This window comes from Citrus sinensis, chromosome 2 (assembly GCF_022201045.2).
Source record: "Citrus sinensis cultivar Valencia sweet orange chromosome 2, DVS_A1.0, whole genome shotgun sequence".
NCBI lineage: Eukaryota > Viridiplantae > Streptophyta > Magnoliopsida > Sapindales > Rutaceae > Citrus > Citrus sinensis.
In genome coordinates this window covers 2,438,813-2,510,901 of record NC_068557.1, presented here as the reverse complement: position 1 = coordinate 2,510,901, position 72,089 = coordinate 2,438,813, and the positions used below count along the sequence as shown (strand labels likewise).

Here is a 72,089-nt window from a genome sequence, read left to right as displayed (position 1 = left end):
CAAAAAGTCAGGAATCACAGTAGTTACGAATGCTGATAATGAATTGATACCCACTAGAGTAACTACAGGATGGCGTGTATGTATTGATTATAGGAAGTTGAATTCTGTCACACGTAAAGACCATTTTCCTTTACCATTTATTGATCAAATGCTTGATAGATTAGCAGGCCATGAATTTTATTGCTTTCTAAATGGCTACTCAGGATATAATCAGATTCCCATAGCACCAAAAGATCAAGAGAAAACTACTTTCACTTGCCCTTTTGGCACATTTGCATATAGGAGAATGTCATTTGGATTATGTAATGCACCTGCTACATTTCAACGATGCATGTTAAGCATTTTTTCTGATATGGTTGAACGATTCCTTGAAGTCTTTATGGATGACTTTTCTGTCTTTGGTGATTCGTTTGATCAATGTTTACATCATCTAACACTAGTTCTGCAGAGATGTATCGAGAAGAACTTGGTCTTAAATTGGGAGAAATGTCATTTTATGGTAAAACAAGGTATTGTTCTAGGTCATATTATTTCGAGCAAAGGTATTGAGGTTGACAAAGCCAAGGTGGATCTCATTTCTAATCTTCCTCCACCTAAAACAGTCAGAGAAGTAAGATCTTTCCTTAGGCATGCTGGTTTCTATAGACGTTTCATTAAAGATTTTAGCAAAGTTTCTAGACCCTTATGCAATTTACTTGCTAAAAATGTACCTTTTATCTTTAATGATTCATGTCTTATGGCGTTTGAAAAATTAAAACAGTTGTTGACATCATCACCCATCATTCAGGCCCCAAACTGGAGCTTACCATTTGAGCTAATGTGTGATGCATCTGATTATGCAGTAGAAACAGTATTAGGACAAAGAGTTGATCGAATTCCCCATGTTATTTATTATGCTAGTATGACATTAAATGATGCACAGTTGAACTATTCAACTACTGAAAAAGAAATACTAGCAGTAGTATTTGCATTAGAGAAATTTCGATCTTATCTCATTGGTTGTAAAATAATCGTGTTCACAGATCATGCTGCTCTTAAATATCTTCTCACAAAGAAAGATGCAAAAGCCAGACTAATTCGTTGGGTGTTACTTTTGCAGGAGTTTGACTTGAAATTCAAAGATAAGAAAGGGACAAAAAATGTTGTGGCAGACCACCTCTCTCGTCTCCATTTTGACACAATTACAAAATCATTACCATTGAATGAGTCATTTCCAGATGAACAATTAATGAGTGTGGAAGTATTACCTTGGTATGCTGATATAGTTAATTATCTTGTTACAGGTAAACTTCCAGAGCATTGGACCAAGCAAGACAAGGCTAAATTCTTTGCAGAAATAAAGAATTTCTTTTGGGATGACTCGTATTTGTTCAAGTATTGTGCAGATCAAATTGTTAGACGATGTGTCCCAGAAAGTGAAATTCAGAATATTCTTTCATTCTGCCATGAACAAGCTTGTGGAGGCCATTTCAGTGCTAAGAAAACAGCGACTAAAGTTTTACAATGTGGTTTCTATTGGCCAACTATATTTCGAGACGCTTACACTTTCTGTTCTTCATGTGATAGGTGTCAACGAATGGGGAGCATTACGCGAAGGAATATGATGCCACTAAATCCAATTTTAGTGGTTGAGATTTTTGACGTATGGGGTATCGACTTCATGGGACCCTTTCCCCTTTCTTTTGGCCATCAATACATATTGGTTACTGTTGACTACGTATCAAAATGGGTAGAAGCAATTCCATGTAGGACCAATGATCACAAGGCGGTGATAGGATTTTTGAAAAGCAACATTGTCTCGCGCTTTGGATTCCCTCGAGCAATAATCAGTGATGGTGGTGCCCACTTTTGTAACAAAGCATTTAAAGCTCTTTTGACAAAGTATTCAATCACACACAAAGTGGCGACCCCGTATCATCCGCAAACCAGTGGCCAAGTTGAGATCTCCAATCGAGAAATAAAGCACATATTAGAAAAAACGGTGAGGCCGGACAGAAAAGATTGGTCATTAAGACTTGATGATGCCTTATGGGCATATAGAACGGCTTTCAAGACCCCGATTGGGATGTCACCCTACAGGCTAGTGTATGGAAAAGCTTGCCACCTACCTGTGGAACTCGAGCATCATGCATATTGGGCCATCAAGAAATTCAATTTTGACATGCAGCAAGCCAGCTCAGAAAGAAGATTACAGCTGGCAGAACTTGAAGAAATTCGCAATGACGCGTACGAAAATGCCAAGATTTACAAGCAACGAATGAAAGTCTTCCATGACAAGCAAATTATGAGAAAATCTTTCACTCCGGGTCAGAAAGTGCTTTTGTTCAATTCTCGCTTGCACCTATTCCCAGGTAAGTTACGCTCTCGTTGGTCTGGTCCCTTTATTGTTCATACTGTTTTTCCACATGGGGCAATTGAAATTAAGGACCCAAAGAACGGTGTCACGTTTAAAGTTAATGGTCAAAGATTAAAGCCATATCTAGAATACCAACCACGTGGAGAAGACACCGAAATAAATTTGAGTGACCCACCAGATTTGAATTGATTTTTTTTTTCTTTCTTTTCGTTGATTTGATTTTGTTTTCTTTCTTTATATTATTCTTTTGCTAATTGAAATTATTTTTGCATAAGTGTGTTTATTTTACCATTAAGTTTTCTCTTATCATTTTTAATCATGAGTCTCATACTTAGACCGTTCCTCCTGAACATTCTTAAACCACTTCAACGTGTCAAAACTCATCTCAAAAGGTAGATTCAATTTTGTAAAACACAACGCATTTGGGCTCTACAACCACCAGAGTTAGTAGCCTATGTTGAGGGTTTAGAACGCCAACTCAGAGACATTGAGAGAAGTGTTTACGACATCCAGTTGGAGCTTGAGGTAAATTCAATAAGAGGACGATTTTAATTTTCTTTGTGTGTTTTAATTTGTTTTTCTGTTTGTGTGCTTTAGTTTGTTACCCCGGTGAAGTGGCGGATAACGGTACTCCATGACAATCAAGTCGGTTACTTCAGTTTCCCATAATAACTGATATTCTGAGGCGAAGGTATGGACAGAAACGAGATTCTAGCGAAACTTCACAAGCGATTCCCTTCACTTCCTCAGAATGCCATCCTTACGATCTATAAAGCTCGGTCCGAACGCATGCGATTACTCATGAGGAATAACATACCTGCTGACATCCGTTGGTTAATCGAGGCTAAAGTACGATCGGCAGGTGAGTTACCTCCAAAATTTATTGCATACATGCCTGGTTGTGGTAAAGGAAATTATGCAAGAAAACGACGAGCTCGAAGAATTTCTGTTGCTTGTCATAAGTGTGCCAGAATGAGTTGCAATAAAAACCCATGTTCTTTAGGAATAGTGTCTGATAACAGGGAAGATAAGATTCAATTCATTAGGGATGGCTTGAATAAGGAGTCATTGGATGATATCCTTTTGTCTCTTGAAACGCATCCCAGTGGATATGTGCAAGGAGCGATTCTCTAGTTATGGCCATTATTCAAGAAAGAGCATGCACGATATAGTCTCGGGAATCTGACTATAAACGACCTTGTTTGCCAGTTTATAAGAAAACTGGATAGGAAGCCTATCCTCGACCCATAGAGGGCGTTCAAGCCGTTTCTGGACGTAAAACCAGAGGAAGATGTGAGCCACAGTCGCAACTACCTGTAAATATCCTTTTACTTTATTGTTATTTTATTTCACTATTGTCTTATTGTTTGCATTATTGTCTTTAATAATTTTATTACTGTTTGCTTTTTTCCTTATTACTGTTTGCTTTTCCCTTTTTACTGTTTCCTTTTTGACTCGCGAGCCACGTGCTTTACGCGTTATTTGACATGGACATGTGACCTCATACACAACTATGACCCACTATCACCAAGACTCTTAAATGTGATTTTCTTTGTCAAGCACTCACAAATTATTTTTGCGAAGTATCACAATGGCAGCTACTCCCAATAGACAATTCAAGAACATTTGTGTGCTTTCTGGATTTACATATGGCAAACATAAAGAGTTCGTTGAGGCAGCCATAGATCTTGGTCGAAGCATAGCAGCGAGAAAATTACACTTGGTGTATGGAGGAGGTAATCGAGGGTTATCAAAAATGGTCTCAGAAGCAGCTTTTATCAGAGGAAGTCAAGTGTTAGGCATCATCCCAAGAGTCTTAAAACCATTGGGCAGTTCGTCTGACTCATCAACTGGAGAAGAGTTAGTCGTCTCAGGTATGCAGGAAAGAATAACTGAAATGCTTAATCATGCTGATGCTTTTATTTTCCTTCCAGGAGATCTTGCAACACTAGAGGCACTTATCACGCTAGCATCTTGGGCTCATCTCCACATCCACCAGAAACCCATCGACCGGAGCCAGACCCCTGGACCTTCGTGTTGGAGCGTCCAAATAATGATGGTAACAGTAGCAGCAGTAAGAAGTACAAATTAGATTTAACTCTCCGCCTGTAAATATTTTCTTCTGTGTTGCACCACCCAGGTGATGTCTTCTAAACTCTACTTCTTTCCTTTCAAACATTGAGGACAATGTTTCGTTCTGGTTGGGGGGAGGGAATAGTCGACAATTGTGGAATTTTGGTTAAGTTTTTACTAATTTTTTGTTGTAGAAACTAACTGTTGCTAACTTTTTGTGTTGAAGATGGCTGAATATGGAGTGTAGTGACTCTAGAAACGCATCTTCATCGTTTATAAAAAAAAAAAAAATTCAGACATTTTCTTTTTTCTTTATTATGTGTTTATGTTTATTTTTCTTCTTTTTAATTTCTCCTCTATAAATATACATTTTCCAACTTTTGAGTCGAAGATGGCTGAATATGGAGTGTAGTTCCTCTAGAAACGCATCTTCTTTAAAAAAAAAAAATCATTTTCGTTTTCTATCATTTTACGTGTAACTTTTCTAATTAGTTTTTATGCATCATTTTCACATTTCTGCATGCATATTTTCCTTTCATGTTTAGAATAGGTTGGGGGGTAGAATGATGTTTAAAAAAAATGTGTGATTTGTTTTAACATTGGATGACATGATTAATTTCAAATTTTAGTATTTGTATTATCTTTGGTCTTAAGTGATGTTACGCTATGTTTGCTACTTTACATGTTGATGTCGGAGACAAATGTGAGTTGCTTGAAGGAATGAACATGTCATAATAAGTACCAAGTGAGTTTTTAAGCCTATTATTTTTCTTGGAGAATAACCCTTTTGCCCACTCTTTATACAGCTTAGCAGTTTATTATTTTACACACGATCTCTAAATTACTTTTGAGTTAACCCTTAAAAAAAAAATTGTAAAATAAAAAAAAAAGAAAAAAGAGTGTGTTGCTATATTTGGAGGCCCATCTAACTAGTAGATATGGAAGATTATTTAGAGCCCTAAAAGACGATGGAAAGGCCATCTTTGATCCGTTTGAGCCTTTCTAGCCATCCCTTTTATCAAATATCCATAGTTAACCCTTTTGAGCCTTTAAAAAAAAATAAATAAAAAAAATCTTTTTCTTTGTCAACTTATCATCTTGACCCACTCCGATTTGGAGTGTTACTCGATATCTTATAAGTTCCATCACCTATTTATGTTTGAGAAAATGTAAATAATTATTTTGTTCAGTGAAGTTATGCCAAATAAAAGCAAAAAAAAAAAAACAAAAACAAAAACAAAAGTTGTTGTTTCAAAAGAATAAAAATAGGTGAAATCCACCTTGCAACTTCCAAAAAAAAAAAAAAATCTCTGCATTTTTCTCAAACATACACTTTGTTTTCCTTATTTCCTTTCTTTTTTAGCCATATCCCTAGCCTACGTTACGTCCTAATAAAAGTCCTTCTTGATTTTAGGGAACTATAGTTTGAAGTATAAGCTAGTTATATGGGCTAAAAAGATGTAGTGATGCATAATTAAAAAAAAAAAGATAAATAAAGTGGGTTGACTAACATTTTATTTGACTTGAGATCGTATTATTTCTAAGCTGAGGACATATTTATTTTATCTTGGTGAGAGCATGTGATATCACTTCTTCATTATTTTCTCTCAATTATCATTCATTGGAGTGACTATTTTTATTGGGTTTAATTTCTTTGTGAGAGTGTCACTACTTCCAGTGAGATTTTGGGGTTTGACATGTCATTCTTGAAAGTAGCTATAACAAAGTCTACTGGGTTGATTTATGTGAATGGTTGATGTGGGTGTGATGTTACTTTAGACTGGAGATAATGCTTATACTTTTATTTGATTGCTATCATTAATCTGATTGAATAAACACGAGTGTTTCTGAATTTAAAAAAAAAATCATTTTGAATTTGAATTTTATTTTTGTTTCATTTGCTAGGGACTAGCAATAAGCTGGTTGGGGGGTGTGTTGAGTGTTAGAAAATGCATATTTATAAAGGAGAAAACCGTCATTTTACATTTCAAGTCTTATTAACAACCCTTACTTTTATGTATTTAACCTTCTTGTGATTTAATTACATGTATTTTATTTTAATTAAGTATTTTATGTATTTTAGGGGCATTATAGTCATTTCACAATAAAGGAGAAATCAGACGGCAAAACGGACATCACTTTTGAACTCAGGACGGTCAAAAACCTTAGGAGGAGTATAAAAGGAAAAATGGCACTATTCACATGTACGGTACTATTCACGTGTACGGTACTGTATACGTTACTGTTCACGACACTGTTCACATAGACGGATGATGACGTGGCATTGACCGATGATGTGGCATTGACTGATGAGGTGTCACGATCCTGTTGGACTAAAATTCTTATGTACTGTTGATGGTGACGTGGCAGCATATCAGTGGACGAAAAATCTCGCGTACGGTGCATGCAGCACACAGGATTATTTTCAACCAAACCGCGTTACTGTTCATCCGGGTCAAACCGCATTACTGTTCAAAGTCGGGTCAAACCGTGTTACTGTTCATCCACGTGGTCAAACCGTGGACTGTTGACTGATGACGTGGCGCAATCCTGAGCGTCCAAACTGTTTTTAATCCGATGGCCATGATTTACTCCATGTATCTATAAAAAGGGGGCCTCTCCCCCCTAATTTGATATCTCTGAATCCATTTTTGGGATTCATTTTCTGTAATTCCCTCTCCATCTTGTATTTTCTTCGTATTTTAATAAATTCCCATTTTGCCCCTAGTTCAACTATGAGTGGCTAATTTTCTTTCAAGCTTGGGTTGAAGGTGAAGTCTCAACATGTGTCATGGGCTTAATTTGGTAAATTTATTTTCTCTTCCCCTCTAATTTTTGTGGATGTTTTGACTTCTTGTCGACAAATAATAATAGTCTTGTCTAGATACCGCCTTGGTTACACCGGCTCTCTAGTATAAGGTTATTATTATTTGGCACGATAAGCCCTTAGCACCATATTGATTAGAGCGTGGTTCATGAGGTGTGGATTCCCCCCTCATGGTTTAATTGGCATTAATACGGATTATTTAGCCCATGATGCATGTTGATACGGATCCAGATACCCAAGTACGTCATTTCAATATAATTCTCGTCAATTTATTCTCGCCATTTCAATACCAATTTTAGAATTTATTCTCGCCATTTTAATACCAATTTTAGAATTTATCCTCGCCATTTTAATTTAAGTTTTAGCATATTCCAAATCATTTCCACCATAAATCCAATCACTCATTTACAAAATTAATTCTACACAATTAAAATCCACCTCCTCGTGGGATCGACACTCGTCACCATAGATCTATACTACAATAGATTCGTGCGCTTGCGAGTACATTAAAATTTGCACAACAGTCACCCAGGAATTGAGCGCACCACCGCTCTAGTTCAAGCCTCCTATTTTTGCCACACACGAGGGACGACATCAAGGCATATGTGCGAACTTGTCTTATGTGCCAATAAGACAAGGTAGATCACCAACTCCCAGCGGGATTATTGGAGCCACTACCACTTTTAACAAGACCATAGGAAAGTATCTCCATGGATTTCATCATGTCACTGCCTAAGTCCGAAGGGTGCAGCAGCATCATGGTTGTTGTCGACCGTTATAGCAAGTATGCAACTTTTATTGCCGCACCAGCCGATTACAAAGTTGACGAGGCTGCCCATCTCTTCGTCAAGCACATCGTGAAGCTTTGGGGAGTTCCAAAGAGTATTGTGAGTGATCGAGACCCACAGTTCACTGGGCATTTTTGGACGGAGCTCTTCAAGATGTTAGAGACCGATCTCAAGTTCTCAACAAGCTTCCACCCACAAACGGATGGGCAGACCGAGCGCATCAATGGCCTCCTCGAGATGTATTTAGCATTATGTGAGCGCTCATCAACGGGATTGGGCGAAGCTACTCGACATCACCCAATTTTCTTATAACTTGCAGCGAAGTGAGGTTACGGCAAGAGTCCCTTAGAAATCGTCATGGGATTCCAGCCTATGACTCCCAACGCCATAGCCTCAACTTACGGAGGAAAAAGCCTCGCGGCACACAAGCTCGCCCGCGAATGGCACGAGGAAGCGGACATCACATGAGCCTACCTTGACAAAGCCGCGAGGAAGATGAAAAAGTTGGAGGATACAAGGAGACGACATGTTGAGTACAAGGAAGGTGATCAAGTCATGATCAAGCTCCTACCTCAACAATTCAAGACTTTGTGGAAAGTTCACAAGGGGCTAGTGAGACGCTACGAGGGACCCTTTCGAGTTGTACGACGTGTGGGCAACATCTCGTATCAACTCTAACTTTCGCCAAGACTCAAGATCCATCCAGTTTTCCATGTAAGCCTTCTCAAGTCATATCATGGAGATGTAGAATACCCAAGTCGCGGAGAATCGAGGAGTGCGCCAACCACCGTTGTCACCGCATTCGACAAAGATGTGGACTACATCATTACGGACCGAGTGGTTCAGAGGAGAGGCGTGCCACCATACAACAAGTACTTGGTGAAATGGAAAAACCTCCTCGAGAGCGAAGCCACTTGGGAACGCGAAGATGATTTATGGTAATTCACCAAGCACATCCAGAATTTCAAGTGCGAGAACGCGACGAGGACGCCGCGTTGTAGACCGCCCCAAGTTGCTAGCCCAATTGCCCATAATTGCGGGCTAGAGAACTCAAGACAAGGCCAAAAGTGCTAGCTTGGCTTGATTTTGGAAATTTCTAGGCAACTCTAGCACATATGAGCTTGTAAATATCTAGAATACTCCACACATTTTCAGCACATGTAATTATCTAGATAGTTGGTAGAATTTTCTAGAATCTCTAGAGCTTGGCAAGTCTCCCCTATAAATAGGGCATGACATTTAGCATTTAAGCAACAACCTTAGAGCAAGCAACTCAAGCATCCTTATAAGCTCTCATGTAATCTCTCTTGTAAGTAATACAATTTTTCTTTATTCGGCCCCATTGCTCTCTTCTCTCTAGCTCTTTAAAAACCTCTAGGCTTAGCTAGTCGAGAAGTTCAAGGCTTACTTATCAACATTCGGCAAAAATTATTTAAGTGCCGCACGGATTTGCTGCGCAAAATACTCATCCCATGACATTATGCTCTTACGATGAAGAGGTCTTTGTCAAGCGAATTATTTCGACCTTTCGTCGATTGTTTGTCTTAACCCTGGTAAAGTTGGGCCTTCAGCTGCACCTGTCACTCCTTTTCGTGGAAACTTCGGTCAAAGTTGGGCAGGTTTATATCATTTCTTAAGTTAATTTTTAAGTTTTACAAGAGACTATAACATTTGTCATTTTACTCCATATGCGTGCCTTTTTATTTTCTATTTTTCAGTCTATCAAATGTTACCAAGTGTTAGGAATAGTTTATGACCGAATTAAATCCATCTACTTACAAAAGAAATTATTATATTGATCATGACTTGTATGTATTCTTTTTTACTTTTTAATGAGTTTGACTTCTCGGAAGTCTTTCTTAATACTACAATGGACCTGTCTATGGCGCAGACTCTGTAACTAACATCTCCCACCTTCCCACCATCCGATTTTCCATTGTTTAATTTCTCACTCCACATTCAACCACATCCAACGGCTGATGCTGCAGTCTGTAACTTACAGATTCTGTAAGCTAAGAAAGTCCCTACAAATGAAACAATTTGCTTTCTTGGAAAATTGAATAATCTTGTTTCCCCTTCCATTCATTCGCCAAGCAACACGTTAACAACTAGATCATCGAATAGGCCAAAATCAGCCAAATTATTATATTCATTTTAGTCTAGTCACACAATTTAAAAGCGAGTGACGTGTAGAGAGAGGAAAAATTATTTTCTCTGTATTGCCTCTCAATAGTCAATTTCTATATGGTACAAGGGAACCTGGAACCTCATTGCAGGTGTAGGACAGGGGAACTTTATTAACTAAAAGAATCAGGTACACAGAGTCAGTGGGCATATGATATATGTAATTCCTAGCAGAAACTTGGGTTGTGCAATAAAAACTCAGTACGAACTATCCAAACTGAATCCATCCCAGACCGAATGTGTTGGGGTTGATTTTGAACAAATTCGGCTTGGGTTGAGTTTTGTTTAGAATGTCTATGAATGATGAATCAATCTCGCTTATTTTGTGACGAACAAGATAGACAGCAGGAAAACCAGCAATACAACTGAAAAAATATTGAAAATAATAGAAATTAATCTACAATGCAATGATAGAACAAATGGTTTGTGTGACAGTCAGTAGAATGAGAATAACAGCTGCAATTACGGAGATAGACGCCCATGGAGTGTTGAAATAATTTTGCTTCAAGTTTGCCTTCCAACTGTGCCATGGCGATTTGCAATAGGCCCGCAGATCTTTAGCGACATGACCATAACTGAAAGAATGACCCACCAGAGAATTTTTACTAACGCTCTGGAGAGTCGTCGACAATCTTTCACTACTAGTACCCCCAATAATTCCACTTTGAATCAGCAAATCGGCATCTTTTGGATTGCGGAGAAGGTAACTCATGATCACAACATAGTCGTTAAAATACCGGGGATAGCCATGCATAATCTCGAAAGTTATAAGATTTCTGTATAAACGCTCTGTCAAATAATATTCTTTGAAAAATGGAATTCCCAAAATCCCATTACTGAATGTGATGTCAAGTAGATTTTCTCTTGACCTTGATTCGAACCTGACGCCAGCTTCATGAAGTTCCTTTATCCCCGGAATATTTTGCTTAGCGACTTCACCGTCTTCACGTGGCTGCGGGGATGGCTGAAGACAGAGTACGAGCAGATCAAGAAAATGTTGAGCTTTTGAAAAGTGAGTTTCTATTTTCATATGATCTATTGGAAGAATGGGATCACTACTGAACCATGCATGGGTAATAGTCTTGAAGGAAATTTCCTCGTAAATGTCGCGATAAGTTTCGGTTTTGGCTAGATCAAACAACTCATTGAGAATGAATAAGGGAAGCTGATTTTCCAGCAAGTACAAGTCATCATTCATTTCTATGCCCAAGAGACTTAAGCCTGATTTCCCAAATATGCGATCATCATCGGTTCTGAAATTAGGGTCATAGTCTCTCAGAAATAATTCAATGATAAAGACAGAATCCACCAAAATCATGGTAACGAACTCGTCACTCTCGAGATGAATGGTTTCTGCATAACAATTCCGCAATTTTGCTTCCCTTTCCTTTATAAATGCAAGGAAATGCGCCATGCTTACCTTAGTTCGCCGGAGAAAGTGATGCAGGTACCTTAGCTTATGCACTTCCATAGCTTGTAACTCGGGGTTGGTATGATGAAGAGGGCCAATTGAAAGCATTGGCGGTGTGTAATGACTTGGATGTAAACACCGTTTGGACTGAGGGACTCTGTAGATGCAACACTCTTCGGATGAGGGATAATGCAAGGTCTTCATCTTCTCACTCAAAGAATCTGCTAACTTCTCCATATCAATCAATGCATGCTCCATGTTTTCCATTTTCTATTGCTTGTTGCTGTGTAGGTGTTTAGCAACAAAGTTAATGAGAACAGCTTCCAGAAACATGCTGTGCTTAAAGATTTAAAAGATCGAGTATTAATTAGAAACTTACATGTACAAAAAATTAGGATGAAATGAAAACTCACACTGCTGTCTGTAGTTTACCACTGTCGAATGTCTCTCTTTTTTCGAAGATGTGGGTGTTTGGCTAGGAAGAAGATGTGATTTTCTCTGGAAAATTGGAGGTGGGATTTCAAGAGAGAAGGGTTATACATGAATTATATAAAAGAAGAAACTCAAAGGGACCGCGTTGTTTAATTGCATTGAATTATTGAGGTCTTCGTCAAGCGAATTATTTCGACCTTTCGTCGATTGTTCGTCTTAACCGGGCCAAGGTTGGGGCTTCAGCTGCACCTGTCACTCCTTTTCATGGAAACTTCGGTGGAAGTACACGTGGACCTAAACTACTGGCTGTTATCTTGATTTACATTAAAAATAAAAAAATAGTGAAAATTAAATTTATATTAAAGAATCTTAGTAGTCAAAGTCTCAAAAACCGTGAGGTGATTTAAATTGGTAAAAAAAATGAGTTTACACAATGTGAAAGGAGGAACTATGGGCACCGGAGATTTTTAAAATAAATTATATTAGAGTTTCCAGTAATTTTCGCTTAGACTAGTGATATTTAATCTCTCCACAGCTCCTAATTTTATGTTAATTTCCATATTTACCTTAGATTAATTCTTAAAATGGATAAATTTTCATATTTAATCTTTCCTTAGCTTTCTGTAAATTTTGAATCCCTCGAATTTAGCATTGATCAATAGATTTTCAGCAATTGATAACAATGGTATGGTCACATTTGTAAAGGGCTAACGGGTCAGCCAGAAGGCCCAGTACTGTTGCAACTATAATAAAAAGTGGTACTTTGGTTGCGTGACATTGAGTAGATAAATCTTGGACCAAGCTAATGATTAACTGTCAACAGGCCTTATCAGTGACACGACTACCACCATTCGTCAATATGAGGAACCCATTATTGATGAGGAACTAACTCCACGCGCTTGGACAAATACTAAACAATGATTGAATGAGATTAGAGTTAATGAGCAAATTTTTGGAGTTTCGAGCTAGTGAAGTGTATGAAAAATGATGAAAAGGATAGATTAGCAATTATAAGGGGCAAATTGAGAGATTTTTTTTTTCAAATTTTGGATGGGTTAATTGATAAATGGAGGTTGGTAACATAAATTGAGGGGTTTGGATATCATTATTATATTTTGCCCTTTCTTGACACATAAACCATAATGACCCATCTGAAAAATGGTTTCATAACATACAAGTGCCCATATGTTCTTTTTTTTTAATATATTATGGGAGGATTTTCAAAGCTGCAAAAACAAAGGATGACAGAAAAGTCAGCTTGTGCCTAAGTTGGGTGTTTTCGGTCCGAACTTGGCTCAATCTAGTCATATTTTTTAAATTCTGTGGCCAGATTTGGGGTAATTTTTAAAAACTTCCCTTGAGGTTTGGGCTTGTTGCAAATAGATGGCGAGAATCTGTTTATTTATAAAAAACCTCATACCGTCAGTTAATTTTAACATTGACCGTTAGTTGACTGTGCAAAGACAATATTGCCCTTAACAATAGTTTGTAGACTGACATAACTAAAAAAAAAAACTAAAATTGTTGGTGCGGAAAGCACAAACCCTATTTTTTGATAATTTTATCCTTGTTAATTCAAAAGATTTACAATATCATAGGTAAAGATTATGACTATTTCATTTTCAAGTTTTTTAATTTTATCTTTCTTGTAGGAACTTTAAGGAAATATCAATAATTTAAAGAGAATTTTTCAAGTTTTTAATTTTATCTTTTTTGTAGGAACTTTAAGAAAATATCAATAATTTAAAGAGGGTAAAATAGCCAACAATTTTAGTTTTTTTTTAGTTATTTCCATCTACAAACTATTGTTAAGGGTAATATTGTCTTTACACATTCAACTAACAGTCCATGTTAAAATTAACTGACGGTATGAGGTTTTTTATAATAATCAATTCTCGCCATCTACTTGCAACAAGCCCAAACCTCAGGGGAGGTTTTTAAAAATTACCCGCCAGATTTGACTTCACCTAAAAAGCTCTCGGTCTCGAAGCCCAAAAAATATCTCAAAAAAATATTTATTTTAATAAAAATAACCTTATAAGATTTATTTAACCCCACGTATAAAACATTTTTAAAATATTAAATTCTTTTAGCGCAATTTTAAATTTTAATCTAATAAAAATAAATTTTTATATATTATAAATTTGTAAATAATTATTACAATTACAAAATCAAACCCTATTTTTTATTATTATTAAGTTTCACTGTGTAATTGAGTTAAACAAAACATAATCACTAGCAATGATATATCCTACAATGCAATGAGTAGATATATCCTACAATGTATCTGCAATAGGCCTACAATGCAATGATAGAACAAACTGCTTGTATGATGGTGAATAGAAGGAGAACAACAGCTGCAATGACAGAGATAGATGCCCATGGAGTGTTGAAATAATTTTGCTTCAAGTTTGCCTTCCACCTGTGCAAAGGGTATCTGCAATAGGCCTTTAGATCTTGAACAAGAGCCGAATACTGAGAATTATTATCGAAATATAATATAGCCTGTTTGTCAAGATTGCGTAGACAATTTGACACTGCTTGACTATCCCCTGTCTAATTATCGATAACTCCGTTTTGAACAAGTAAATCCGCATCGTTTGCAGTGACAACGAGGTTCTTCATCATAATAATATAGCCATTTATATAACAGCTGTCGCAATGCACTGTTTCAAAAGCATGGAGATTTCGGAACAAACCTTCGGTGGTGTCATATATTGTCAATAATGGAATTTCCAGAATTCCTTTGTTGATTGTGATGTTGAGTAGATGCTCGCTTGACCCCACCTGAAACTTGACTCCAGCTTGGTGAAGTTCCGTTGCATTAGGTATGCTTTGAGGTTGACTGGATCTTCTTGATCATCACCATCATCATCATCATCATCATCCGACTCATCGGACGGCTCAAGACAGAGTCTAAGCAAATCAAGCATATGTTCAGCTTTCGAGAAGTGTTGCTCTAAAATATTCTTCTGTATCAAGAGAACACGACCAGCCAAATCCCTCATCAGACTTATAACCAATTCAATCAAGGAAAGTCCGTCCAACACTTCACCATGTATTGCGGTTTTCGCTAGAATGAACAAGTCGTTCAGAATAAAAAAAGGAAGCTGATTTACCAACAAAGTGTTGGCTCCACTGGCAATGGAGTCCCCTTAAGTGGCTTGACTGGGTTTGCTCCCCAGTTCGAGTCGCAGGGAAGTCGCCTTTGTTGGGAGAACCTGTGCCTCCCGGTTCGAGCGGGGACTTCTAATCTGGGTTGTGGTACAGGCTTAAAAGTGCCTCCCACAGTTGGGGCCCTCCCCAGGATACCTTGTGGATAAGACCAAAAAAAATAAAAAAAAAGAAGGAAGCTGATTTTCTAGCAAACGCAGGTCCTTGTAAATGTATATATAGGGATTTTCCAAATATACGATCATCATTAGTTACCAAATCAGGATTCGAATATCTTAGGAGGCACTCAATCATGAAGATGGAATCAACTAAAATCATCGTAACAAACGCATCACTTGTAAGTTCAATGTTTTCTGAATTATAGCTGCGCAGTTTAGCTTCCTTATCCTTTATAAATGTAAGAAACTCCTCAATACCTACTTTAGTTCGTTGAAGAAAATGTTTTAGGTATCTTCTTTTATGCTCTTCCATTTCTTTTAACTCTTCTTTACCATGATGAAGCGGGCCAATGGAAATCACTTGTGGAGTAAAATCACTTTCATTTAGACACCGTGTTTCCTGAGGAACTCTGTATATGCAACACCCTTCAGATAAGGAACGCATGGTCTCCAAGTTTTCTCTCAAAGAAGTTGCTATTTTTTTAACATCAACTGATGCATGCTCGCTGGGTCGCTGTTAGCCATCTTCAAGCACCAAACAAAATGTGTCAACAGTAACTTACTAGAAAACATTGATCAGCAAGAATAAAACTATCACAAGCTAATAAAAATGAAGATTGAAGAATGAGAAAACTCACATTACTACGAATCCGTGATGGAAGAAACCCAAAAATCTTCTAGTCACGTGGACTTTTTTCACTCTATCTCGCTATCTACATATAAAAGAAAGAGTTTGATGATACAACCACAAACTTATTTTGTACAAACTGACGTGACATCAATTTATTGGTTGAATGAAAATACAAAATAATGAAAATAAATCATATGGGCCAAGAGATATTTAATTTAACTAATTTTATCATGTCATGTCAGTTTATACAAGAATTTGTGGCTATATCATTACTCATAAAAAAAAATATTATATTAAGGTATAAAAGTCTTCTAGCCACGTAGTCAAGTCCGATCATGACTTGTGTAAATTCTTTCTCAACATATTTATTAAGGAAAAATGAAAAAAGAAGCAATGAAACAATAGATGCTCTCTTGTAAAACTGAATAATTTTTTTCCCCTTTCATTGATTAAAGCAAGCAACATAACATCTATCCAATAGTGGCTAAGGTCTTGCTCTACGTGGAGCAGTCGCTTTATAAGTCGGTTCTCAGTTTGAGTCCCAGTAATGTGCATGTATTATTATTAATAATAATAAAACTAGCCTAACTACCAACAAGCTCGTAATTCAGCTGGTATGAAGTTGTTTTAATTTAACCAAGGTCCTCAATTTAAAACTTGAGAATGCAGCTGTATTAAATATTTTTTTTAAAAAAAAAAAAGATAAGGGGTGGGTCAAACCCAAATAATTTTTATTTTCCTCTTACTTCCCCCAAGGCTCGAACTCGGGTGGTCAGCTGCTACAAGTTTTATGCTGTTACCAACCCGACCACACCCTTCAGGGCCAGTTGCGTTAAATACTTGTTGGGAGAACTTTATCGTCCTAGCGATCCTATCTGACTCGAAACTAAATTAGTCAGGCCCCAATGTAGTCTTTGGATATCAGATGGCTTAATATACCCAATAAAAAAAAAATTAAACTAGCCTAACTTAAATTCATTTGATTGAAGTCACTCAATTTCGCATTAGGGATAATGTAAGTCTTGAACTTACCACTCAAAGAATCCGCTAACTTCTCCATATCAAATCGCTGAGTGGTCCTTGCTATCCATATTCTTTCGCATGCTGCAGTAGAAACAAAACGTGTGAAACTGGTAAATTCACAAAACAGCATTAGAAAAAACAACTGAAACTATCTCTAGCTAATAATAGAATAATCAAGATACATATCCAAAATACCTGTAGGAGCTTAGTCGATTAATTTTCAAATAATTTTATTTCATTGGCCACCTAAGTTTGAATCTTGTTTGAGGGTGGTAAAGATACATTTAAAGAAAATTAATTAATTAATAAAATACATTTCCAGGATGATTAAAGATGAATTGGCAAATCAATCTACTCTTTTCTCACTCATGTGAGCGGAGCTTGATGACAAACTTTTACTACCACCAAGAAGTTCTATCAGTTAAGCTAACTAACTAGCACCCCCGAATATCCTAGAACACTGAAGAGAAATGAAAATAAAGGAGAAGATTGCATTTGCGTACATACCGTTCAAAGACTTTCCTGCAGCCTCAGAAATTATGCTTCAGCACAAATATTAACTCGTTTTTATAGACGTCCAGAATTGATTAAAAAGTGATAATAATAATAATTCCTTGCTTCAGGAGATAATTATAACTTTCCTCTTTTTCCAAATTGCTTTATGGATTCAATCAAGTGGCTACTTTCCTTGATTCCCATCTATTGGCTTTACAGGGACCAGTGACCACCCTGGCTGTTTTACTTGATAAACTCCGTAGTTAAGCATTCTTATGCTAGAGTAATTCAATGTCACATGTTCCATACGTGGGTTAGTACAATTTATAGCTGCTTGTATCTACGAGCGAACGATTTGAATTGAACTCGCGCATGGTGGATTCACAATCCACGCCCTTGATCCACTTGGCTACATCAGCCCCTCGGCTACAAATAATTTAATTAACGCGGTAAATTCGATCGAAGAGCTTTAAGAGTAAAGCATTGAATATTCCTTAACCTCATCTTAAGCATATAAAAATTAAAACAGGTTCGTTTCGCTTTTGATTGCCATGAAAAATATAAAAGCATAAAACATACACCTCAAAGAAGATTTACACTTTAATAGCATCTGTCGGTTACTCTTGTTTACGTTTCTCGAACAGTCAATTAGTTTGATCCAAACCATGAACTGCTTTGTGTTTGCTCCATCAGCATATACTGCCATTAATCCCAAAAAAATGAACTACTGTTGTTTATGAAAGATTGATCCAAGGAGTTGATGTGGATAAATTCTTTAACCACAAGTTGACGAATAGTGGATATAATAATTAGACTTTAAACAAATGTGAGATCACTAAAATTAATATAAATAAATAAATAAATAGTCATATTTTGATAAATGTAATGAGTAGTAGTACACTTCTCATATAATATTCCAAGCGACAAAGGGAAGCAATTAAGGCAGTGTTTACTTTCTGGAGTGGGAGTGTGGAGTGTGGATTCCTCCCACTCCAGTGTTTACTTACCTTAAAAAAAAGGAGAGTAGGAGTGGGAATCTTTGGGTCCCACCCAATTTTGGAGTGGGGAGTGGGATTCCCACTCCCATGGGGAGAGGTGGGAGTGGGAATCCACTCCCCCTTCTTCCCATTTTATCCTTATAAAAATAAATAAATAAATAATATTTAATAAAATAAATAATATCATATTTAATAAAATAAATAATATCATATTTATTAAAAATAATAATTATATCATATTTATTAAAAATAATAATTATATCATATTTATTAAAAATAATAATTATATCATATTTATTTTATTAAATTTAATAAAATAAAAATAAATAAATATTATATTTAAATTAATAATATTAAACATTAATTTTAATAAATATTAATTAATTATTTAATTAATAATAATAAATATTTTATTCTAAAAAAATATTAATTTTGTACTATATTATCAATAATAATATTTCATTTGTGTTGCTATTATTAATAATTTTTATTCACATAATTTAAATTTAAATTAATAAAAAATTATGATTTACATAATTAAGAATATTAGTAATTATTATTAATTTATAAATATAATAAAATATTTATTTTATTTTCCAAATATATTTTTTATTAATTTTTTAATTACAAATTATAATTCTGTACATAAGGATAAAATTGTAATTTAAAATAATTTACTCCCAATCCAAGACAAAGTAAACAAATAATTGGGATTCTGATTGACAATTCATACTTTCATTTAGTCTAAGTAAACACCCTACTCCCACTCCCACTCCACACTCCTAATCCAAGGATTCCAACTCCTCAGGATTCCCACTCCAATCCAAAAAGTAAACGCAGCATAAAAGAAAAACAAAAGTTCTGAAAGAATTATATCTGAGCTGGTGATGTTCAGAAGACCCAAAATATTCCTTTCATACTTATAAGAAATTCGTAAAATACCCAAAATATTTACACCTGAGGATTATTATTTCCATATTTTAACAAACGTTAGAAATCAAAAGAAACATATAACGCAAAAGCAGAATTGAGTTTGATGCAACATTATTTGGCACCTAATTTGAAATAGTAGAAACTAATCTACAGAGCAATGAGAACGCAAATTGTTTGTGTGAGAGTGAGTCCAAGGAGAATAACAGCTGCAACGTTGGAGATAGACGCCTATGGAGTGTTGAAACAATTTTGCTTCAAGCTTGCCTTCCACTTGTGCAATGGTTCTGTAGATCTTTAACAAGATTGTAATACTAAATATTAGGTTCCTTTAAACAATCTTTGATGAGGCTATGAAAAGTAGTTGAAAATCTTTCATTATGGCCCAGCGCAATAATTTCACTTTGAGTGAGTAAATGTGCATCTTTTTGAGTATCCACTGGAGGACTCATGACTATAACATAATCAAGGATAGCAATGCATATTTTTGAAAGGTAGACGATTTTCGAATATACGCTTTGTGTTGTATCATTCTGTTCTGTGAAAATTGGAATTGTGGTATAAGAGGTCAAAATGAAGCCAAGACAGTTAGCAAATTTCGAATTCTTTCAATTCATTGCTTTCCTCAAGCTTTAAGGGTCCTCAAAACCACTCCTCTACTACTAATATGGCTGTTAGAGTTTCAACAAGGCTGTTAGAGTGTCGTTGTTGGAGCCAACATCGCCTTCTTACTATTTACTTTTTTGTTCCTCAGGTTTATCATACCGAGGTACCTTTTCAAGCTCAAGGATCATATTAGCTATACTGCTCAGTCCATTCACGACCCTTTTTATCACACCCAGAGAAAATGATATAGACATCTGATTAGTGTATCTTTCCATTATTTCATAAAGCAACTCCTAAATGTTGTAGTTTGTCTTTCACTAAACGAAAGACGGGCTGAACACATACATTAGACAAGTTTATGGACACATGCATATCTAACAAGATCAATATGTCAATCTAAACCAAGAAAAATTGAATATGTTTTAGGTGTTAAAACAAACGGGTACGCTTAGTTAAGTGGGCATATGATATAGATGTACATCCTACAAGGAAATAGGTTGGGCAAAAGAACCCAAAAATCTCGCAACTATCCAAACCCAACCGAAACTGGACATGTTGGGCTAGTGTTAGAATGATTTTGTGCTAGGGTGTGTTTAGAAATTCTAACCTACATTTGTTTTGAGTTGAGTTGGGTTGAGAAAGCTTAAATGTAAAATGACTTGATTAACCCCCTTAATATATCCTACCATCCCCCACTCCTCAATTAAATACATGTAATTAGCAAAATTATCCTTACTTTTTACAAAGGATGATTAATGTTTATATTAACCCCTTAATATATCCTACCATCCCCCACTCTCGTCAGCTCTCTCTCTCTCTCAAGCATCACCATTATCCCCAACACTTGTTTTCATCACCATCAATCCATCACCACTTATAAAATATAATGAATTTTTGTTGTTGGCTTTCTGACGAAGACGCCTAAGTATGAGATATATCATAGAGACTAGTTTATTGCCATTTCATCTGAAAGTCATAACAAATCAATCACAGCTACATGATGAATCTCTCTTATTCTGTGATTGAAGGACGCGAAATAGAAAATCCGGCAATACAAAATTAAACCTTCTAAAAACACATAATTTGAAAACACAAGATATTATCTACAATTCGATGATTGAATTTACTGTTTGTATGACAGTAAGTAGAAGGAGAATTGCAGCTGCAATGACGGAAATAGATGCCCATGGATTGTTGAAATAATTTTGCCTCAAGTTCGCCTTCCAACTGTGCCATGGCGTTTTGCAGTAGGCCTGTAGATCTTTAACAAGACCAGCATAACGGAAATTAGGCCGCATCAGACCATCTTTTCTACGGCCTTGGAGAGCGGCTGACAATTTTTCACTATCCGTTAGCCCAATAATTCCCATTTCAATGAGTAAATCGGCATTTTTTCGAGTGCGGAGAAGGAAACTCACCATCACAACATAGTCATTAAAATAATTGGAACGGCCATACATATTCTCGAAAGCTAGAAGATTTCTGTACAAAAGTTCTGTGCTGCTACCATATGATGTAAAAAACGGAATTCCCAGAGTCCCGTTATTGAATTTGATGTCAAGTAGATTTTTTCTTGACCCTGATTCAAACTTGACGCCAGCTTGATGAGGTTCCTTTATCCCCGGTATGTTTTGATAATTGAATTGACTTTGATCGCTTGACGGGGATGGCTCAAGACAGAGTATTATCAAATCAAGAAAATGCTTGGCTTTGGAAAAGTGGGTTTCTATCAAATTCTTATCACTTATTGGAACAATGAGATCAGCGCACAACCATGAACCAGTAATAGTCATGAAAGAAATTCCATCGTAAATGTCACCATTGGTTGTTTTTGCTAGATCATATAACTCACTGATAATGAATAATGGAAGCTGATTTTCGAGCAAGTAAAGGTCGTAATTCATTTTTGTATTCAAGAAAGTCTTCCCCGATTCTCTAAATAAGGGATCATCATCAGTTCTGAAAGCAGGCGTATAAGCTCTCAGAAGGAGCTCAATGATAAAGACAGCATCACCTAAAATCATGGTTAAGAACTCATCACTCTCATGCTGAATGGATTCTGCATAACAATAGCGCAGTTTCGCTTCCTTTTCCTTTATAAATGCAAGGAAATGTGCCATGCTTACGTTAGTTCGTTGAAGAAAGTGATGCAGGTATCTGAGCTTATGCTCTTCCATGGTTTTTAAATCCAACTTACCATGATGAAGCGGCCCAATTGAAACCATTTTCGGAGTGTAGTCATTTGGATGCAAATACCGTCGGGGCTGAGGAACTCTGTAGATGCAACAATCTTCGGATGAGGGATAATGCAAGCTCTTCAACTTCCCGCTCAAAGAATCTGCTAACTTCTCCATATCAATCCATGCATGGTCCTTGCCATCCATGTTTTGGTCGCCTGCTGCATGTAGTAGCAACAAATTGAATTGAATACATATAACTGAAGCTATCTCTAGCTACCAATAGATTACTATGATACATGTAGTTTCCAGAATGATTAAAGATGAAAGAAAAGAGTTATCGTCTTGATAGAACAAATATGATTACACGGAAAAGATTAATCTTCTTGGTAGAACATATATAGTTATACTCACTGTTTTTTAACTATTTTATTTTTTGTTATAGTCAAAATATTTATAATAAGTACAAATATACTATTGAAATAAAATGATAATTAAATAACAAATAAAAAAATATAATATAAAATAACATATATATCACTGCAGTCATTTTAATATTAAGCTATTACAACTCTACCTTATCATGGTTTTTAACCCTTGCCTTACCATGATGAAGCAGCCCAATTCACTAGGTAACTAGCTAGTAGAAAGTCATCGGTCCGCCCTCTCCCCAACAACAAATTTTATTAGTTAAGCTAACCAGCTAGTACCAAAAATTTCTCTTGGAACACCTCTCAAATTATAATTATCAAGAGAATTGATAGTAAAAGATGAAATTTTCATGCATACCGTTCTAAGATGAATACGTTGCAACCTCAGAAACTATGCTAGGAACACTCTTCAAATTACAATTACCAAGAGAAATGAAGATAAAAGATGAAATTTGCATTCATACGTTCTAAGATTAATTAACTCGTTTTTATAGACGCCCAGAATTGACTAAAAAAATTAAAAATCTGTTCCTTGCTTCGGGACATAATTTTTCTCTTTTCACCGAATCGTTCGAATGGACACAATCAAGTGGCTGCTTTAATTACTTGATTCCCTTCAATAGATAAAATACTTTAAGCTTCTTGGTAAAACCTCAGAATTCACAAACAAATTAACACGGTAAATTCCAGGCGAAGTGTTTTAAGAATAAAGCATTGAATAATTCTTAAACTCATCTTAAGTATATAATTAAAGCATGTTCGTTTCGTTTTTGATTGCCATGAAAAATACAAAAGCATGAAATACCACAAAGAAGATTTACCCTTTAATATACCATCTGTCAGATCTGTCTATTTTACTTGTTTAAGTTTCTTTAACAGTCAGTTGATCCAGACTCGAGACACATCAGCTCCTCGGTGTTTGCTCTATCACATCACATGAACTTAATTTATGCGGAGGAGTTCCCTAAGCTGATGAATGGTGGCTATAATAATTAAACTTTAAAACGGTTGTGATTACAAAAAATAATAAAAATAAATAAATAACAGGTCAGTTTTTTTTATACATTTAATGAGTATATGGATTTTGCTATGCTACAATTAATGTAACATACACAAGCCACAAGAACCACACAAACATATGGGTCCCATAATTTGTGTGGTTCTTGTGGCTTGTGTATGTTACATTAATTATAACATAGGGACTCCCTGAGTATATATATGCGCATGGACCGGTGATGTTTTGAAGTACTTTTATTATGTTCCATAATCATGTAACATACATGATTATGGAGCAGTCGTTGGATAAAAATTTAATAGGAAATAATATGATTTTATTATTTTATATTTTCACAATTGTTGGATTTTCATCTGCTATATAATCATATATGTTACATGATTATGTAACATAACAATCTCTGTTTTGAAGGCCCAATGTTTTTTTTTTTTTTCGAGAAGACCCAAGATTTTTACATCCCATCCATACTAAAAGAAACTCCAGTGAGACATAAATTCATAAGATACTCAAAATTCCCTCCCTTCTGAAGATTCTGATTTCTATTTTTTCATAGAATACTAGAAGACCAAAGAAACATAATGTCAAAAACAAAACCAAATACAAAGTTTTCTTGATGTTAATATATATAGAGAGAGAGAATAAATTAACATTTTTTTTCATCAATGGCTGCAAGATTATTTCAAGGAAATTATTGTAAAAACTAAAAAAAAAGTAAGGAAAGGATGAAACATAATTAACAACAAAAGTATCTTATGATATTTTTCAAAATATGACGAAAAAATAACAATTAATCCAAAAAAAAATAACGATTAAATGAATATTTTCCTTTTTTTTTTTTTGGTTACGTATCATTTCTATTAAGACATTATTATTCTTGATTGTTAAGGTACCCAAACATAAGATTAAACGGGTAATGCAAGTGAATCTAGAACACATAATAATTTGAAAATAGTAGAAATTAACTACAACTCGTGAAAGAACAAACTGTTTGTGTGACGGTGAGAAGAAGAAGAATGACAGCAGCAATGACGGAGATAGATGCCCATGGAGTGTTGAAATAATTTTGCTTCAAATTTGCCTTCCACCCGTGCCACGGTGATTTGCAAAAGGCTTGTATGTCTTTAACGAGATCAGGATATAATAAATCAGGACCCTTGAGACAATCTTTGAAAAGGCTGTGAAAAACTATCGACAACTTTTCACTATCCCCCAGCCGAATAATTCCATTTTGAATGAGTAAATCGGCATCTTTTGGAGTGTACACAAGGAAATGCATGATCATGACATAGGCATTAAAATATCCGGAATACCCATGCATATGCTCAAAAGCTAGAAGATTTCTGTAAAATCGTTCTGTCATATCAGTTACCGTAAGGAATGGAATTTCTAGAATCCCATTTTTGAATTTGATGTCAAGTAGATTTTTGGATGACCGTAACTTAAACTGGACGCCTGATTGCTCGAGTTCCTTCACACCGGGTATGTTTTGATAATTGATGCCACTTTGGGCACATGACTGCGTGTGGGATTGCTGAAGACACAGTATAACCAGATCAAGAAAATGTTTAGCTTCCGAAAAGTGGACCTCTATCAAATTCTCATCATCTATTGGAAGAATGAGCTCAGTGGACAACCATACGCTGGCAATAGTGACGAAGGAAATTCCCTCGTAAATGTCACCATTGGTTGCTGTTTTGGCTAGATCAAACAACTCATTGAGAATAAACAATGGAATCTGATTTTCTAGCAAATACAAGTCATGTCGCATTTCCAAACCCAAGAATGTGATCCCTGATTTACTAAATAAGCGATCGTCGTTAGTTACTAAATTAAGATTATAACTTCTCAAAAACAACTCAACGAGAAAGACAGCATCCACTAAAATCATGTTTAAGAACTCATCACTTTGAAGATGATTAATGGTTTCTGCATAACAATTGCGCAATTCTGTCTCCTTTTTCTTTATAAATGCAAGGAAATGTGCCATGCTTACCTTAGTTCGTTGAAGAAAGTGATGCAGGTATCTTAGTTTATGCTCTTCCATGGCTTGTAACTCTGGGTTACCCTGATGAAGCGGCCCAATTGAAACTATTTGCGGAGTGTAATCACTAGGATGTAAACACAGCATGCTCTGAGGAACTCTGTAGATGCAACACTCTTCGGATGAGGGATAATGCAAGTTCTTCAACTTCCCATTCAGAGAACTTGTTAAGTTCTCCATATCGATCGATGCATGATCCATTTTTTAACCCTTTTTTGTTGCTTGTAGCTCGCAGCAAGGTTAGACGTATCAGTTAATCAGAAACACATCAAACATTGAGAAATGAATTAAAATGACATTGTTGTGTCTTTAGCTAGCCGGTATTACCGAGGAAGAAACACAACAATATAATCGAATGAGTCCTCGGAATCATCCATCAACTGATTGAGTCTTTTTGTTTTCATTAATTTCCATCTCAATTAAATTCAAACAAATGAAAGCGCCCCAAATCTGTCCAAAATTTAACTCGGTTTATTTGTCTTCTAATAATGATGTGCCACCACGTTAAACCTAAGCAATCAATTAATTATGCCCTAGATTTACAAGACATTCAGTAAGATTATTTTTCTTGTAGGTATGAATGAAATGAAAATTCATAGCTGGCAGTTTAGCTATGCAATTCCACCATTAATTAATGAGACATCAAGGAGGATACATAGGACATTTTAAGAGAAAATTAACCACAAACATGGAATCAAATTCCAACAAAATATTATTCCACCCTCTATCATATGCAAAATCAATGACATAAAAGGCAGACAGCCATTAGTTCAATAATTTAATATACAATTCAATATTTGATGGTTTTGCCTTTGTGTTTTTGCTAATGGATGTGCGTTACCAACATGCGAGAGATCAGCGATTAAGAGCCCCAATTCTCTATACTGATCAAATCAAATGACTGATGTGGAGGTAAAAACGCATCTAATGGAGATCGGCTTGTCACTTTATTTGATATTTTAATTTATACCCAGTACAGATCAAACGGCATATATTTTGACCAAAGCTCTTACTTACGGCCAGTTTGACTATTTGCGCAGCAAGTTGAATGTCCATCCTGGACATTTCAGCTTGAGAGGGGATGCTACTGAATATAGGGATGCAGAGCATAATAATACTGTGTTGACAACAGCAGTTGATTAGCTCACAAAGCTAGCTGGCGTGGCAAAATCAGTGCAGCACGGGTGTCTAACAACTCACCGTGCTGCAATCTCAGCTTACTATAAATATGTAAAATTGTATTCATTCCAATCAATTAATAAAGTTCTATAAAGTTCTTTTCAATAATTTTCTCTCAACTTTCTTACTGTTTCTAGTTTACCAAACACCTTCTTTAAATTCGTTCATAGATGCAACACTCTTCCGATAAGGGATGCAAGGTCTCCAATTTCCCACCCAGAGAATCTGTCAACTTCTCCATATCAATCGATACGTGATCTCCCTCACCGTCGTCCATATTCATTCTATTCGCTTGCTGCAGCCTGCAGTTTAATTAAACCAAACAAATGGCATATTCCAAAAGCTACATGACTAAATAGTAATAAAAATATTAGTCAACAAAACATTAGTTTAATTAAAAAAAAAATTTGAACTGAAAAATAAAAAATAATAAAAAGTCCTTAGCTCGTACAGTTAAATAATTAAAAAAAATAAACAGAGAATATTAATTATCAATAGAAATGAAGATGAAAGGCGAAATTTGCATACATACCATTCTAAAATCTGGACTAAAATGCTGAATTCAAAACTTGGAATCATTAAAACGGCAATACGTGATTGCTGAAATCAAAACATGTGACTTACTTAAACATCAAAACGGCAATACATGAAGCCGTTTTAATCGAGGTTAAAGTAACGCACGTGAGGAAGCATGTGAGAAGAGGAATCAATTTTTTTACAAAGCCGTTATCCAAGTCGCTGAATCGAGTGCGAATGTGCGATCTGGGTTTGCTGTCGGCTGTTATATAAGCTGATTGTTGAGGCCGTTTCAGGAAGATTGGAAGAGCAATCTAGAGAGAATTAGAAGAGAGAGAAAGAATCATCTTTTTCCCTGACGCATTCTCTGTATAAGCTCTGTAAAACCACTTCGAATCAATCAATAAAATCTATTTTGGCGGCTTCTCCCATGGATGTAGGTTGTGCTATCTTGCATAACTGAACCGTGTAAATTAGAGTTCTTTTCTGTGTGTGTTTGCTTGTTAATCTTGTTCATTTCTTGTGTTTCCAATCTCTGAAATCCAGGTTTATGTTCTTAATCAATCATTGAGCAAATCAAGATTTATTAATTAATTTTTCATAGGCAACTTGTATGATCTTGATACGAGTCTTGGACAGTGTTTGATAGCTTGTGTTTCAGAGGCAGTTCGAACACTACATAAAATAATAAAAAGCCTACAGCCTGAGAACTTATGCTTCTGCATACCCATTAACTCATTTTTCGTAGACATCCAGAATTGACAAAGAAATAATTTTTTGCTTCAGGAAATTTTTTTTTTTCTCTTGCCGAATCTCAATCAATACAATCCCATCCACTGATAAAATGCATGCATTAAGCGTTTTGGTAAATTCCGTTCGAAGAGTTTTAAGAATAAGCACTTTGTATTCTTAAACCTCGTCTTAACTGCATAAAATAAGCAAGTTCGTTTCGCTTTTGATTGCTACGATAAATATTCCAGCATAAAAAAAATAACAAGAAGACGATTTACCCTTTTAGTATTATATATCCATTGCTCTTGTTTCAGTTTTCTTGTAGCAGTCAATTAGTTTGATCCACACAATGATTAACTGCTTCGTGATTGCTCTATCAGCATATACTTTGTCATTAATCTCAAAAAAGCAACTATATTGTGTTGGTGTATGAAAGATTGATTCAAGAATATGGATGATCAATAACCTTTCCTTTGTCGACGAGGGATATTTTCTCAATTTCAAGAGTTTTGGGTTGCGTCAAACTTCTATTTATAGTCTAAAAACTTATTCTCAACATAAGTGAGATATTTTTGCTATCAACTGCAGATATAGTCCAGACCCACTTATACATGACTTAAGCACTAATATTATATAAAAGTCCATAGGTTTAACTCATACATAATATCTCCAACTATATGAATAAAATCTTTATGATGAAGGACGCCTGCGTGAAGTCAAAAGCAAATAATATCCTGTTAGTGGGCTGGTTGTTACACTAACAATATACAATAATCACAAGATATAAATATTTAATCAAATCAAGACATGTTGCCTACATACGGGTATTAAAGAAATTAACAAGGCAGTTCTATATATTATAACAGAAAAGTCCATTACTGCTTATCCTTGTTACACATTTTTTTTGTGAAACACTATGTGTCTTTATTTATTACATTTTTATTGACATTGAAGACAACAATAAAAATCAAAGTCGATGAAATTTGGGCAGAGGTTTGTGGTCCGGAGCCTGCGTAGCACTTGAATAATCGTCCTCTCTTTTGCTGTTAAAATGAAAATTTAAAAAAAAAAAGAAAGAAAGAAAATAAGTGATGATAGAATTACAAACTTTTTTAAAAAAACTATTTTGTAAGAATTAATGCGACACAATAATTTCAGTTGGACAAAACTAAACATAAAATGATAAAAAAAATTATTACAATAAACGAATTATAGTTAGCATGTTTCTATCGTATTTATAAAAAAAAATATAAAATATATTCGCACCTAGGTAGTACTACATTAGAAAGTTACTTTTTGCAAAATATAATATTCTACAAATAATGTATATTAATTAGACACGTTTTTGTTATTTTCATTTTTTTTTCCCTTCAAAAAGTTGTTTAACGACTTATATGCATCTTCGACTCTAAAAGGTTATGGACAAAAATTTTGGAATTTCATTTTGGAAAATATGCATATATAGAAATGTTCAAATCCAGGATTTTAAAGTGTGGGAAAAATCTGAGAAAATATATAAACCGTACAGTTTATGAGATTTAAGTTTTAAGCTTCTTAAATCCTATGGTTTAAAGCTTTATTTGCTTTTCCCGTACTTTAAAATTCCGGACCAAAAAACTACTATACGTGTGTATGTTTCAAAAAACAATTTTATAAAGTGTTCCAATAATTTTCTCTGAGATTTATACAATTTGCAGCAGCAAATCCCGGGCTCCGTCAAGCTGCCAAGAACTGTGCAGTTGCTGCTAATACTGTCAATCCCGGGCCGGCAGAATGTATAGCATTCTTCAATGCAGTTATCAATCTCCGTACAATGCTCTCTTATAGACTCATCGTCCTTTGCCTCGACATGCATCGTTGTTCCTGATAGATAATAAAAAAGAAAACGTTAATTTAAAATAAGTAAACGATGTTCTGTATATATACACAAACTGACTTAACATTTATCGAACATATGTACGTTTTAAAAATTAAAAAAAAAAAAAGAATGATGACAAAGAAAATTACCAGCAGTGAAGAGGAAGAAGACTAGAAGAATCGATACAAGAGATAAATTGGCCATTTTTTATTTTTACTTTTACCTTTGAGTTTGCACAAGAATTTTTAGTGAGGTAGTGTTTAAGAAATAATCTAAATTTATAGGTGAGGGCACGGATAAGGATACAAGATTTTCATGCATGTGCTGCTTCTGTTGGATTAAAGCTTTTAAAAACTTTTTAATTTCTTTCATGAGTTATTTTCCATTAAATATTTTATACGTTACAATTCCATTACTCCTAAGATATATGTTATAAAAAGTGTTTGATTATCGTAGCAAAGATGAATTGTGAATTCCATTTTACTACACGTTACGATAATTGATCTAAATACACCAATTGTCCTACATGTTACGATATATGTTATATACTCTTTTTATATACAGTAATTTTCTAATGTGATACTACTGTAGTATAAGCTTTTATTTTGTAAACAATATGTGAACATGCTATTTAATTCACTTAGCGTCCCTGTGGTTTGGTGAAATTGCATCCTTATAGTTTGTAAATTACACATTTGAATTTTTACCCTTTATAGGTTTATTTTTTAACCTAAGTTCGTTGCTCGGGGCCAAAAGAATAAACATATATATGCCGGTATATGCATTTCCAAAAGGGTGCTAATACAAGCATGCCAATAATATTCGGATTACGCCCTCTCCTTAGGTCTGCTTGTAGCTGTTAATTTAATATTTTAATTATTTTGTAGCCACTACTGAAAGTTGAAATGAAGATACAAGTAAGGATTATTAATGGAATCCAAAAACCACTTGTCTTTTCATAAATTAAATTTAACCATTAATGAGATTTTTCCGTTAATGTATTATTTCCTCAATCTCTTTTTCGTCAAAGTAAATTTTAGGCTTTATATTAATATATATTAGACTGAAAATTTGTCTTATCTCTAGTAACTGGCAGTGTCAAATATAGCGAAAGTTACAACATTCTAACCGTCTTAAATTTATTGCAAGGAATATTTTGCCTCAGAATTTTTGCAATAAGCTTAATATATAAAATCATAAATGCTTACAACGGGGATAAAGAATTATTCATTCTACTTCGCAACTTTGAACTATGCTAGCTACACGTTATAGATAAAAATTATGGAATGAATTACATAATAAATAGGCAAGATGTAGTAGTGAAATTTTGATTGAATAGGTTTCTTAATACGTTCTTAATATTGTGGACCCAAGAGCAGCAATTAATCATAAACCCTAATATATTTGGGACAAAACTAACAATGAAGGTGTAAATTTTATCTTCATTTCACAAAATTTTGAGCTACGTTCAATAGATCTCGGACTATTGTTATAATTCTAAAAATTTAAGACTATGTTTTTCCCTGATTGTAATATGATAGCCAAGAAAAATAACAGCTAGACTCCCTATTTAGTATTGCTACACATTTCTAAAATCTGTGGGTGTTTTTAATGAGAGGTCATAGGTTAAAGGTCCATTGTCTTAATCTCTACTCTTTAGCCTCTCAAAATCGGAGAAAGGGAAGCATTGAAACGCCATTACTGAATCAACGCGTACCAACAAAAACAAGCCAAAAATATTTAACTTTCAAGAAGTAAATGAACGATTGCTATTGATATGAACATTCGAGTGTCTACAGCATAACTTAATTATTTACTTTAATTTACGCTTTATTTTTTCACTTAAAAGGAAATCAAAGAGTGTAATGGTAGTTTTAAAGCAACACCAACACATACATATAAGTGGAAAATGCCGTTGCATTTTGCTTTCACATGTCTTACATTGCTGGTGTGTCTAAATCCTCCCCATTATAAGCATAAGCAAGCAATACTCGATCACGTGACTACATTACTGGCCGGTTGCCCTGATTGTAACAGCTAAAGTGTCGCTATTTAGTATTGCTACCCATTTCTATTATCCATGTTTGTTTTTAATAAGAGGTCGTAGGGCATAGCTTAGGGGTCCATTATCTTAATCCCTTCTCTTTAGCCTTTCAGTATCGGGAGAAAGGGAAGCATTGAAACGCCAATGAATCAACTTCACGTACCAAAAAACCCGAGCCGAAAAAAATTCAACTTTCAAGAAGTAAATAAACGATTGCTATTGATATGAACATTCAAGTTTTTACAGCATAATTTAAATATTTACCTTAATTTACACTGAATTTTTTTCACAATCAAAGAGTGTAACGGCGTGGTTTTAAAGCAACAGCAACACACACGTATAAGTGGAAATTCCAGTTGCATTTTGCTATCAGATCTTTTAATATTTTCGTCAAAAAGCTTTGAACACTAAAATACTCGATCACGTGCGATCACATGTCTTATATTACTGCAGTGCCTAAATCCTCCCCGTTATAAGCATAAGCAAGCAATCACACTTTGTGAATTCTCACTGTGTAGTGTTTCTTTTGACTAAAGCTTTGAAAGATGAATTTTGGGTTTGTCTTGTTTTTCTTTTTCTGTTTTGGGCTGGCTCTGGGTAAACAGTGCACAAACCAGAGTCCCTATGACTCACATGCATTTCGGTATGAGCTAACATCAACCAACAAGACCTGGAAAGAAGAGGTGTTATCTCATTTCCATTTGACACCGACTGATGATTCAGCTTGGTCAAGTTTGATTCCAAGCAAGATACTGGGTGATCAGAAAGATGAAGTTAGTTGGGCCCTCTTGTACAGGAAAATCAAGAATCCTGGTGGGTTTGACTTGCCGGGAAATTTTCTCAAGGAAGTGTCACTACACGACGTTTGGTTAGATCAAAGTTCAGTGCTTTGGCGGGCACAACAAACAAATCTGGAGTATCTGTTGATGCTCGATGTCGATAGCTTGGTTTGGAGCTTCAGGAAAACAGCTAGTTTGCCAACGCCAGGGAAGGCGTATGGAGGGTGGGAGAATCCAATTAGCGAGCTTCGGGGTCATTTTGTTGGTATGATTTTTTTTTCCTATCAGAGTGTTTGAGTTTTAAAAATTGCATTACTTAACTTGCTTTTGGCATCTTGAAGGGCATTACTTGAGTGCCTCAGCACAAATGTGGGCAAGCACTCACAATGCAACTATCAAAGAGAAGATGTCTACTGTGGTGTTTTCTTTATCAGAGTGTCAGAATAAAATAGGAACCGGATATCTTTCTGCTTTTCCGACGGAGCTGTTTGACAGTTTTGAAGCTTTGAAACCTGTCTGGGCTCCGTACTACACCATTCACAAGGTAAATATTAATTTGTTTGTTTTGCAAGAAGCAAGCAAATGGATTCATTTGGTCAATAATCTATTTTGACAGATCTTGGCAGGACTGTTGGATCAATATGTGCTTGCTGATAATGCTCAAGCTTTGAAGATGGCAACATGGATGGTGGAGTACTTCTACAATCGTGTTCAGAAGGTTATTACAATGTACAGTGTAGAAAGACACTGGTACTCGCTTAATGAAGAAACTGGTGGCATGAATGATGTGCTGTACAGGTTGTATAGCATAACGGTACGTAATTGATACTGGGCCTTTGGAGATCTATGGCATGAAAGCAACCTACAAATTTTTAATCTTTAGCAATATAATTTCGTTATGTAATATTTAGCTTCAAAGAAGTTTTACAGCTGATAAAAACAGAGTTCATTGAACTACATAATCTGGTTTTTATGTTATAATATGCTTTCAATCAGGCTTGGCTAGCTGGCCGTTGTGGTCTTGGTGTCATTTTTATCAGTTTATTCTGAGTTAGATAAGTGTGCAGTTCTGAATTATCGTTAACATTGCGTTCTGATATCATATTTCTGTGCCCAGCATGATCCGAAGCACTTATTGTTGGCACATCTGTTTGACAAACCCTGCTTTTTAGGATTTCTTGCACTACAGGTAACTATTAAAGTCATACTGTTCATAAGCTCGTAGATTTTATTTTCCTTCGCCAGTTAATTCGGCATTAGAGCATAATATTATTTGACAACTTACAGTTATTGAGTTGGGAACTATATAAGATTAAAGATTCATTAATTTTTCAACATGAATCTCATTTCCAGTGACTACTTATTATATACAGCAGCAAGGAAATATTATGGTTCGGGAGAGATAATAATAAAAATATTGCAGAGAACTTTAATTTCAAAACAAAAGATTTATAATTAATGGAATTTCTTGCTTTAGGCTGATTACCTATCTCATTTCCATGCCAACACACATATCCCTATTGTCATCGGATCTCAAATGCGGTATGAAGTCACTGGTGATCCACTCTACAAGGTAAGTCATTTAATATGCATGTTTTGGGATTTTAACGAATTGACAATAAAAATCTTTTAGAAACTTTTAATTTTACGTCTAACTTTCGTGTGCCAGCTGATAGGAACGTTCTTCATGGACATTGTTAATGCTTCTCACAGTTATGCAACAGGAGGAACATCGGCTAGAGAGTTTTGGTACTAATATTGGGCACATTGAATTGAATTTTTCTTTAGTCCTTAGAAAAACTCCAGCTCCAGCCTGAATTCAATTCACTATTCTCTGGTAACGATGACTTCATAGCTTTGTGTGAATCCCTCATCTGATTTTTGGTGGTTTGCTGTGAGTAGGTGGGATCCAAAGCGACTGGCAGATACCCTAGGGAGTGAGAATGAAGAAACGTGCACAACTTATAATATGCTGAAGGTAAGCCGATTTGTTGTCCTGACGACTTTGACTCGGACTGCATCAGCATTAATTCCACCGATCTCCTAATTATATACCACATTCATTCGATTTTGTAGGTCTCACGGCACCTGTTTAGATGGACGAAAGAAATAGCATATGCAGATTATTATGAGCGTGCCTTGACAAATGGTGTGCTAAGTATCCAACGAGGAACTGAGCCTGGAGTGATGATTTACATGCTTCCCCTAGGTCGCGGAGTGTCCAAGGCCAGAAGCACGCATGGTTGGGGAACAAAGTTCAACTCCTTTTGGTGCTGTTATGGCACAGGTTTCCTTTCTGTGTGTTGAACATCAGTCGACTCTTTTTAATCTCATGATTTGTTTTTCTCTTTTTTGTGTGGTTATGACCACCAAAGACTTGCTATGCCACAAGCCACTAGGCATTTCTTGTTGGATATTTTTAGGAATTTTTTGCTGGTAACCCTTGATGTTATATATATTTCTTCCATTGCTCTGGCCATGAGATAGTTCTCTTCTTGTGGCTATGTAGGAATTGAATCATTCTCGAAGTTAGGAGATTCCATATATTTCGAAGAGGAAGGAAACGTTCCAGGTCTTTACATCATCCAGTATATATCCAGCTCATTTGACTGGAAATCTGGACATGTTGTGCTGAATCAAAAAGTTGATCCTATTGTCTCTTGGGATCCTTACCTTCGAATGACCTTGACATTTTCTTCAAAGCAGGTAATATATACATTCATTTCATATATATATATGTGTGTGTGTGTGTGTGAAAACTTACCCAGATAGGAATTTGACAAGAATGGAGTACAAATTGAGTTGTGGGGTCCTGGGGATATGTATCTTTTTTTATACTTTTTGGTATGTTTGATTACAAGTAAATTTCACAATGCGATATTATTGCCAATGTATTTTTATTTCTGGTAAAAAAAAAAAAAGAAATTACCGGTGAATCTAACCTCCAGTTATCTTGGTTTTCAAGTGCCATCTGAATTTTCCGGTGGAGGAAATTGGTGATGAACGAGTGAAAATTGACTTGTGGGGATGCAAAATTTGTTCGATATATCCTGAATTTCTTGATTAGAAAGTAAAGGACTCGAGCTAGTATCTCTATTTGAGGGTAATTTAATGATCATATATGTCAGTTAGTTCTACTGTTTTAGTTTAGAAGCACAAAAAATAAACAATGAGAGTAATTTTGTGGTACTTTTCTTCATCCTGAGTTATTAAGTTGATCAAAGAAATCCAACCAAAAACAGAACTTGCTTTGATCTGATACATGCAGGAGGTAGGCCAATTATCTTCCTTGAATTTGCGGATGCCAGTTTGGACATATTCAAATGGTGCTCAGGCATCACTAAATGGCCAGAATTTGCCTCTTCCTCCACCAGGTGTGAAATACAACTATTACTTCAGAGTAAATGAAAGGACCACACCATTTTTTCATAATCTGTTTTTTCTATCCTTTTTCGTCAAGACCGTTTGTTCTTTGAATCTTATCACTCCTCTCACAGAATTTGTCTTAAAATGACATTTCACCAATTGATACATTCCAACCGCAGGTAATTTCTTGTCAGCCACTGAGAGATGGAGCTACAATGACAAGTTAACCATTCAGCTGCCTCTTAGTCTAAGGACAGAGGCTATTCAGGGTATAATGACCCCCTTTTGTAGCTTTATCATTACAAAAATATGTTTGGTCACAGTTTTGTTTTATTTTTTAACTTTTGTTCTCTAGTAAATGATCTTCCATTGACAAAGTTTTCATGTCCAGATGACAGGCCTGAATATGCATCTATCCAAGCGATACTTTTTGGCCCTTATCTACTAGCCGGTCATACCAGTGGGGAGTGGGACATCAAGACTGGGACAGCTAGATCTCTTTCGGCATTGATTTCTCCAATTCCTCCATCATTTAATGCTCAGCTGGTTACTTTTACCCAAGAGTCTGGAAACTCGACTTTTGTCATGTCAAACTCAAACCAATCGATCACAATGGAAGAATTCCCAGTATCTGGCACAGACGCTGCTCTTCATGCCACCTTCAGACTCATACTGAAGGATGCATCTTTGTCCAATTTTTCATCACTCAACAATGTCATAGGAAAATCAGTCATGCTAGAACCATTTGATTTTCCAGGAATGCTTGTGCAGCAAGGTAAAGAAGACGAACTTGTTGTCTCGGAGTCTCCGAAGGAAATGGGCTCTTCTGGATTCCGTCTGGTTGCTGGGTTGGATAAAAGGAATGAAACCGTATCCTTGGAGGCTGAAAATCGAAAGGGTTGCTTTGTGTCTAGTGGTGTGAACTTCGAGCCTGGTGCAAGCCTGAAGCTACTCTGCAGTACAGAGTCGCTGGACGCTGGATTCAACCGGGCAGCTAGTTTCATGATGGAAATAGGAATTAGCGAGTATCATCCTATCAGCTTTGTGGCAAAAGGAGCAAGGAGGAATTTTCTTCTGGCACCATTATTAAGCTTTAGGGATGAAGCTTATACAGTTTATTTCAACATTCAGGATTGAAAAATAATCCTGTTCTATGCAGACGGGTATTCTCAGACTTAGTTTACATCTTAAAGCTAGATTAGAAAATGTGGGGAAATAATAAAAAATGGTATCAAGAAGAAATAGGGGTGTGACAGAATCCTAGAGCTTGTCATCACATTTGCTGTAGTTTTACTTTAATCTTGGGTTATAATATGTCCTTGGCATTATTTCAGTTCTGGTTGGTTTTATTTATGATTTGCTGCAAGTAATATATGAGGCCATTAGTGCAGTTTGTTTGTTTCACTTTGAATGCTGATTTTTAACATTTGAAACCTGATTGATTCATTTTGTGGGAGTTATGTAGTAGTAAGTGCAGATTTTCCATGTTTCCACTGCATATACAATCCTGATGCAGGAAATTCTCTGTCTGGAGACACAACCTTTTTCTTGACAAACTCAAATCTCTTTATTTATTTCAATGAAAATGATCGAACAAACTGCTTTATGTAACAGTGAGTAGAAAGAGAACAACATCATCAAAACGTAGTCATTAAAAAATCGAATATATATCCTCGCAATGCGTGCTTTCGAAAGCTATAATATTTCTGTATAAACGCTCCGTTTCATCATCGAACATGGGAAATGGAATTTCCAGAATCCCATTACAAACTTGACACTAGCTTGGTGAAGTGCTTTTGCACCCTGTACGTTTTGAGCCTTGAATAGACTTTGGGCACGCAACTGAGATGGCCGAAAACAGAGACCCCGAAAAATCGAGAAAATGTTCAGCTCATGAAAAGTGGACACCTAACAAATTCTCCTGTATTTAGAGATCTCCAAGAGCAAAAGTATTTTAATTTATGCTCTTCCATGGCTTTTAACTCTGCCTTACCGTGATGAAACGGGCCAATTGAGACCACTCGCGGAGTTTAATCACCTGGATGCTAATCCCGCGTGGGCTTCGGAACTCTGCAGATGCAACACTTTTCGGATAAGGGATGCTGATAGGATTCTAGGGTTTTGATTAGAGAATTAAGAGAGAATAGATGAAGAATTTAAAGGGAAGGAAGAAGAATTAATAGGAATAAGAATCAATTTTATTACTTGCCCCTCAAAAACATAATAAGAACCACTTATTTATGGTAGTTCAAGACAATCCTAATTATAATTTAATAAGGACTTTAATTGAAATAAGAAAACCTAATACTAATAGGAAAGAAATTAAAACAAGCAATTAAAATAAAATAAACTATTAGGGTCCTAACATTCCCCGTCCCTTAAAACAGGCTTGTTCGCAAGCCTTTTACCCAGTCTCAATAACGGAGATCTTCCAATCCGCATGATGGTCATGTGGTTTTGGAGGGTTGTGAAGAGGTATATCAGCATCTAAAAGCAATAGTTGAGGTTGTTTGCAGCGATGTCCAGGCTTGAATTGCTCGTCACAGTTGAAACAAAACTCTTTAGAACGGCTTTCCACCTGCTCAGCTGAGGATAAACGTTTGACATTATTAGGTAAGGTAGAGGGAACCGGTCCTAATAAAGAGGGTGCTGGTGGAGTAGGAGTCGATTGTAATTGTGTGATTGGATCTTCGATGGTAGGAACGGGGGAACAATTGCCTTGTAAAGTAATTGCCTTTTCCTAAAATCTAGCAAGTTCAAAAGTTTGTAGGAGACTAACAGGTTTGAATAGTTGTACGCCAGCCTTGATATCTTCACGTAACCCAGAGAGGAAACAACTAATGAAGAAAAGCTCAGTTAAATTGCTAGTCCAATCAGCCAACTTTTCAAATTGTCATTGATAGTCAAGAACAGTCCCTATTTGACGTAGTTTAGTAAGACTGCCAACTGCATCATTCTCTTATAATGTCCCAAATCGAGTAATCAAAGCCCGTTTAAATTGCGCCCAAGTCATTTCGCCCACAGTCTGCTCTAGCCAATGAAACCAAGGTACATCATCACCATCAAGATGGCCAATAGCTAAAGACAATAAGTTAGCATTTGATAATCCAGTAAGGCGACGATATTGCTCACATCGAAAAATCCATCCCGTTGGATTGTCACCATGAAAAATAGGAAAAGTCAAGCCGTATGTTACGAGCTTGCACGAGAGTACTTTCAATGCGTTCAGGAGGTTCAAGAGATGGTTGGTTAGCAATTACCGTTTGAGGAGCAGAGGTCCCTCCAGTAAATATATCAACTTGTCATTAATTAGTAGCTGGTTGTTTGCCTTTTCGCAGCTGACTCAATTGCTAAAGGATGCCATGCATGAGTTCCTGCAAATCGTTATTCTGCTTGGCTAAGGTTGTAACCTTTTCATCGATTGTTGTAAACTTGTCATGGAATTGTTGTGACAACTGCTCAACTTGGCCTTCAAGCTCCTTAATAGTCATGATGCCTAAAAAAAAATCTGAAGAAAATTCACATTTGGTTGAAAAATTTAGATGCTGGAAAAAGTTTGGAGGGTGGGCCCGGTTCAAGTCTCCAAAAGCCAAGAGATATTGACAAAAGTTTGGTTGCTATTTTTTTTTTTAATAGTGAACGAAAAAAAATGGTGGCAGGATGGATGTTGCTCTGATACCAGATGATAGGATTCTAGGGTTTTGATTAGAGAATTAAGAGAGAATAGATGAAGAATTTAAAGGGAATGAAGAAGAATTAATAGGAATAAGAATCAATTTTATTACATGCCCCTCAAAAACATAACAAGAACCACTTATTTATAGTAGTTCAAGACAATCCTAATTATAATTTAATAAGGACTTTAATTAAAATAAGAAAATCTAATGCTAATAGGAAAGAAATTAAAACAAGCAATTAAAATAAAATAAACTATTAGGGTTCTAACAGATGTAAGGTCTTGAGCCTCCCATTCAGACCATCAGCTAACTTGTCCAAATCAATTGATACGTGATCTCCCTCTCCGTCATCAATATTCACTCTATTGGCTTGCTATAGCCTGCAGTATCGAGTGATTTTCTAAAATGGTGACAGAAACAATGTTAGAGCATCTCTAAAAGGCTCTATAAATTTTACTTTTCAAATATTCATTTGCTTACCTATGTGGCAAATAAATGAGTGAAAAAAGATATTGTTCTCCAAAAAACTCTTCAAATATAAATGAGTTAATATTATTTTAATTAAATAACTATTTTTTAAAAGAAAATGTCAATAGTAATTAAAGCATATTTCTCTTTTTCTTCAACAAAAAGTAATAAAATATAAATTAAAGAGGGAGAAAATAACTCTTCAAATTTGAAGAGAGAGGATCATTTCTTATTTGAAGAAACTTAATTGGAGTATCTTTTGGAGCCTTAAATGTTGATGTAGCTTTTCAAATAAGTAATAAAAATCTTATTTGAAGAGTTTTTTTGTGATGCTCTTAGAGCATCTCCAAAAGACTATTCAAATAAGATTCTGCTTCTTATTTGAAGAGCCATATCAAATATTAAATACTCCAAAAGACAAGTTAATTTAGATTCTTCAAATAAGATTTGTTTCTCACTCTTCAATATTACCGAGTGAGTTTCTCTCTCTTCTATTAATATTTTATTATTATTTATTGAAAAGATAAGACTGTAATAATTATTATTTATGTTTCTTTTAAAAAATATAATAACAATTCAATTTGATAGTAAGAAAGATTTGATTAAAATAATATTAATTTATTCTTATTTGGTGAGTCTTTTGGAGGGGATTATATTTTTCTATACACTTATTTACCACATCAGTAAACAAATTGAAATTTGAAGAGTAAAATTTAAAGACCCTTTTGGAGATGCTCTTAGAACAATATGTTTAGAAAATTACCCAATTTTGTGGTAGAAAAATCTCCAAACCCAAGCCCGAAATAAACTTAGGTTTGGGTTATCTCTAAAATTGACCCGTTTTCAAATTTGAAGCTTTTTGGCGGTTCCTATCCGACCGAAATAATTGGAGTCCATACCGTGGGTAATGTTGTCATCTATAAGTATTACTGTTATTTGAAAAATTAAAAAAAAAATTTAACACCATTCGATTCGCTTCTATGGAGGCCCATCAATACTTAAGCCCAAATTATAGCTTTTGTAATAATTTTGGGCCTTTTATTAGTTATGGAAGCCAAGGATTTGGGCTGAGCATCGTGGTCCAAAGTTCATATACGAGATTCGAAACCATTAGTTCAATAAATTCAGGTTGTGAATTTAAGATTTTAGCCACAGAAAAAGAAAAGTATTTAAAAAAAAAAAAGAATACGAATGGAAAAAATGTTTGATATATTTTTCAATTTGGTGGCAGAAATTTTATGTGGTAAAGTGGCCTAATATGGGAGAATATATAAAAGTCAATGTACAAATAATTCTTTTTACAACTTGTATAATTTTGCTTAGTGGAAAAACATTGAAAGCTTTTTTGCCTTTATTCCGATCCCTTTCCTTCTTGGATGGCTTAAGGTTCATTTAATTTACGATAAGAGAAAAAAATAATTTAATAAAAATAAATAAATCGAGAGTGAAATAAATTATGTTCTCTTTGAGAATAATTTTCTAATGGAATTTCAAGTTAACTATGGCTTGGCTTCCAAATTGTTGATTAAAATTGGTAACTATTTATCCCGGTGACTTATAAATCAAATATTCTTGAGCTAAATAAATAATCAATGGTCTAATTATTAGCTTGTTTATTGCAATGACATGCCAAAACAAAATCACACGAATGCATTTGAGCCCATAATTTTAATCTGTGTAGCCCAGCCACTTGCACTTTTTATTGATTTATTTATTTATTAACCATTGGTGCTCTTGAAATGATAATATACTTGAATTCATTCGTGTCATCAATGTCCACAATAATAAAAAGTAATATTCTTCAACTTTTTGATCCCTTTAATTTGTAAGCTGGTGGCATCGGCAGTTTTGTAATGCCTGCGGAAAAAAAGAAGAAGAAGAAGCAATTATACCGATATAAGTCTCAGAATATCATTCTGTGTGATAATAAAACAACCCACGATTCAGAAAATAAAAATAAAAATACAACCCACAATAATTTAATGACTTTCAAATAAATGGTGGGTCATGAAAATGGTGCACCCATTTTGAGCAGGGAAGAAAAAAAAAGGGTAAAGTAAAGTAAATGCGTGTTGCCCACTTTTAACCATTATTGAAGGGAGCCTCCAAATGATCCAAACAAGTTATTATACAATAATAATTTCTCTTTTGTTATTGATTGATGAGTGTATTGGCAATATTCTTCACTATAAGCAATCCATAAGTATGTGCTCTTGCGTACGTGTGTTTATGAGTGCTCTTCAAGTTGATCCAAATTAATATCAGCCTAGTGGAAGCAATCAAAAATTGGATATTATAATATAGAAAAATTAATAGGCATTGTTTAAGTGGTTATGATTGTAAATGCCAAAATCTATAGCAACTCACACTACACCGCGTATCTAAAAATATTACCAAATAATATTTAAGGATAAATGAAAGATTTTATATCTAAATTAAGATGAGAATCACTTCAGAAGTCACATAATAATCATATAAAATCTAAAAAAATTACTAATTTTATCCAAAGATATAACAATTAAAGGTGTGTGATTACTAATGAAAATCACATGCCCAAAACTCAAATAAAGCAAAAAAATGGTTACTAATCTACCAGTGGGAAACAATGTGCAAAGACAGGACAACAGAGATTTAGATCTAAAATCAAAACTCCCGCCATGTCCCTCCTTCTCGATCTATACATACATGACAAAAGGATTGAGAAATGACTTTTTGTCATTCTCTCACTAGATAAAGAAAAAACTAAATTCAAAATTACTGAAAATTTAAAGAACACGAACTTTCAAGAATGTTGGAGTGCCTTCGCAGATATACGCTTGAGTCAGGTTTGAGAAGAAAACATTAAAGATAAGAAGAAATCTCACTCACTTAAACCATGCCTATCAATGCATCAGTAGTAATATATTTTCTTGAAAAATTTGTGAAATTATAGATCTCTCTGTAAAAACAAAACCTTCAAGTAAATTTATGTAACAATAACCATTAGATTTCAAGCTTGTGGGGTTCTTTTCTCTTTCAATTAAAATGAGACATAGGATTAGATTTCTCCTTTTATGTTTTTAGTGAAAGTAGACTTTCATGCTGTAGTATATCAGTAAATTATAACTATTCAACAAAAAAAAAATTATGTGACGATCAAAATTATTTGATAGTGCATTTAGTTGGTTTACCAATATTGACTCAAGATAAGCTAAAAATATAAGAGCATCACTATGTATAAATAATAAATTGGTGTTTCCCTTTCAATGATCCGAAATAGCTATTTTCAATTTTTTTTTTCTTTTGAATAAGCTATTTTCAATTCATATAACAAAAGGGTTTCTTTTCAACAGTGAAATCATGGCCGACAGGAGCATCATCAAAAGTATATTTAGCTTTTTGCCTTTAAAGTACATATGTCTCTAACTTTGACATGGTGGAGGAATATAACTCATAATTTTTCTTCTTTGCTTCCACTTTGAGCTTAGGTGGAAGCTTACATTTTCTCCCACCAAATGATGATAGGCAGGAAAACATTTTATGAAACTTCAGAAAAGCATATATAAGGTCCTTAAAAAAATTTCTTTGTGGGGTTATAATGTTTCCAAACATAGACTTAAAAGATAGCTAAAAGAAATTAATGTAAAGATTTTGTGTAACCTAAAGTTGGATAATATGGGGTTTGAGTTTGTTAATCCTTTTCCAAAGAATTACTTTTATATTTGTTGCTAGATGCCAACATCTAAAACCCATGTAATTAAGTAAAGCAATGCTAGCGAAACTATAGCTAGCCTTTGCCTAACACAACATTGCATAGAAATTTTGCTGGCTTTAATACTAATATAAATATACCAACATCGATAATGACTTCAATATTTGTTGTGAGGTATGAGGGAATATCCAGCTATAGAAAGAATTTATGTACAAGCATGGAGTAATTCACCTTCTGAAGTTGTTTGATTCCTTAACCTTTATTAAAGTTAATGACTGAAGCTTTTTATATTAACTTATAGAACACAAGAAGTCTAAACTCAAGATCATTTATAGTTTTATACCATTTTAAGGTCTACTTCAATCGTAATATGTGTGAAATTCATATCTCAAGATCTGTTGAGCTATTTCAAAAGATTTATCAGTAAAACTAATTTATTCCTAAAAATTTCACTATCATATTAAGTGGCGGAACCTGAATTTCGATATGGGTGCCATAATGAAAAAAACTACAAATTAAACTTACGATGGCCATATCACAAAATCTACATACCTAGGATTTTATCCCTTATTATGTCCCAATTTAATTTTTGTTCATCCAACATATATAATTCCACCCATAGTCAAATTTATTTTGAAATCTACTCAATTTGTGAAATGACTGGAACTATACTAACAAAAGGAAGGACTAATAAATTAAATGCAAGCATAACTTTTTTCTAACTATAATGTTATATTGATTTTGTAGACCATTTATTGGTAGTTTTATGTTTCAAGTCTGATATAATCATTGTATTTGATGTTTATATAACCACCTACAAACGATTAGAAGCTAATTGACAATCATGATCAGCAATTACACAGGATCAAAATTGTTGAAGAAGTAAAGAAATGCTAAAATTGTTATTAGAAGGCCTTTTAGGCTAAGAAAACTTGAAAATAGGAACTTGATGATCCTTTCTTACCAAATGAGACATTTGATTATATTAATCATTCCATAATTTTCATTGAAGGTGAGAAGCTTAAATATAGTTTTTCATATAGTTTCCAAGGAAAAACAATCAAAATCCCCTTATTTGGTAAAATTAATCATTTCCTTACTCATTTAAAATTAATCATCATTTCCTTGCTCATGTTCTCAAAACAACCCAAACTCTCCCTAATATTAGGCATTTTGTCAAAGTGTCAGCTTTTTTTTATCTCTCTTATTTCCTTCCAAAACAAATTTTACTTCAAAATTAATATTTAAGTCTGTTCATTTTTTTAACCATTTTTTTTAATATAGAAAAACTAGTCTGACCTCGAAAAGTGTGTCATTGGGGGGGGGGGGGGATTCTGGTGAGTTTCAAAAAATAGGGAGAATTAGTAATTATAATAAAAAAGAAGAGAGGTTTTGGTCATTTTCCCTCTGTTTCTATTTTGGAGCATTTTTTAACACGTATTTAATTTTGAAGCAATCTTTTTTGCTCGAATTTATAAGCAAAAATACATGGAATGTGGACATGCTTTGAAACAAAGCTAATAGACAAGACCTTCTTACTTTATCCTCATACTTGCTTGCCTTTTTCTTCTTTCTCTCGCTTTATTTATATTTTTGTGCATTTGTTCGGATTCTTCGATTTTCTTTTTTATATTCTTTTTTTTCCTTTTTGTCTCATTTGTGATTTCGAATTAGAGTATTATAGAATTTTTCCTTTTCTTAAGATTAATTTGACCCAAAAAAATTAATTAATAGTTAATTTTTATTAGTGGAGATTGTTTTAATATGTATAACCTTGGGGTCAGAAACACACATGCAAGCAATAGCTATCTACTACAATAATTACCATCTAACTATATTTACAAAAATAAGTATAAAATTGAGATATAAATTTTTTATATCTCAAATATTGATGCAATATTTATCAATAACTACCACGTGTTAAGTAATTTATTAAATTTTTTTATCATTGTTAATATGACATTAATAAAACATTAATTTATAAATAATACGTGTCGTAAAATATCATATTAAATGGAATACAAATTTTATATCTCAATTCTAGAAGCTTTAAGTCACATTACTAGATATTGGGCAGGATTTTTCCAATTTAAACGAATAAAGTCTAGATTCCGTTTCACATTCTGATACAATCTTCTCGATCTGATGGCTAAGATCAGAGACGGACCTAAAGATCAGACGGATATTGGATGTTGATTATTTATATGGTTATTAAATTTAAGTGCCATTTTACAAATTAGGACCACAAATTTTGATCCGTGATATTGAATTGTAACAATCAACGTTGCATACAGCATGTGACTATGAGCATAAACTTTTGTTTATCAGGTCACTTTCAAAAGTATTAATCTAATCTTTTACAACACATCCCTGTTGTCGGACCTCTGTGTAGCCAAACGCAGCATTTGAGGACGTTTCTTTAATGGGTTTTTTGGTGGTTGGTTTGCCTTTAAATTTAATTAAAACCAGAAAGTAAATATGCTTTGCACATGGTCATCATTATAGGGCTTATTTTGGGTATTAGCTCTTTTAATCGTACGGTCTAAATTAATTATTTAGTTATTACATGCTAATTTTTTAAATAATTTTAAATAATCATACTGAAATATTTATTTATAGTTAAAAACTCAAATTCAACTAATAACAAAATAATAATAATGATACGAGTGTTTTGGATAATTTACATAAAATATAAGAACTATCTAGATAATTGACTGAAGGAGGATTTTTATTTTTACATTTTGCTATTGTTACATCAATTATAATCCCAATGGAGACAATTGCGTAACAGTAGAGAGTGGTTCGCATTTGTTTTATTGTTATTAATTTCGTTTTTTTCTAAGTGCTTCTCTTTGTTTGTTTTCTTGGGAATTTACTAGCAATTTTGGAATTCGTCAACCTCAATTTCGATAAACATCATCAGTTCATTCGATTTTTTAAATCCAATATATGGATAAGTTGAGCGGGGCTACAATCTAGAGAAGACAAAGCCATTAAAAAGGACAAAAAATAATTATTAGAATTTGGAATTTCTTCTGTAGTCCTAACATTATGATATTTGGTATGTTTTTTTCTGAATGGAAATGATTAATTCTTGTTAGAGATTCTCTTAAAATAGATATATAAACGTCACTAAATATCAATTGGATTTGGTCTATATCCAATAAGAGAACACTGAATGATTTCAAATCCTCGATCTGAAACAATAATAAAGGATTGGGGAACCAAAAAAATTAAAAATTAAAAACCAAATAATTTTTTTTTTTTTAAAAAAAGGAATATAAGTAAGCAACTAGTTGAGTTAAGCATCCATGTATTCCTTTCATTAGCTTTTAGTTGGTGACACTATCAAGGGTTTGATCCACCAATTCTACCTAACATGAACCCTAGCTAATCACCAACTATACTAAAATAATTGCATTACATGATCTAATTAATTCAATATTAATTGAGATTTGAATCAGATCTCCCTTTCAAAGATAATCTTAATGTATTATCAGTTTATTCCACCTTTATAACCATTGATGATAATCTTAACTTGTAAAAGATTTGCAAATCGAAAAATTTTATTTTTTATTGATGCAATTGAAAAAGTTATAATCATTATGTCGACCATTTTGTGCCAAGAGATACACAGTTTTATTTTTCTTTTCTTTCTTTTTTTTGAATTAATGCTCTAAAAAATTCAGGACTAGAATTGTTTTTCCTTATAAATTTTAGAGCATAAATCCTATAACTAGTAATTAAAACTCTTTACGATGCCTTAGTGAACTGAACCTGAACTCTGGATCTCTTGTTATAGTTCAAAAAATTGGACTAATTAAACTAACTAACATCCACTATTACTTAATTTATTGAAAAAGATTCATTGAACATTTATTGAATATTTATTATCACATTATAACCTTGTTACTTTCACTATAAAATACGCGTGTACCACAATCTAATTATTATTGAATGATTGATTTAGAAATATGCATTTGCTTAACATATGAATTTAATAATACTATTTATTCATCTCCCACGTTGCCATTATTATTGAAATTTGAACTCAAACGGTCCGTTTTACAGATTTCATAATAAAATCGAATTACTATTGGATCAAAATACTTATATGGCAGGATTCAAAAAATAGAATAAACAAGCCATAACATAATTTATGATACTTAATTAATGATTGATAGCCCTTAATCCCGGGGAATGAAAACCCCTTGTGAGAATTAAAAAATAATCCTAATTGTCACATGTGCATAGGACTATAGGAAAATGCCCTGAATTTCAGTGACTTCATATAATCAAATCATTAATAATATGCTCATCAAAAGTCCATTCATAGTATTTTAATTTAGTGCAAGTCACATGCTAAACTTATAGAATCGAAAAAAAAAATATTATATCCTTGAACCAATTAGATGGGGAACCAAAACTATATTGAACAATAAAAAAAAAAAAGAAAGGAATAAGGAATTATAGGTGGCAAAGTTCGAAGAACAAATCCTAAATTTTATTTATCATAAGCTTTGCACGTTCGCATTATTCCCTTGGATTATGGGAGCCCCATGTGAGATACCGTACGCGTAATCTTTTTTTGTCTTTGATTGGCTCTATGAAAACTTTCTTTACTCATTACACGTGTGAATAATTTGATTTTATTAAAAAATGAAAGTCAGGTCTTCACTTCAATTAACCAACTCATTACACTTAAGACCTTCATATGAGCAGCATTAAGTATGTTTATTAGAAAAATTTATTTATTTATTGTCATAATGGTACAAGCGTTAATAAGGACAGTAGTACAATACAAATTGGGTTGTTTGCATCATTTTCAAATTGGCCAATTTGGGGGAATTTTGTAATATTTGGTATTATCTCATGTACTATGCTTGGTTAATTAAGTGACACAATTGGTAGCATTTTTTTTAATCAAAAGATTAGATGTTTTATTTCTTCAATTTATATGACCTACGTGAGAAAAAATTTTGATATATTATGAATAGTTTTAATGCGATCATTTAAAAAAAATCTTCCTAACTCAATCTTAAATAATAATAATAAGTAGATCCTTTAATATTGGATGATGAAGGGAGAAAACATTTTATACATCAAATTATCGAACAATATACAATTGATTGGTGTTTTCATAAATACATATAAGATAAATCACTATTAAATTATTGTATGGATGATATGATACATTTTTTTCACAAAAACATGCAACTAGTTAGTATTTCCATGAATATGCACATAATAATATGTTATTGAATTTTAGTATTGATAACTTAGAACTTTAAATTGTTGTGCAAAAGCTTTTGTTAACTCAACAATGGCAAAGAATTTATAAATATCATCCAAGTATATCAAGATTCTCTCTTAATTTGATAATGTACTGAGCAAATAACGTAAGTATTGATTGGTAGTTAATAAATAAAAATAATAATAAAGTTAAACTCTATTCATATATTATTAAAAGACACGTAATAAAAAAAATTTTAAAAATTAGCGAACTTAGATAAGGAGATGATTTTATTTCCATCCAAACATCTCATTATGGAAGATACTTACTTTTGTATTAACTCGGTTTATGACGTACGGGCTAAATTCTGTTGAAGTACACTTGAATTATGTCATCTCTATCATAATCTCTCTAGTTTTGTGTTAACTGAATTTTTTAGATAAAATTCCCTTAAAATTCTCTAGTAAATAACAAAAATACTCATTCAAACCTTTACTTGGCAGGCCATTATCGAAAACAGTAAAAGTGACTTTTACCAATGATCGTCGAACACAGAGCACTCCAACAATTCTCCCTCTTTTTTTAAATTTAATTAAATGAATTAGTTTACTTAAACAGTGTCAGATATTCAGAAGCTTCGTTGTTATTTAGTGACAATGCATCTTAGGAGTTCACCAAATAATAATAATAATAATAATAATAATGACATAGTTTACAATTTTATTAACTAAGCCCCTCTCGTCAGATTTCAAAATCCATTAGAAAGAAATTGACTATTTGATTGTAATATCCCTAAGATAAATTTGTCCAAATGATTAAAGGACAAATTTGTTTCAAACATATATATATATATAGTACTGATATGATTTAGAAATCTATACTTTATTAAAATCCAGAGATAAATCAATTAGATTGACACCACAAATTCTACCCCAAAAACTCATATTTTGACTGCACTCCAACTATATCAACTGTACTTAAACTGTTAGATAATGATACCCGTAGTAACATTACGGTTTTCATTACTATTACAAAATTGTACATGAGATTTTCACCTCATACGACTTCCTAAGGCCATGAATAAATGTATAGACTAGATCAATATTATTTATCTTGATATGGTTATAGGATAGATAAAGTCAAAATCTAGTTAAGGATCCCCAATTATACTATTGGAATTCTATATGCTCTAAGGATAAAAAAAAATATTTGTTAAATTCTAGAAAAACTATTAAATCATATGGTTTAGTAGCTTTCTCATACGACTCAATAATTTTTATGGATTTTAATAAATTTGAGATCCTAAATTAGACCATTTATACGTAAATAAATATACAAGAAAAAGACAACGATACTCTCTTAATTTAATTAATTTTAAGAATAATTACAAAATAATATGCTAATGTGCTCAATTCGTCAAATCTCTTGAGATGAAATTAGTATAAGAAATATACTTTTCGAACTCGATTCTCATGCGTCGATTGAGAATTTTACCCCGGTTATCATAATTTGACAACAAGGACTTATATGCAATGAAAATGAAAGCTATGCCCTTATCTATAATAATTTCAACTTACAAGGACCCAGTGTTATTATCCCATAACGTAGTTAAAACATCTCTGATCTCACCCGCAACAACAAAATAAATAAATAAATAAATAAGAAAAAAGAAAAAAAGAGGGCACTACACACACAAAAAAACTGAAAACAAAAGCATAAAAAAACAAAAGCAACAGAAACAGAAAAACAAACTATATAAGCCAAACCCCTATGCCCAAAACCAACCTTGTGTCTCTCTGTCTCTCTGTCTCTCTGAAAAGAAAACCTCACTTGATCTCTCTCTCTCTCTCTCTCTCTCTCTCTCTTTCTTTCTCAAATTATGGAGGCAACTCCACCACCTCAGCCGCAGACGACGCCGTCTTTAGACCTCGACAACCTCAAAGCTCTAAAAATCCTCGGCAAAGGCGCGATGGGCACGGTCTTCTTAGTCCACGACCGGGCAGCTGACCCAACTGCCCGCTGCCCGTTCGCTCTCAAGGTTGTCGACAAATCTACCCTCCATGCAAAACACGAAGCTGAAAGACGCGCCCGCTGGGAAATCCGGGTCCTGTCCCGGCTCTCCCACCCGTTTCTCCCGAAGCTTCTCGGATCTTTAGAAACCGACGAGTTCCTCGCCTGGGCCGTCCCTTATTGCCCCGGTGGCGACCTCAATGTCCTCCGTTACAAGCAAAACGACCGCGTTTTCTCCCCTTCCGTCATCCGCTTTTACTTGTCAGAAATCATTTGCGCCATCGAGCATCTCCACAACATGGGCATTGCTTACAGAGATTTGAAACCCGAAAACATTTTGATTCGGCAGTCGGGTCACGTGACTCTCACCGACTTCGACCTCTCTCGTAACCTAGTTAAGAAGACCGCCTTCGAGAAACAATCCCTTAATAATAATAAGTTCCCGGTACTTCCAGTTACCGAGAATCCTAAACGACACCGTAGAATCTTAACTCGATGGCTCCACGCTTTACCCGAGAACAAAACCGGGTTGAAGAAGACAAAATCGGCCCGGGTCAGCCCAGTGAGTCGACGGCAACAGAGTTTCGACAACGGGGAACGGTCCAACTCGTTTGTCGGGACCGAAGAGTACGTGTCACCTGAAGTAGTACGTGGGGACGGACACGAGTTCGCTGTTGATTGGTGGGCTTTGGGAATCTTAACGTACGAGATGTTGTACGGGACGACGCCGTTTCGGGGGAAGAATAGGAAGGAGACGTTTCGAAACGTCCTGATGAAAACGCCGGAGTTCGTTGGGCAACGTACGGCCTTGACGGATTTGATACAACGGCTGCTGGAGAAGGATCCCGTGAAGAGGCTGGGATATCTACGTGGCGCGTGCGAGATCAAGGAGCACGTGTTTTTCAAAGGCGTGAGGTGGGATCTACTAACGGATGTGTTACGGCCGCCGTTTATTCCGTCCAGGGAGGAGAATGATTTGACGGAGAAAGCAATGTCTGGTGGTGGAGTGGATATAAGGGAGTATTTCGAAAACTTGAGGGCTCCTCCTCCGTCAATGCCGCCGTCACCGTTGCCGTCACCGTCTCATAGATCGTTCGCTGAGTATTAACTGGCCCATGCGTGGGGAGAAGACACGTGTAAGACGTAGTGTAGATTTAATTCTGATTTTATGTAAATAGAAAAATTAAAAAAAATAATGGTAGAACGTGAATGACGGCGTTAGTGAATATGTTAGTCTATATATATATATATATATATAGTTTAGATTTTGTATTATACGATTTTTATATACGGTTATGTTTATACCGTTTTTTGTTTGAGTTGAGTAATATACGCGCCAAGTTATGTCGCGTGATTTTTACGCTCCGATATTGAAAGATAAGCGTGCAAGAAAGAAATGCGAGGAATTGCAATTTTATTTTTTGTTTTTTGGGTTTTTTGTTTGGCAATATTTTAGAGGAATCTGGTCCTTTTCAACTTCACATGAAAGAAAAAGAAATTCTAAATTCGTACATTTAAATAAGAGTATGTATTTGACAAAATGATTCTTGAGTCTTGATTTGATAGTACTTGTTACGTTTGTTTTTATCTCATACGTATTTAATAGTATAATTAATTTTGATCAAATTTGACAATTGTGTATCCTGATTGAGGGAACATTGACGGCGACGCTTATTTTACGTTATGGTCATGAAAATTATTTTGTTTCTAGAAATAATCACACAATTTGTTTTTTTTTAAACACAATAAATTATCATTTTGATATATCTCATAGAAGCATGTGTGGTTATTTTTAACCCAAAAAAAAAAAAAGTGTTGGTTCTGATAATAAGTAAGTTCATGTAATCAATTTCTAAAACTACAAAAATGTGATTGTCCTTTTTATGTAATAAACTAAGCTTATTTACGCAATGGCCATGAAAATTATTTTTTTTTCTACAAATAATCATATTTTTTTCTTTTGGCACACAAATTATTATTATTTTATATGTGTGACTATTTTTAACCAAAAAAAAAAAAAAACGTTAGTTCTAAAAATAAGGAAGTTTATGAAATAAACTAAGCTTATTGTCCTTTCTATGGAGTTAACTGAGTTTATTTAGCAGCCCACGAATTCGAGGCCGTTCATTATTCTCATGCCAAGCAAAAAGAATGGTTTGTGTTTTTCACACTTAAATGGATGCCATCTTTGTCCATAATTTTACAGCTAATTCGATCGTCTTAAAATTGAAAGTAAATTTTTGGGTCATGATTATAATAGTAAAAACATGCATCCTCAATTGAAGAAAAGACCTTGGTGGGCTCAAGAATTTAAAATTAATAATCATCATTTGTCTCATCGAAAGATTATAGTGATGATCATAATTCTTCTTCCGTGAAGAGTGGTATTTCGTTGATTCTGTTGTTATAGAAATAATTTAATTATTAAAAATTAGATTTTCACAACACGTCTCTACCTAGATAAATAAATTTTGTTTGTCTTGTGAAAATAAAAACCCAGATAATAGAAAAAAATATTTATATTTATATAAAAGAAATAAATAGTATAGGTCACTTGGGGGAAAGATTACTCTTGATGGTTGTAGTAATTTACAAAGATCAAAGAGAGAAAAAGGTGGACTAATTGTTATGATTACGAGACAAAATGGTCTAAAGTTACGGGGGCTTTATGGAGGGTTACTTGCCAAATTTTAAACTTTATAAAACAGTGTCACATGATTTTCATCTTTGTTATCTAATTAGGCCCATTAATAATAATGATAACTTTCCTTTCTTTAAATTAAATAAAAAAAAGTAATTACTTTGCAATGAGGAAACGTAGTGACCGTAGGTGGCCAACCCCACCAAAATTAAGCATAATTTTCATGCAATTAGGTTTTTAGGATCTTCTTTTTATTCAAGCATTCTACTCATTTAAGACAATTTATGCATAATCTTCTCTTTATTTAAGTCTTCTCCCAATTTAAACCTACCTAATATGATGATTTACTATTACGAGAGTATGATATGGGCCTATACCGCACGATTTTGCTTTTGAATTCACTTAGACCTCATTTAATTTGAGAAATGATTTTACATATATAGTTGCGTAACCTTTTTTAATTGAGCAATGTGGACCCATCTCCATCTCATCAATCTTGCCTCTACTATTCATAGCCTCACGAGTGTTGCATGCATTTGGATATTTTTGTGTATGATGAAGATTTATCTCTTCGTTATATTCTATTTTAATTAACTCTCATATTATGAGAGATTTTGATCCATAAATTTTTATGATCTAAGTTGTATTTGTTGAGAAATCAGACTACCTATATTACTCAGTTTGTATACATTTGTTCTTAAGATCATAATAAACATTAAATGTTTACTACAACAAATTCTTATTTTTTTAAAAAACATTTTATGCAAAGTTGAATTTAGCCATTTGAATTTACAATGTGTCTCACATTTATCTCCTCATCAATGAACTACCGGTGTAATCTAATCCACTAGTCTCTTCGTAAAAATAGTTGTGATGATGTCAAATGATTTATTTTTCCATAAAAAACGAGTAAAGCGAAATTGAGTAGGGATGATGAATTGATGAAATGTAAAGAAGCAACACAAGTTTGACATAATTTTGTCATTATGTGTGCAAGGGCCAACCGTGTGCCAAAAAAATACAGAAAGTTTAATAACCTTTCATGGCACAGTGGATTTATTGAAAATTGCTTTTAATAAAGACGTTCCCATGTTCTAGTGTCCTCATTTTTTTCTTTACATAATTTAATAGTGCATCCGCACTGACTCTATTAGAATATATAGTTTAATAATATACCACATGAAAAAAATAAAAGCGTCCGTATGAGAGAAAAACTATATTTATAAGAGTATATGTTATATCACGATACAATTTTTGTTAATAATAATTTTTTTTATTGCATCAACAACTTATATATGTTAACTTAATAAATATTCTATATAATATATGAGAAGTCTAACGATAAGATTATTATAAATAATAAAAAATTGGCGGTGATCGTAACATACTTCTAATGTAACATAAGTCATGACTCATGCATCTTTATTCTTTTGTATGAGTTCCATGCACATGTACACGTTATAAATCCTAGATAACGTCATTGCTTGCCTATATCCTTAGAAGCTAGTTACATATTTTATAACACGTAAGTGTAACAACAACATTAATAGTCCAACATAAATTCATAATTGATTACATCACAATATCTTGAGATATATACCTAACTGCAGATCTGTCTGATTATTCATTATTTTTAAGTGTCTTTTCTAATAGGTATAGGCTTTGAAAATGGTTAATTTGTTAAGAGTAAGGCTCGCTTAGATCCTTCTCGAACTAGCTGCTAGTTGTATTCTTTGCAATTCTTTTATTTTAATAAATTTATCATTCTGTGGGTATTAATATATTATATATACAACAGGAGATATTCGTTATTTTCAAAAACTTAAAATTTTTAAAAATGAGTAATGCCATATTTATTTAGTTGAAATATTTTGTTTATATTTTAAATTATGTGAAATGATAAAACTTAATAACTAACAATCACTTAAGCTAATCAAATAATGTCACATCAATTGGAATATAAATTAGGTATCCTAACTAAACTAGTATAACATTATTCTTTAGCAACACGATGTTAGTAGAATATAAAAAATGAATGTTTTTTACATACCTCTGAATAATTGATATATATATTTGATATTCTTAACTCATCTTATATTGGGTCTGTCTATCTTATAAAAACTTACGATCATTGTAACATACAACTATTGTAAGGTAATTTTTTTTTCATCTTATTTTATAGCTTGTAAATCTAAAATCTTTAAGAATCTGTTTATAGAATTTCTCATAATTATATGAAGTTAACAAAAATGATAGGAACTAATGTATGATGCCCTTTTGGAAACAATTAATTTGCCGAATAATTATACTAGCAACAAAAATTCTATTAGAAAATAAGTTTAATTAAATAAAATAAGAAATTATGAGTTAGTTGGTTGGATAGGTAAAATTTCTTGAATTGAAATCGGCGATAATAAAATCTCTTTAATGGAAATAGTAAATGGAAATTTTAATTTCTATTTATGACTCACAGGCCTACAAAGTACTGGAAACCAACTGGTTTTTTGCCATTCACGATGTACCTCAACTCCTCAAGTTCTTGGCTTTTTGCAATTTAATCACACTGGCCCTCCACAAACCATCATAAGAACTTGGTCTGCCTATATAGAGATGTGAGCATGTATTTTATACATTATGGTCTTTACATTCCCTTATTGACGAACAAAAGGTCCCATGATTTTTTGTTTCTAAGCCAAGGAAATGATCTATTTCACTTCATGCCCAAGAAAGTCGATCCCTTCTTGAACTCACCTTATACTCCAATTTTTCCTATTGAAAGCTCCACAACGAGCACAAAATTTTGCTCCATGTGGGCCAATTTCTATCAATGGTAACCATTTCTTCCACCTTTTTTCAAGAAACTGCATGTGCACTGTCTAAGAGCACTCTATGATTTGCATGCCTCGGCGGCATTATGTTATTATTTGCCCATTCTTTTAAATTTAAATCAATGTTTGTTGGCCATTTTGTCCATATCTAGACGTATACAAAACAATACTTCATCCCAATCTCTCGAACTTTATCGCAGTTGTGGTATGAGAATTTTATTTTTTTAATAAATTCCGTTAAGCATAAAGAATTAGTAATTAGATTTACTTTCCACTAAGAGCTGAGTTCGAAATCTAAATTTCTTGTTTTAAGTTAAGAAATTTTACTAATTGAATTATGTTGCAACCACATGCATGGGACTAGAAATGGGCACATGAAAGGAAAAAAAAAAAACTGAAAACGAGCATATAAACAGTTAACTATCATTTATCGTTCAATATTGCCACGGGCATCTATATCTTTTACAATGAAGCATTGAATCATTGATTTTTTCTTTTTTGTTAATTTTTCCTATTTTTTTTGTCAGAAAAGCATGCATTAGTTAATTTTTCCTATTTCTTTCAGAAAAGCATGCATTAGGCTTCAAAGACTTATGGATTGACAATAAAAATAGGATTTAAACTTTGAAATCTCTGGGCACCTTAATGATTTCTTACAGAGACATTAGAGTTTCTTTATCTAAAGTTAGAGCTTCTCTTTTTAGTCGGTTCTCAAAGTCTTGAAAAAAATGGCGCCGGGGCCAGTTGCTTGACTTAAATTCTTCTCCCTTGGAACCCGAATGTCTCTTTCAACGTGGCATCTCACTTTCTCAATGAAGCATTACATTGCACTTATAAGTTAATTTCTATACATCTTAGGAACCATCATTTGGTCAAGAGAACTCAAAAGCATCTATTCAGGTCGTCTTCGACAACAAACGGAAGTGGTTTAATAATTTTTACAAACTTTCTTTAGAGATAATAAAATGTTAGCTTTACTGTCAAGTGCTAAGGAGTTGTTGCACTTTTTATACCACAATTAATGTAACAATTATGTAACATAATTCAATCAAATGATATACGTGTCAAATATCGATATCATATTAGCTGGCATACGAATTTTGTATCTCCTTTTTGTAAATCTGACATTATTCTTTTCAGGAAAAGCTTGCAAGGTCATCGTTTATAAGATTCTTGATTACCGAGATAGGTTAATTTCCTGCGACCAAAGCCTAAACTCACCTTTTGGGTCAAGTTCTAAAGCAAAGGATTTAAATGCCTGTAATTTCTTTTTTTTCTTTTTTTTTTTTTTCCCTAGAACAGCATATTCAACTCAGTTACTTTCAAACTCAAATAAAAGCCAAAACCAAAAGGGTTATTATGTTTTCAATTGGGAAAAAAAAATTACAGACAGGACCCACTTATATAGTTAATTTTATCCTTACAAGTTATGACTAATGATTCAACACCTAATAGTCTATTACTTGCAGCACAATTTGGGCAAGAATTTCTAATCAATAAACTAATGGAAAAAGTAGTAGGAATTGAAGGGCTTCCTACCGACAAAAGGGACGGTAAAAAAGTTGATTAGGAAAGTTAAGTTTTATTAATTGCTAATCGACTATAGACGTCGGCATATACTAATTCTTTAAACCCCGTTGCCCCGTGCATCATGAACAGGGCTAGCTAGGAGCTCCTACTTGAAGACAAGTGAGTTAAATTAGCAAAGGACCAACTTTTGCCTACTACACAATCATGCACCAATACTAGATAGCAGTCCAGAATAGTATTATAATGCTATTTTAGGCAAATGGGTTTGGCATGCAATCACTATTCGTGTAATTTAAAGCCATAGCTAACTTTGTTTTAAAAGATAAGTATACTTGCCCCAAGGTTTGATCAATTAGTTTTTTAAGTAATTTCTTTTAACTAACCATCCGAGCTTAAATTAATCTTGAGAGAGGAGTAAAGACTAAGAAATTGATTTAGACTTTGCTCACCCTCTTTTTTTTTTTTTTTTGGCAAGATAAAAATAAAATAAATGAAAAAAAACAAAAGGACAAGTATGCTTAGCCATATGACTTTGTTAAATAAGTTGATTGGGTTGTTCTCACTACCTTTGGTCCACATCTTCTGGGTTATGTATAACATGAAAAAGAGACAAATGAACCAAGAGACAAAAGCTTGGCCATAAATGAAAATCCATAAGAGAGCATCTTTAATGTACATTGAATTCAAAATATTTATGGACACAATATAGTATCAAACTATCTATTGCTGACCAAACTGAGCCACGGGTCAGTTTCGTTGCTCATGGCCCAAAAGCAAAAACATATGGCCTATGCATTGCTTTTTGTGTTCGGCTTTTATGGTTTCTTTTGGAAGTGGGTTTGTCCAGGAAGAGAGGTGCTGCTTTTAGAATCACACTTCTGCAAATGGACTGTTAAGCTGGAAGTGTATTTAGTACCATTCTTGCCTGAAACCTAAAGGCCCACGTTTCGTTAATATCTTGAGCTGTTTGCGACTTTGATTAGTTTCCATTGATCTTCAGGCTTGCTTGAAGTTTTAAGTCATCCCATCATTAATCAGATATTTACTCATTTGACAATCTCAAGCAACCCTAAACATAGACCTAGCTATCAAGTTTTTGATGATCCCATCATTAGTCCGATCAACTTCGTCATTTTATTATTCATCGTTAAAATTATATTGCATTGCTTCTTGACCAAACTCTATCAATTTTACATTTTAATATTTCAAGATAATTCTATTTTTTAATAGCTTTTTGTTACACGAAAAAAAAAAAAAATCATTCCCGTATGTAATATTACAATAAGATACGCATTTTGTATCCCACATGATGTACCATTTGACAAATCATTTATTAATAATTGTTGATTTAGGGTGCGTTTGAGATTGAGATTGGGCATCTGTAATTTAAAAGGTACAACACTAAAGTGTTTGGTAAACACTAACTGCTGTAACTTGTAAGATATGTTAATATGATTTTTCAAAAAATATATTATATCTTTAATAATTTTATCAAAATTATTATTTAAAATTTATATTTACTACATATTATTAATTTTTTTTATAGTTACAATTTTTTTTTCCACAGCAGTTACAACACCTTAATCTCAAACGAGACCTTAATATAGTGATAAATAATCACCTAGTGCGTGATCATTAATGATAATGATACATATCTTAAGTATTATTATATATATATATATATATTTAGTGAAGAGAATTGACGATAATAAGTTATCTGAAAATGATATTTTGTGATGACTTCTAAACTTGGTGAATTAATTAGTGAAGGAGACCTCAAAATATAATGCTCGTTTCATAATCTAGATAGTTTGCCTACCATTGTTAATAATGTTAATAAATTAGTGAGAGTGAGGATGATGAATAATGACAAAGACTAATTTCCTATCCACGTAAGAGATGACACTTGCACCATTAATTCTCCATCAATCTATCATTTTCTCTTGATGCTCATCTTCATTTACATTTCTCTTATTTTTATTAATCATTCTCTATTGTTAGTTTTTCGTCTTGGTCACGACGTATAATTATTGAAGTCCTAGAATAGAAAGAGACTGAAAGGAGTAACTTGTTATTGTTGTTATTGTTATTATTATTATTATTGAAATTGCTACAAACTATAAATATATCTCAATATAAATACATATATTTATAATACAATCCAAATATGTGGTAAGCATTAATTTAGAAATATACTCCCATTAATATCGAAATTAATGAGCCCCTGTGAGGGCTCGATCTCATGCCACAGGTCCGAACTCACCCCCTCCACAAATGTTGAGATATGTTAAGGGTACGAGTACCACTAACTTGAATTTTATCTTTTTATTACTACCTATTACAATAAATCCAAATTGTTCTTTGGAACTTTTATCTCTTTACGTCTACTACTTCGTCATTCTCCAACAACTCATATCCTTTGGCATTAACGTTTCGTAGTGTCATTATTGTCGCAATTCCTATCCAATCACGTATAGACAGAAATACTTTAAATGCCATGATTGAGCTTGAGTGAAAGCAAACTTGAAATTGGAATGGAAACAAGTATCTGTTTTTTATTGTCTGTCTACTTATCTTGGAAGAAAAACAATGGCTGATTTTTTGTTGCTTCTTTTAGGGTGATGAGTTGATGATGAAAGGATTACTTATAAGATGAACAACCATTTTGCTGTTGATACGAGCAATGAAATCTGCCCACTTGCATATAAATCGATCATGCTTATTTGTTACATGAAAACAACATAAACCAACTAATTTATTCATGAGGGAAATAAGACGAAAGAATTTCCAAGAACAAAATTTTCTTTATTTTCAGAAAATTAGAGTTAGCTTCTTCTAATTAATTATTGGTAGCTTTCAGATTGATAGTATAGGATCAAATTTTGTCCTCTACGTTTTTCATAAGTAAGGTTTCAGTATAAAAGGATTTAGAACAAAACAATGTACATTATCAGACCAGTTATCACAATTTCCTTTCTATGATATAGAATAATAAAAAAGGCAAACTTCAATTAAAATATGCCTAAAGTTTGTTTTATATTATGGTTGATGGTAGGATTTCACAACAATTGCAATGATATCTTTTAGCATTAATTTCAAGAGTTCATCTTCAACTAATTATTGATGAACTGATTAATGAAGCAATTGATTACCATTCATTGAATTTTCTAAGGCCTACATGATAAACAAAAATGGACACTCAATCAGCATCTTTATTAAATTTTTTATGTTTATTGTAAAGGTTTATGTCAAAAATTTAGATATATTTTAATAAGTGTAAGTAAATTAAAATATTAGAGAATTATTAATTAATATTATGAGATCACTGCTCACATATTATTATTCATGCAATATTCTTTGCAATAAGTCTTCATGAGTTACCATTTATACTATCACTGATTACTGTTTATATAATATCGTTTACGAGATACTATTCATAGTTACTATTCATCATCACTATTCATAATATTGCTAAAATTGTTATTTATTCACCTTAAATCTATCAAATATATTAGAAACAATAAATTGTAGAAAGTCAAGCACATAGAAGATTCTTACGTGGTTGGATCACAATTCTACATTCTTCATAAGGCCACACTTAGATATTAAGCAATTCACTAAGTAATGAAAATATTACAACCTATTAGAATCTTACGCAATCTCTTTTACTCTTGTCGTCACCTATTGAATCTAATTTAGTCGACTTTGCTTAGCAAGCAACACTTGTCTTCAATTGTGTTTGTTGCTTCCTTGAGATCCTTTCCACATAACAAATGACTATCTCATTCCGAAGAGGCTAAAGTAATCATTAATGTCAAATGAAAGACTTGATATGTGATGTAGGGTGTTGTGTGTTGCGAGCAGTGTACTTTTCAGAGGCTGTAACTTAGGCTACAAGTGTCCGTTTTTGACTTATAATGTATCATTTCGAATCTTGCAACGAGATGAACAAAACCCAAAATACTTAATCTCTTAAACAAACTACCCAGAGAAACTGACCACCGAGATCAAGGGTATACTTCACGGGCACATGTGGGGTTCTTTGGTTGATTTGAGTGAGGTATTGGAGAGTTGATGCATCTTTAGTGACGGGAAGAATTGTAGCAAGAGTACGAAAAATTGAGTGTTGCATTTAATATTTAATACTTACCAACACATTTTTGTTTTCATACAATGCTACACGTGTCTTAAAGTTTTGACACTCATCTTGTGCATAAAAAAAGAACAATGATATTTGACCCCTTTAAATGATCTCTTTAGCTGCACTTTTTAATTAACTTCGAGCGGCCACTAAAGAAGCAACCCTAAATTATCTCACCACTTATTAACAATGGATTTCTCCCTTCATCAATAAGAACATAGTCAACTTCATCAACTATGGCAAAATGAAATAGGTTCGGCCTACTTTTTAAGCTATTCAATATTGGTCCAAGTCGTTTTGCCCCGTGGTCGAACTGAAAATTCTGTTTCTTTCCTAGTCAGTTTTCAATGTTAAGATTCTTTCTTATTTTTCCTGATTGTTCTAGGATTTTTATCTTTTTTTCTAGAACTCGGATTTAAGTGTCGTTTGTTTTGCTTTTCTTATTTTGATTAGAAGAATTTAATTATCATATTAGATTTTCGATTTTCCTATTTTGGATTTGCTTTTTTTCTTGCAAATTTGTTGTAGTATATTTTGATGATATTTTGGTGTTATTGTGATGTATTTGGAGAATTTGAGAATGGTTATGGAGGAATAAACTTTACATTAATATGAAGAAGTATAACTTTCTGTAGACTAATGTAGAATTTTTGGATTTTATAGTCGGTGCTGATGGGATTCGGGCTATTGAGTTGAAGATACAAGCTACTAAAGAATAACTTACACCCAAGACTGTGGGAAAAGTTATGAGCTTTCATGCATTGGCAACGTTTTATAGGAGATTCATTCATGGTTTTAGCACTAGAGCCGCACCTATTATAGAGTCCTTAAAGAAAGGAAAGTTCAAATGGGGAGGAGAAGAATAGGTGAGTTTTGCTTTATTAAAGGTCTATTGCTCCTGTGCTAGCCTTACCCAACTTTGACAAGTTATTTGAGGTCAAGTGTGATGCTTCTGGCAAGGGAATTGGGGTTGTTCTTTCCCAAGAAGGGCAGCCAATTTGAGTATATGAGTGACAGGTTAAATGAGGCGCAACAGAAATGGTCTACTTACAACCAAGAGTTTTATGTCATCCTTAGGGCATTGAAGACGTGGGAGCATTATTTGACTCAGAAAGAATTTGTGCTCTTCAACGACCATCAAGCACTGAAGTACTTTAACAGCCAACAGAATCTGATCAAGATGCACGCGAGATAAGTGAGTTATATACAGAAGTTCACTTTTGTTCTTAAGCACAAATTTAGGTAGCAGAATAAAGTGGCAGATGCGCTTGCGAGTAACTTTACTGGTAACTTGAGTCAATGAATTTACTGGCTTTGAGTGCTCAAAAGAGTTGTCTGCTGATGATGACAATTTTATGCATATTTGGGATCACTGCATCAATCATCAAAATGCAGAGGATTTCCTCATTCAGGATGGATACTTATTTAAGGCCAACTAATTATGTGTGCCTCGAAGTTTTTTAAGGGAACAAATTATTCACGAGTTACATGGAGGAAGGATTGTGCGGACATCTTGAATGAGATAAGACCAATGCGCTTGTGAAGGAGCGTTATTATTGGCCCCAGTTGAGCAGAGATGTGCGGAAAATAGTCCAAAGGTGTCGGGTTTGTCAAAAAAGCAAGGGCCATGCGCAAAATATGGGTTTATCCTTGCTATTATCTGTTCCAAAAAAAATTTGGTTAGATCTGTCCATGAATTTTGTGTTAGAGTTGCCGCGCACAAGGACAGGTCAAGACTTTATATTGGTTGTGGTTGATAAATTTTCAAAGATGGCGCGCTTTATTGCTTGTGAAAAGACTGAAAATGCTGCTTCAATAGCGTATTTGTTCTTTTGAGCAATAGTGCGTTTGCATAGTGTTTCAAAAACTATCACTTCTGACACAGACATGAAGTTTATTAACATGTTCTGGTGCCATCTCTGGGATAAGTTTGGAACACAGTTGTAGTTTAGCAGCGATTTCTATCCACAGACAGATGGGCAGGCAGAAGTGGTCAATCGAACTTTAGGCAACATGTTGTGGTGTGTTTGTGGTGACAAGCAATAGAACTGGGAAGCTGCATTGCCTCAAGTTGTTTGCCTACAATAACATGGTGAATCGATCTATTGAGAAGACCCATTTTAAGATTATCTATACTTGTGTCCCTACGCAATGTGTGTGATTTGGTTGTCATGCCAACAATAGCTGCAGTTGGAGATAGCAAAGCAACTGCTAATACAGGACAAAAGGCTTTGAAGATTCATGCCGAGGTACGAGCTCACTTGAAGGTTGTCAATGCCTAGTACAAGGCTGAAGCGGACAAGCACCGTTGTAAGAAAGTGTTTGTGCGAGGAGATTTGATGATGGCATATCTGTGGCAAAGTTGTTTTCCTGACATTTGCACTAAATTGGAAAAGGAAAAGTATGTACCATTTCGAGCCAAGCGAAAGATCAATGATAATGCTTATGTGCTTCAATTACGGGACAATTGGAACATATCTCACACTTTCAATGTGGCTGATCTATTTGAGTATCATCTAGATGATGAGGAATTATATGAGCCAAACTCGAGGACGAGTTCTTTTCCAAGTAAGGGGGATTGATGTAGGTGTTGTGTGTCGTGAGCAGTGTACCTTTTGGAGGCTGTAACTTGGGTTACAAGTGTCCGTTTTCGGTGTATAATATATTGTTTCGAAGCTTGCGACGAGACGAACAAAACCCATAATGCCTAAGTCATTTTACCTTGTGGTCAAATATAAAATTTTGTTTCTTTCCTAGTCTTTTTCAGCTTTAGGATTCTTTCTTATTTTTCCTAATTCTTCTAGGATTTTTATTTTTTTTAGAACTCATATTTAAGTGCCATTTGTTTTTATTTTCTTATTTTGATTAGGAGAATTTAATTATCATATTAGATTTTGGATTTGCCTATTTTGGTAAATTCGTGATATTTAGGCTTGTTATAAAAGGGGCTGAAAATCTTAGTTTTATTCATTCGGACTTTTCAATAAAGCTTATCATTATTCAGAAACCTTTGTTTATTCTAGCAAACTTCTTTAAACGTTTCCATTTCATCAATATGAAGAAGACTCAAACACCAAAACTGCATTGAGACATGAAACACCATATGTGGCTAAGATAATTTTTCTTCTTGTTCCATGCTTCGGCTGCTTCTTTTTATATAAAATACGATGTGTCATCTTCTTTCTTCAATGTGTGAAATACTTCCCTTTTTATAGGTGCAGTAATTTACCCATAACCTAGTAGAGGACTATTCGGATATACTTCCTTAAGCATTCAATATTGCATAAATACTTGATATAATTAGTAATGTAGTATCACCTTTATTTGAAACTCTTTGATATTTAATCTCATATACATGCCAATATACTTCTTTATGCCACAAAAAATATTCTCTAATATTTCACATAATCTAATCTAATAAATACTCAAGACTGGACAAATTCTTAATACAAAAAATAAATAAATTACATTTTCATAGACACAATAATGTCAATAATAAAAATCCTCACAGTTCAGTTAGTTATTAATTTTTTTTTCGCTTTTACACCCTATGAAGAATTTCGAGGTGAATTTGTTGTAATGTATCCCTTAAATATTCAGATTTTTTGACACGATGGGAGTAAGTTGTGGTCCTGTAATTTGCTTGTACTTCTCCCGACAATCTGGTAATTATATAACCATGCTCACTCGCCCTAAATAAGCTGTAGCTTTGAGTGGCATCCCAGTCTCTTAAAAAAGTTAGGCGATTTTCATTTTCCTCCAATAATTGAATAAGGATATATAACTTTACTTAAATATACAGGTAACTTAGTTGATATGTCCTTCGAATATTAATAAGATAAATACAGATTATAATATAAAAATAAAAATTTAGATAGTATCACAATATAATTTAGGTTAGAATAGATTCCGATTGTATCTCTGAGTTGGTGTTAAAAAAACAAAAGAAATATATAGTAAATCGACTCAGCCAGCAAGTATCCTGGGAGTAAAGGCATTGGAGAATTTGTTTTACCATCTTTCTCGTGAGGAAAATTCTTCAAATCAATAACAATTTCTCGTGATCACCTTTATCATTAATTTACCACGTAGCTGTCTCATTTCAAATTAGTGCTGATGAAAATATTCCACATGAATGAGAGACCAAATTAATTAAACAAAACTCTCTTCAAATATGACTTTTAGCACCTATATATTTCACCGTTATTTACTGTCAAATCGTCCCAATACATGCATAACCTTAAATATTTAAATTGAAATTTTATAATCTCAATCTTTTATAAAGTCTTGAATACCCTCGATTAATCCTCACATTTCTTGAACTTTTGTCACGCGTATCTCGTAATTAAATATATAATAACATGTAATAGTAAATACACGTGATTAAGAATATTCCAAACAGACAAGCGTATAATAAATTCTATCCCTGTAATCATAGCCACATATTCAAGTTGCCGTGATGACAGAAAATTGCTCCCATGCTAATAAAGGCAGTGCCCAACTTGCATTGGCTGGGATGGACCCATCCAATACATCGCATGATATTTCCTTTCTGCATCTATGTGTTTATGGTTTAAGCGATGAATGGTCCCTATGTGGATTGTAACTTATTCAATATCAGCTTTCAAAGAAGAGTTGATACGTACCTTTGTTTGTTCTTTTTGCTCAATTTTATGGCCTTGTGTAATTTTTGGTTCCCTAGGGGCTATGAGACAAATACTATATATAGTTGCAATAATTTCAAAATGATTGTTTCATTTCTGGTTAGAGTATAATGGTATTTATGAATTGTGGTCATGTTATCGCAATTAAATTAGGATTTGATTTTCTTATGAAAAGTTCCATTCGAAATTGTCTATCTACGACTGCATATTAATAAAATAATCTATTTAAGCCAACGTATGGTTTTAAACTTTTAATAGAACATAAAATTTATTGCCCTTCAAATTCTTCTTAATAGTTGTTTTAGTGTAGAAGAATGCTTATATAAAGTAGCTTTATAAATCAGGCAAAAAGCATGTTGAAAAGTAGCCTAACTGCAATTTGCCATTATGTTGGGGTAAAAAAAAGAATGTAAATGAAAGGGAGATGAAGGAGCCAACTGTAATTTGTTAGAGATTAACTTACTAAAGAAAAAATTTGGGGTATTGTGTCACAGGGGCACCAGAGCCAAGCCCTATAAACAATTATATATATCATGTTTGTTTTGTTAGGTTTTTTTCTTCTTTTTGGTGCAAGAAAAATAAGCAATCGAAAAAATTTGACTTTTGACTATGGCAATACCTAATTAAAAATGTGACTCAACAGTGTGATAAAAATGGCCTCGTGTCTAAAAAGAATTAGCACCATTCTACTTATTTGAGCTTTATTCAACAAAAGCAATGATAATAGAACTAAAAATTCCACTTATTTGAGCTTTATTCAACAAAGACAATGATAAATAGAATTATAAATGCAGGCCCTGGGGCTTTCAATGTCTGGTTAATTGGCTTTTTTTTTTTTAAAAAAAAAAAAAAACCTATATATAGGAAACAATGATCATAAAACTATAAAAATTTATTTTTATACAAATTGATGTGATATAAATTTGTGATTTGGGTGAAAATATAGAATAAAAAAATAAATTATGTGGGTTAAGAAATATTTATTTCAATCAATTTAATTATACTACATCAATTTATACAAAACAAATTTATATAAGAATTCGAAATTTTATTATTAATCGATAGTGCACGGTTGTCGTAGTCAATATTATTAGGTTTGTAAGTAAAATTTAGAAGTTATCGAAAAAAAAAAAAAAGAATTTGTCAAAGAAGTAGGCGTTAAGATCTTCAATCTTTGCTAGTATTGTCATTATCTGATTTCAAAATTCTCTCCACATTTCATCCTCTGAAGATACGAAACTGATATTATACCTATATGATATCAAAATTCATCACCTTTACTCATGCAATTAAAAGTGATGGGGAATGCTTAATTTTTTGGCTTAAAAATGGTGACAGAAATTAAGTTGATATATCTCCACTCTTAATTAAACCATTGTTTTAAATACCATCAATTTTCGCAAACCAATAAATATTTTCATAACAATGATTCAGTTTGGCCGGTTTTAATAAGTTTTAGTAAATTAAAACTTACATGCTAAAATTCTCATTTGATCAATTGATTATATTGAGTGGATTATTGATTTCTTTCTTAATAAAATCAGTAGTAGAATTAAATCAACTTGCACTTACTAAAAGATTTAGATTCAGTGTGTTTTCTTGTTACATTAAAGATGAATAGATTATCCAATTAACGGCTCGACTTTTAAGCAAAACCACAAACGCTTGTTTGCTGTTTGAGAGCACAGAGACCACTGATTCCTCTGCAGTTTCATTGTAATTGAGTGAATTTCATTTTTTATTTTATTTTATTCTTTTGTTGTTTTGTAAAAATTCATTTTGTTGAAAAGCTTCACTCGCACTGACAAATGAGTCAACATAATAAACAAACTTCCGCAGAAACAGACACCCAATCCGTGATTCTTCACTGTAAATATCTGTAAATTTATTTTATTTCATTTATTTATTCATTTGGGATAATGCCCTTTTCATTATTTTACACGTAAACAAATTCTTAGCTTTCACGAGATGGTTTTAAAGATATAGCTTCAGTTTTTGGATTCTTGCTTTACTTAGCTTGCTTGCTCTATTTGCGTGGGTGTATATATATTTGAGCTTTTAGTCTTTGAGAGCTCGCATGTGGGTTTGTAGAGAGAGTTTTGCATTGCACTTTTCAAAGTTTCTTTTTGCTTGAAGTGTGTGTTTTTTGTTGTTATCAAGTTCGTTGAATTTTGAGTTTTTTGACTTCTGGTATTGTTTATATTAGAATGCTCTGGCTTTTTGTTTAATTAAGCTGAATTTGGTCAAGTTAAAGGATTTTGCTTCCTGGGGTTGTGGTTATACTGTATGGCTTGATTATTTTGTGCTAAATTTTGAGCTCAAAAGGTGTTACAATGAGTTCTTTTGGTCTTGAATTATATTCAAATTGGTGAATTTCAATAATTTGCAGCATTTTGATTCTGTTTTGTTGATAAACTATCTGTTGGTTTAGTGCGGACTTTTACGCTGTACCTTGGTTTACTAAAAGTTAGAGATTTTGAATCTGAGTTTCTTGGTAAAAATGAAGAATTTTGTGTTTAAAGTGTTGGTTTTGTTTCTCTCTTGTTGGGTGGCTTTGTGTAAGGAGTGTACAAACTCATTTCCTCAGCTAGCATCGCATACATTTAGATACGAACTCTTATCATCCAAAAATGAAACGTGGAAAAAAGAGGTGTATTCTCATTACCATTTGACACCAACTGATGATTCAGCTTGGTCTAATTTGCTACCAAGAAAGATGTTGAGTGAGACAGACGAATTTAGTTGGACAATGATTTATAGGAAAATGAAAAATCCAGATGGGTTTAAATTGGCCGGAGATTTTCTTAAGGAGGTTTCATTGCATGATGTTAAGTTGGACCCAAGTTCATTGCATTGGCGGGCACAACAAACAAATTTGGAGTATCTATTGATGTTGGATGTGGATAGTTTGGTTTGGAGCTTTCAAAAAACAGCTGGTTCGCCTACAGCAGGGAAAGCCTATGAAGGGTGGGAGGATCCAACATGTGAGCTTCGGGGTCATTTTGTAGGTAATTCCAGTTCGTAATTCTATATCTTTGTGTTTGAGTTTAAATTGCAGTTTTCCCTTACTGTCTATGCAAACTGATTGTGGCTTTAACAAATTTAATGATGTTTCTGCAAAATGATTAACTAAATTCACTTTTAAGAATTTACGTGAATGGAATGAAAGAGAGTTATAGAAGGTATCATGAATCAACTTTACACTATTCATACTACTCTTTTTTACATTTAGTGTTACTGTTAATGGTTGAATATTCTAATTAGTTCTTTCTGATTCTAGATTCTTTTTCCCCTCTTTTACATGTCTAAGCTTGGGAAAGCACTTTCTCCTCTTTGAGATGTCAATGGGAAAAAGGATGAAGAAAGAACCATCTTTCTAATGTGTATTGAGCTTCTTCAGCAATATAATGCTCTGATTGTTATTTGACCAGTTTTAGGTTGATTTTGAATTTTATATCTTATCTTCTTCATATAAAATACCATGCAAGAATGGTCAGTTAAATCTTTCTAACCACTGGAGTTATGCTGTGGGTTTTGTGTGGATTAGGATTCTTAAAGATTTACATCTTGGATCCTGGAAATGAAATATGCAGAATTACTTTGTAATTTAGCCACTAAATTATATGGACAACTTTAATTTCAACATTTCTCAGCTTTCACAATGTTTTGATGCTTGACACTGCAGCAAGTTAATTGGGCTATTCAAATTTCAGTTGATATAATTTCAATGACTAACTTGCTTTTTGGCTTCTTAAAGGGCATTACTTGAGTGCATCAGCACACATGTGGGCTAGTACTCACAATGTTACTCTCAAAGAGAAAATGACTGCTGTGGTGTCTGCTTTGTCTGAGTGCCAGAATAAAATGGGATCAGGATATCTTTCTGCTTTTCCATCAGAGCAATTTGACCGCTTTGAAGCTTTAAAACCTGTCTGGGCTCCATACTACACTATTCACAAGGTAAGTTTTATCTTGTTTGTTTTGCAAGATACAATTTATATATTTAGTCCTTGTAAAGTTATATAATTTGCTAGAGACAAATCTACTTTGACAGATCTTGGCGGGTCTATTGGATCAATATACATTTGCTGATAATACTCAAGCTTTGAAGATGACAAAATGGATGGTTGAGTACTTTTACAATCGCGTTCAGAATGTTATAACAAAATATAGTGTGGAAAGACACTGGAATTCGCTTAATGAAGAAACTGGTGGAATGAATGATGTGCTTTACAGGTTATATACCATCACGGTATGTATCCCATTACCTGCAATGCCCCTATCACCTCATTTGACTCCACACTTTATATTAAAAATGAATGAAATTATGTTGTGGACTTGGTCAATATATATCAGCAGAAATAGCTCATTTACAACCAATTAAGCATGTGATTCTGAAAATATTATTTTACTGCAGATATTCTGTATTTTTCTTTCTAAAACTTTTTATGTTACTGTGTTCAGCAAGATCCAAAGCATTTATTGTTGGCTCACCTTTTTGACAAGCCCTGCTTTTTGGGATTGCTTGCAGTGCAGGTAACTATAATTGCTTTGCTGTTCATAAGAGGTTTTAATATGCTAATAATCTCGAAAATAGACAAAAATTATAGTTTGACAGCATGGAGTTACATGACATGGGAACTAATTCTTTATGTTAATTGATTATTTGCTGATTCTTTTGTCAACTTTGACCGTAGGCACTCTAACTGATGTAGTTGCCCTGGAGAAATTTTGGTTTGGAATGAAGATTAGTTTCATAAATGTGCAGAACTCAAAATATGTGTGTGTGTGTGTGACTGAGAACTTAACTTTGGTATCTTAGGTATACATGAGTAGAATTGAGTTTCTGGTTCCATATAGGAGTCTAAACGGTGGTAATCATGTGAAAATCTGAAGAAAATGAAAAATTAGAAGGTTGATTTGCTCTTTATTCTTGATGATGGTTTATTTCTTTTGCTTGTAGGCTGATGACATTTCTGGTT

General features: G+C 33.7%; 7 protein-coding genes and 1 long non-coding RNA gene across 10 annotated transcripts in view; 3 read left to right on the top strand and 5 right to left on the bottom strand.

The window, feature by feature from the left end:
* Nucleotides 1-10,426: 10,426 nt before the first annotated feature.
* Nucleotides 10,427-12,200, bottom strand: LOC102617132 (UPF0481 protein At3g47200). 2 transcript variants are annotated; one of them, XM_006467137.4, is made up of 2 exons: nt 12,019-12,200; nt 10,427-11,922 (listed from the first exon to the last, which is right to left on the bottom strand). In XM_006467137.4, the coding sequence occupies exon 2, from the start codon at nt 11,904-11,906 to the stop codon at nt 10,626-10,628; it is 1,281 nt and encodes a 426-aa protein (XP_006467200.1). In that variant the 5' UTR covers nt 11,907-11,922; nt 12,019-12,200; the 3' UTR covers nt 10,427-10,625. The 2 variants fall into 2 exon arrangements, with proteins under 2 accessions (XP_006467200.1, XP_006467201.1); XM_006467138.4 differs by having other exon boundaries at nt 12,053-12,197.
* A 2,081-nt stretch (nt 12,201-14,281) lies between these two features.
* On the bottom strand, nt 14,282-17,189 carry LOC107174931 (uncharacterized). Its single transcript, XR_003063288.2, has 3 exons — nt 17,067-17,189; nt 16,042-16,116; nt 14,282-15,928 (listed from the first exon to the last, which is right to left on the bottom strand). It is a non-coding gene; the product is annotated as an uncharacterized LOC107174931 (long non-coding RNA).
* Nucleotides 17,190-21,189: 4,000 nt separating this feature from the next.
* LOC112497136 (UPF0481 protein At3g47200-like) lies at nt 21,190-22,470 on the bottom strand. The gene has a single exon (XM_025094613.1). It carries the CDS (start codon nt 22,468-22,470, stop codon nt 21,190-21,192), a length of 1,281 nt encoding a protein of 426 aa, XP_024950381.1.
* A 2,197-nt stretch (nt 22,471-24,667) lies between these two features.
* On the bottom strand, nt 24,668-25,951 carry LOC107174960 (UPF0481 protein At3g47200). Its single transcript, XM_015526235.1, has one exon. It carries the CDS (start codon nt 25,949-25,951, stop codon nt 24,668-24,670), a length of 1,284 nt encoding a protein of 427 aa, XP_015381721.1.
* A 3,075-nt stretch (nt 25,952-29,026) lies between these two features.
* LOC127900459 (uncharacterized) lies at nt 29,027-30,326 on the bottom strand. Its single transcript, XM_052435611.1, has 3 exons — nt 30,185-30,326; nt 29,866-30,040; nt 29,027-29,220 (listed from the first exon to the last, which is right to left on the bottom strand). The coding sequence occupies exons 1-3, from the start codon at nt 30,237-30,239 to the stop codon at nt 29,145-29,147; spliced, it is 306 nt and encodes a 101-aa protein (XP_052291571.1). The 5' UTR covers nt 30,240-30,326; the 3' UTR covers nt 29,027-29,144.
* A 2,236-nt stretch (nt 30,327-32,562) lies between these two features.
* Nucleotides 32,563-37,609, top strand: LOC102619753 (uncharacterized). Its single transcript, XM_025094706.2, has 12 exons — nt 32,563-33,123; nt 33,200-33,402; nt 33,475-33,672; nt 33,976-34,047; nt 34,336-34,431; nt 34,528-34,607; nt 34,761-34,836; nt 34,935-35,145; nt 35,368-35,564; nt 36,127-36,232; nt 36,404-36,493; nt 36,616-37,609. The coding sequence occupies exons 1-12, from the start codon at nt 32,625-32,627 to the stop codon at nt 37,359-37,361; spliced, it is 2,574 nt and encodes an 857-aa protein (XP_024950474.1). The 5' UTR covers nt 32,563-32,624; the 3' UTR covers nt 37,362-37,609.
* Nucleotides 37,610-51,053: 13,444 nt separating this feature from the next.
* LOC102617617 (serine/threonine-protein kinase UCNL) lies at nt 51,054-52,669 on the top strand. The gene has a single exon (XM_006467139.4). It carries the CDS (start codon nt 51,173-51,175, stop codon nt 52,409-52,411), a length of 1,239 nt encoding a protein of 412 aa, XP_006467202.1. The 5' UTR covers nt 51,054-51,172; the 3' UTR covers nt 52,412-52,669.
* Nucleotides 52,670-68,606: 15,937 nt separating this feature from the next.
* Nucleotides 68,607-72,089, top strand: part of LOC102617902 (hypothetical protein) — a 7,478-nt gene continuing 3,995 nt past the window's right edge. Inside the window, exons 1-5 of one of the 2 annotated variants that reach the window (XM_052435019.1) lie at nt 68,613-70,115; nt 70,865-71,067; nt 71,162-71,359; nt 71,572-71,643; nt 72,071-72,089. The exon at nt 72,071-72,089 is cut by the window's right edge and continues 77 nt beyond it. In XM_052435019.1, coding sequence (XP_052290979.1) covers nt 69,608-70,115; nt 70,865-71,067; nt 71,162-71,359; nt 71,572-71,643; nt 72,071-72,089 — 1,000 coding nt within the window. In that variant the 5' untranslated portion in view covers nt 68,613-69,607. Of the gene's footprint in view, nt 70,116-70,864; nt 71,068-71,161; nt 71,360-71,571; nt 71,644-72,070 lie in introns of both variants that reach the window. The other variant, XM_025095554.2, reaches the window with a different exon arrangement.

What these genes read in the sequence shown, in the direction of transcription:
- LOC102617132 (XM_006467137.4), bottom strand. Translation starts at nt 11,906, where the DNA reads ATGGAAAACATGGAGCATGCATTGATTGATATGGAGAAGTTAGCAGAT.
- LOC107174960 (XM_015526235.1), bottom strand. Translation starts at nt 25,951, where the DNA reads ATGGATCATGCATCGATCGATATGGAGAACTTAACAAGTTCTCTGAAT.
- LOC102617617 (XM_006467139.4), top strand. Translation starts at nt 51,173, where the DNA reads ATGGAGGCAACTCCACCACCTCAGCCGCAGACGACGCCGTCTTTAGAC.
- LOC112497136 (XM_025094613.1), bottom strand. Translation starts at nt 22,470, where the DNA reads ATGGATGGCAAGGACCATGCATGGATTGATATGGAGAAGTTAGCAGAT.
- LOC127900459 (XM_052435611.1), bottom strand. Translation starts at nt 30,239, where the DNA reads ATGGCCAATTTATCTCTTGTATCGATTCTTCTAGTCTTCTTCCTCTTC. An exon ending in CTTCTTCCTCTTCACTGCTG is followed by an intron (nt 30,041 to 30,184) that starts GTAATTTTCTTT and finishes ATTATCTATCAG; the next exon opens with GAACAACGATGCATGTCGAG. An exon ending in GGGATTTGCTGCTGCAAATT is followed by an intron (nt 29,221 to 29,865) that starts GTATAAATCTCA and finishes TCATTTTAACAG; the next exon opens with CAAAAGAGAGGACGATTATT.
- LOC102619753 (XM_025094706.2), top strand. Translation starts at nt 32,625, where the DNA reads ATGAATTTTGGGTTTGTCTTGTTTTTCTTTTTCTGTTTTGGGCTGGCT. An exon ending in GCTTCGGGGTCATTTTGTTG is followed by an intron (nt 33,124 to 33,199) that starts GTATGATTTTTT and finishes GGCATCTTGAAG; the next exon opens with GGCATTACTTGAGTGCCTCA. An exon ending in CAACTTATAATATGCTGAAG is followed by an intron (nt 34,837 to 34,934) that starts GTAAGCCGATTT and finishes TCGATTTTGTAG; the next exon opens with GTCTCACGGCACCTGTTTAG.